Source organism: Empidonax traillii, unplaced genomic scaffold (genome assembly GCF_003031625.1).
Source record: "Empidonax traillii isolate 1590-97213 ecotype Southwest subspecies unplaced genomic scaffold, ASM303162v1 scaffold42:size1813164, whole genome shotgun sequence".
Lineage (NCBI taxonomy): Eukaryota > Metazoa > Chordata > Aves > Passeriformes > Tyrannidae > Empidonax > Empidonax traillii.
Window position 1 is genome coordinate 541,501 of NW_020955235.1, and position 71,315 is coordinate 612,815.

At 38.8% G+C, this 71,315-nt stretch overlaps 3 protein-coding genes across 7 annotated transcripts in view; all 3 read left to right on the forward strand.

Moving 5' to 3' along the window:
- Positions 1 to 1,442: 1,442 nt before the first annotated feature.
- On the forward strand, positions 1,443 to 4,849 carry ATP5MC3 (ATP synthase membrane subunit c locus 3). Its single transcript, XM_027878466.1, has 5 exons — positions 1,443 to 1,497; positions 1,584 to 1,661; positions 2,648 to 2,725; positions 3,083 to 3,276; positions 4,605 to 4,849. Exons 2-5 carry the CDS (start codon positions 1,623 to 1,625, stop codon positions 4,717 to 4,719), a joined length of 426 nt encoding a protein of 141 aa, XP_027734267.1. The 5' UTR covers positions 1,443 to 1,497; positions 1,584 to 1,622; the 3' UTR covers positions 4,720 to 4,849.
- A 4,416-nt stretch (positions 4,850 to 9,265) lies between these two features.
- Positions 9,266 to 56,814, forward strand: ATF2 (activating transcription factor 2). Of its 5 annotated transcripts, none has more exons than XM_027878443.1 (14): positions 9,266 to 9,361; positions 13,012 to 13,045; positions 18,430 to 18,498; positions 19,136 to 19,205; positions 21,498 to 21,594; positions 23,302 to 23,420; positions 24,970 to 25,098; positions 30,764 to 30,942; positions 31,260 to 31,374; positions 31,553 to 31,639; positions 39,644 to 39,793; positions 41,616 to 41,822; positions 47,475 to 47,580; positions 54,152 to 56,814. In XM_027878443.1, exons 4-14 carry the CDS (start codon positions 19,158 to 19,160, stop codon positions 54,376 to 54,378), a joined length of 1,464 nt encoding a protein of 487 aa, XP_027734244.1. In that variant the 5' UTR covers positions 9,266 to 9,361; positions 13,012 to 13,045; positions 18,430 to 18,498; positions 19,136 to 19,157; the 3' UTR covers positions 54,379 to 56,814. The 5 variants fall into 5 exon arrangements, with proteins under 5 accessions (XP_027734244.1, XP_027734247.1, XP_027734249.1 ...); XM_027878445.1 differs by lacking the exon at positions 9,266 to 9,361 and adding an exon at positions 9,568 to 9,635; XM_027878446.1 differs by lacking the exon at positions 31,553 to 31,639.
- Positions 56,815 to 71,002: 14,188 nt separating this feature from the next.
- The window catches only part of CHN1 (chimerin 1), a 98,101-nt gene continuing 97,788 nt past the window's right edge, over positions 71,003 to 71,315 (forward strand). Inside the window, exon 1 of the mRNA XM_027878442.1 lies at positions 71,003 to 71,221. Coding sequence (XP_027734243.1) covers positions 71,110 to 71,221 — 112 coding nt within the window. The 5' untranslated portion in view covers positions 71,003 to 71,109. The remainder of the gene's footprint in view (positions 71,222 to 71,315) is intronic.

Sequence of the window (71,315 nt, forward strand, 5' to 3'; positions counted from 1 at the left end):
GCAGGCCCTGCAGATCTGCTAATGTGCACCTTAGTTCCCAAAGAACGGGTGTAAGCTGTGAAAGGAGAAGAAAAAAAAATACAAATCCACTGGCAACTTATGACCTCTTTTGCTGGCCTTTACAGGATGACTTTTTACTGCTCTGTTACTAAGATTCTGGATGAACACTGGAACCAAACCAAGCTTGCTGTTGGATTGAGGCAGGGAGCAAAAGGCTGGGAAATTCAAATTGTACTGTTGTTGCTCACTTTCGGACCTATAACTGCGTACACATCCACTGTACCTGAGGCTCAGAAGACACTGCATTGTAGCTTATAAAAGCAAAATTATCATTAACATTAGTATGCAGCTGCTGAAAGTAGCTATTGATCATGTTTGGTGGTGGGTGTTCAAGTTGCTGATGTGGAGCATGTCAGCTGTGTGGCACGTGTGGTTTAATCCGTGACAGCAACATAAATCGTCCATGTAGGTTTGCAGGAGGCCAGCAGCTGAGTCCTAAGACACTGTGCTATATTCCCATCCCTAAACACGGTGCACATATCCTCTTACTTGTTCCCTTAGAGGCAGTGTGCAACACACGGATTATTTTGGAATTTATTTCTATGGTACAGATTGTATCAAATGAAAATTGTGCAATGACCTAAATATATGTTTCCCAAAGTTTTACACAAAATGTCATTTTTCTGCATCTTTACTAGTTGACCCTATTACTACTTACAATGGCAAATGACCATTAAAATAATGATCCCGTTATCAAATGAAAAACACCAAAGCACATGTGAGTGATTAACGTGGGAATCTCTGGAACACATGCCCAGCTCAGTGATGATAATCCTGTTTCGACTAAGCTTGATTAGAAAGGAATTTTTTCGTTGCTTGGGTGTGAACCTGCTCATGGCAGAAAACTACCCGTTAAACAGGAGGGGCTTTTGGGGCGTTATTAATTAAACAGGAGGTGCATCCGAGTACACAGCGGGTGTCCCGGGACGCGCCCTCTGCTCCTGCCGGCGAGCCGAGCCCAGGGGAGGGGGCGCGACATCGCGACACCGCCAGCGTAGCACGGACTCCGTGTCGCCGACACCACGGCACCGCCACCGCGACGCCCTGCCACTAACACCGCGACACCGCCACCGGGACACCGTGTCCCTCACACCGCGACACTGTGCCACTACCATCACGACACCGTGTCCCTCACACCGCGACACCGTGCCACTACCATCACGACACCGTGTCCCTCACACCGCGACCCCGCCCCTTCCTCAGCGCTCGCCCCGCCCCCTCGCCCCGCCCCTGCCCCGCCCCCGGCGGGCTCTGTACGACTGCGGCTGCGTGGGAGCAGCGGCGCGCGCGCGCGCACGCACCACGCCCCCCGCGGCCGCCAATGGCGCCGGCACAAAGTGACCTTGGGCGCGCACCGCCCCTTCCGCCGCCCGGCCCCGCCGCGCCTGCGCAGCCCAGCCCAGCCCGCCCGCCTTCGGCCGAGCCCGGAGCCGCACGGTGAGATCCACACGGTGAGCGCTGCGCCATCCGCGCCCATCGCCGCCCCCGCCCGCCGCGCCATCACCCTCTTCCTCTCTCCGCAGAGACCCCGGATCGCGACTACCGGGACGCCGCCCGCTAAGATGTTCGCTTGCGCCAAGCTCGCCACCTCGCCCTCCCTGGTGAGTAGGGGCCCGCGGGGGCGCCCACGCCTCCTCAGCAGCCGCGCCCCGGGCGGCGGCGGGGGCCATGGCGGCGGCGGGGCGTCCGCGGGGCGTCCGCGGGGCGGGCGGGCCTGCGGGCCCCGCGGCGGGACCTTGGGACGAGCGCGTAGCGAGAGCCCCCCGCCCCTCTGCGGAGGGGCGAGGGAGGGGCGGGCGGGCTGCGGTGGGGCCGCGTTCTCCTTCCCGCCCCCTTGGCAGAGGCCGCGGCCCGGTGCCAAGGTGAGGGGCCTCCGCGCACAGCAGCGGAGGGGGAGGGCAGCCCAGCCGACAGCTCTTGGGCCTGCTGCGCTCAGTGCCTCGCTGTAGGTCAAACTCCAGCCTGTTGCTTGTCCTGTGCAAGGCCGGGACTCTTTGCCCTTGCGGAGACAAAAGACTGTCCCGCATAAAAACATTGTCTCTGGCCTGCAGAAAGTCTGGTTTTGCATGGTGCAGGTACAGGTTTGCCCTGCAGGAAGAGCTTTGTGCAAGAGCCAATATGACCTTACGCTGCCGGGAGCCCAAGGACACATGCAGGCCTCTTGTGAAAGAGGATTCATTCATTTGTGCTTCACCAGATTTAAAAGTCGGGATTACACCTCTGCATTTAACAACTTTGAAATTCATTTTGAAGGCTTTTATTTTTTCATTTTAAAACGCACATCACTGCCTGCTGATCTGTCGGGCCTTTTTGTTGCTGTTTTGGTGCACTGTCTTGTCTGCATAATGCATGTACAGGGTCGTTGAATGACCTATTTGCAGTAAAACTGCTGAGAACGGTGCTGTCAGATTGTGTGACAGAGCTTGCTTATGTATCATTGATTGTATATCCAGCTGTGCAGAGATGGCCGTCTTTCAAGGAAGACAAATGGTTTAGAGACTAGTAGCCTTATAATCTTACAGACTATTGTAAAGAACAGCTGTGATCGAATGTTTCTTCTTTTATAGTTTTTTCCCTCCTCTTGCAGATCCGTGCTGGATCAAGAGTCTTGTACAGACCAATTTCGGCATCTGTGTTGTCTAGGCCAGAGGTCAAGAATGGAGAGGTACCTTATAAACAAAATTCTGTATCTTCTTAAATTACCTGGTGAGCCTAAATGTCCTCAACCTAGAGTTCACTTGTACTAACTCAAATACCTATGCTGTGAAACTTAATTTAAGTCAAACACCTAATAATATGTGTTGCTGTCTTGCTGTTTCCCCTGAGAAGTCTTTCAAATGTAAAGTTGATGCTTTCAGGTGGAACAGGTAACATTCTGAAGTTTTTAACTCTTACACTGTCATGACTTGAGAGAAGAGCTAGACATTGGATCTAATACAACTTTTAATACTGGATAATAACACTACCCCATGGTCTTGTGTCTGAATATAATGCTTTTTCTTGTTTTGTTTTGTTTTCTTAGGGCAACTCAACAGTTAATGGGGCCCAAAATACTGTCTCCCGACTAGCACTTAGAGAATTCCAGACTAGTGCTATCAGCAGGGACATTGACACTGCTGCCAAATTCATTGGTGCTGGTGCAGCCACAGTAGGTGTGGCTGGTTCTGGTGCTGGTATTGGAACAGTCTTCGGTAGTCTAATCATTGGTTATGCCAGGTAATCCATCTCTCTCTCTTTTAAAACTCTTAAGTTGTATGCAGATGTGTCTTGAGACAGAACCCCAAGATCAGCTAAGTTGTAGTGAGGGTGTTGGCACTGTAATAAATTCTGTTAATGATTACTGCTACTGATAAACATGGCTGAATAGAATCATATGAAACTGTACTATATTCATCAGGATGGCTCTGTTAAATTCAGAACTTTGTACACTCTACCTGGAGGAGAGCCATGAAAGAAATTGCACCATTAGACTTGGTTGGTCTTTCAGTCACTGAAGTTCAGTGTTTCAGCATTCAAGCCTAGAACTGAATTAAAAATCCATCCTGCGTCTTCCCATGTGAGGGGAAAAGTCGTAGAGAAAACTGGTCTGAAAACTGGTGATAAGGAATGTGAGTCTGCATGGTTTAGTCTTCATAGTAAGGATTGTTGTGTATAAATAGATGTTTAATTCGGTTTTTTAACACATTCATCTTTGCATTCAGATTATGTTTTCTATGAAATTAGTTATTCCTTCTAGAAATCTGAAGGGAGTGAGGGTGAGGATTTTGTAGTAGGGATGAATTTCCACATAATGTTGCAATACTCCTGTAATATAAATAGTTCGCATGGCATCATGGAAGAACAGAACTGATACAGGCATATAAAAGGTTTCATGTTCTTCATTACTCTTCAACGAGTTAAGACTTAAGTCTTATTTTTTAACAAAGATTTTTAAGCCCTACTGAAGACAGGTTCACTTTCCATTGAAGAAACAAGTATTTTCAATACAAAATTAATGCATTGGTTTTTGGATTTGGCATGAACATGTCAGTAAGAAGTAGTAGAACATTACTTCACGGTTGTAAGTTGAATATTTTTCCTTTCACTTCTTGAAAGTATGTTCATTGCATTTTTGCAAGAAATTGCTGTGAATTTTTCCCCCGCTCTCTGCTCTAAGTGATTTCAGTTCCTGTATTTGTCTTGAGTGCTTAAAACATTGTAAACTTCCTTAGAATGTAGTTCTCATGTCACAGATGTGAAATAAATGTCCACAGCATAGTGCTGATAGTTGCTGCATGGGAGGATGTAGAGAAGCCAAATTCAAAAGTATATATGAGCATAGTCACAAAAACTGGTCGTTTGGAAAACCCCTGTACCATCTGCATAACCTGAATGAAGTCTTAATTGCCAACTCCTTTGTCTTCAGTGAAATCCTTGCAAAAAAGTAGTTCTGCTTGGATTTATTGGGGTTTCCTGTTCTGTAGCAAGGAAGTATGAGGTTAGATTGTATGAGAAACATCTTAATTGTAAAGATAAAAAGGTCTTACACCTTCACTTTCTTTTAGAAATCCTTCTCTGAAGCAACAGCTGTTCTCATACGCTATCCTGGGATTCGCCCTGTCTGAAGCCATGGGTCTCTTCTGTCTGATGGTTGCTTTCTTGATCCTATTTGCCATGTGAATGGAGATCTGCCTGAAATACTGGCATTCGAATGTAACTGCATTTTATGGGACTCCCAAAATGTTGGTGTCATGGAAATTGATGCTATTTCCAAAGTCATTTCATTAAAGATAACAACTTTAACTGTCAACCTGTTGCCTGCATTTATTGTCTTTCTCACTAGGATATCTGGAAGATGGTATATTATTGTTCAATCGCTATGGATTTCTCCTGATAATGACATTTTGCGTGGGACCCTTCAAACTACGACTTAAAGTCAAATATTTTATTAATATGGATGGTCATGTGGCTTGTTTGTTAAAATCCATGTGCCATATCTTTGAAAGATCAAAGGATGCAGAGATGAAGTGTGAAAAGTTGCACTGCTAGCCGCCTTCCTTGACTTGTGTTTTAAACGTCCAGAGCTGTTTCTGTGCACAATTTGTTTTTTTTCTCAAGCTAGCTGACACAAAAGTTGTTCTGGCACCTCTTAATAGAAGGAGCTAAAAACAAATCCATGTAAGTTTTAAGGAAGTTCTCTTTGTGTCAGTTTTCAGCTACACCAAAATTTTTGATTATCCGGGTAAAAGTTTTCCATTTGAATCTGACCTGTGTCCCCATTGAACTAAATTAATGATTGATTCGGTTTGGTCCGAGGCATTTAGTTGTGACACACTGATATACTCTTAGTTACTGCATTCCTGGCTACACCTGATATAAAGGAAGAGCTTCCAGATTCCTAATTTTATAAAGTCAGCCCTGCATTATCTTGCAAATTCTTTTAAGAGCATTAGGATCAAAGCCTTTTTGTTTAAAAAAATATTGCTGCAGTATCTATTTTTCCTTCTCATAGTAACAATCTTGTAACAATCTAAATGCATTTATGGTGTCATCTACACTTGGAGCAAAATACTGTGTGCTTCTACAGTAATCTGGTTGGGGGGTTGATCACATCTCAAACTTTATTCAGAAAAATAATCTGATCATTTGACAAATACAAGTTGAACTTAGTAAGAATGTGAGCTGTTAAATGTTCCATCGTCTTCCCATTAAATGGGTAATTACTGAATTAAATATAGATTTAGTCTGCCTATCCTGTAGGAAATGGAGAGAGGATTACTGACTCTCAGATCAGTGCAAGATTCAGGTAAGATTTTTCCATCTGAATTAAAAAGTACCAAATTGGTGTTTACAGAGATGTGGTTTAGTAGTGGACTTGGCAGTGTTAGGTTACTAGTTGCACTTAATGATCTTCGAGGTCTAAGAGGCCTTTCCTTAAAGGTGTTTCCCAACCTAGATGATTCTGTGATTAACATAACATGATAACATAACTTGGACCTAGCATGAGAAGTAGATTTCCCCACATGTTCTGAGGAGACAATAGTCATCTCTAACACAGAAAACGTCTTTTTATGTATGTGTATTTCAGGAGCGCAGAATATGTAGCATCTCTACGTATTAGCTTTATCACAATACTAGTAGTGTCTTACATGATAAGATCTGGAAGTCAGGCTTTTGTGGAGAGCGGTAGGAGGTGAAGGATATTGTAGGCATCTTCCATGTCGTCTACACTCGTGCAGTGTTGATTTTAGGAACTTGCTATTACCCATTCTCATAAGGTGTTGAGTTGCAGAGCTGACATGCAGTGCATTTACCCTAGTTGAAAGGTAGATAATCTGGACTAAAGCTTATCTGTGTACTGCTGTCCTGGTAGGGGATGAACTTTGTTGTGTTCTTTCAGTATATAATGGCCAGTAGTTATTGTCTTTGATTTGTTTTACCCCATTCATATATAATGGCCAGTCTCTTCGCGAACGAAGAACTGGGGAAGGTCTTTCCACCTTCCAGCCTGCGCATTGGATTTTTTAGGTGAGACACAGTGTGCGCGGAACTGAGCCCACCCAGGTTCATCTGCCGGGGCCAAGCACGCTTGGACAGTGGCAGCGAGGTCCTCAGGACGTAGATGGATTGCCTTATGGGCTAACGAGCTCCATCTGCCCGGGGAGGCGCCCCGACCGGGAATCGAACCCGGGTCTCTGCAGTGACAGTGCAGTGTCTTTTCCCCTGGACCACCGGGGGCTCCCTGTTCTTTCAGTACAGCAGAGATGTCTGCAGATATCTGATGTGGCAATCTACATTTCCTAAAATCATGGATAATTTAGTGGACTAGCTTAATTCAAGCTTCAGATTTCCTTCTCGCTGGGATTTAGCCAAACAGGCATCTTCAAACTTGTCTCAGTCAAGTCTAGCTCCAGCTCCATTAATTCTGCTTAGGAATTTGTTTGCAAATTAAATGTATATGCTGAGTTCTAGTTGTGTGTTAGGTGTAGATAGAAGACCTGGCTAAGCTATTGTTCCATAACCTCAGTAAGAAAGCCGCCTGAGTCACCATGAGTTACTTGAATTGGGTTTGAATAATAATTTCTGGGTTTACATCCCATCATCTCCCATATACTTCACCTTGTCAACATGTACCCTTTTCCATGTGATCAGCGTTTCCTGAAAGGCAGCAGACATCTTGGGTGATCCTGTATCTGGATGTGAAGTCTTGTTTTAGTAGGAGCATCTCCCCAAGCTTGTTATCTTCTAAATCACTCTTAGACTGGTGAACATAGGCTAAACTCAAGCAAAATTGCTATTTGGTTATGCCAATCGTGAAAGAATTGGATCTGGATCTTACAGATAAAGACTAATCAAGGACTTTCAAAACATGGCAACAAATCTTCACACAGAGGATTATCCTCTTTACAGACAATAAGGGGCTTAGAGTTAACAAGTGATGGGCAGATGTTGACAGCTGAACTATCACAGGACACACTGAATCCCTTTCGCTATTCCTCTATTTTCCCTATTCTTAAAAAACAGAACTTAATTGATCAGTTTGAGTGGTCTGACAAAGAGTACTCTGTTTTCCTAAAATGCTCACAGAAGTGATGGCTATAAATGTGTAAAAGACTATTTTTTTTTTGTACCAAAACCCCCCCAATCCAATCTCTTTGGATTGATAGAACAGCAATAGACCAAAGTCTCTTGATCTTCTCCATAAGAGTTTACATCAAAAAATCTTTCTGTAAGTCAGAGAAACCAAATTTAAAATGTTGTGAGGTCATACTGTAGGCTTTACTTCCTTGAAACCTTTTCCAGTTTCTTCTGACGTGATCTGTGCTGACCATAGAGATGGTCAGCTCATGAAAATGTGTATTATAGGTTCTCCAGACTCAAAGAGTGTGTTTATGTTTCATGGTTGAAGATGAAGCTAATTGAAGCAGAGATCTTCATTGTCTCTGAATAACTGTTCTGCCTGCTGTCCCAGTAGATCAGACCTGATGCCACTTCTGGAAGTGTTGTGCACATTCTAATGGATGATGAAGGAAATGTTTATGTTACCAATTACACTCTTTAAGTTATTGCTGCAGGTAAAAGTGATTCATCTGTTGCTGCAAGTACAAGTGAACATCCTGCTGCTGTTTTTTGTTTTTTTTTTTCATTTCCCTGGTTTTCCTCTGTTTTTTGCACCAGTTTCAGATTGAAGAAAAGCACTTGCAGTTAAGGTTTTTTTGTTAAGGCTCAGGACTGCTGCCACCATGTGATGGTGGAGCTAAACCATTGAAAAATACTTGTTTCCAATACAGCTTTTAGTTGCTCTGTGAAGAAAGAAGTATTTAAAATATCTATTCCTCTCTTCTGCACTCAGATTTGAGTCCTTTGAAACATGCTACATTAAAGAATAATACCACCTTTAAGTTAAGTGTACTTTTATGCAGTGCTTTTTATCCTACCATCTCAAAGAACTTTGCGAAAGAACTTTGCTGTGTAGTGCCTACCAAAACAATACACAAGAAATGAAACATACTATATTGTGTTTTGCAAGTTGAGAAAACTCAGACAAAATGTATTTTACTGGGACAAACTACTTGTTTAGAAATATTGTTATAGTCTCATATTCTCAGATCAGTCTCAGAACAAGACAGTTTGAAATGATACACAGGCACAGAATTAAAACTTCATCTGTGATTCACAGCACATACTAGTTAAACTGTGTTGCCATGTAGGGTTATATTTTTTTTAATTAATCCAAAATGCATTGTTCCTCCTGGGTAAAATAGAGGTGCTTGCCATCATTCTCCAGTTCTGCAGCATTTTTGATACATCAGCTGTGGTGAACGTTTAGCAGAACCATGGCTTCAGGCACACGGCAAGCTCCTGTCCCGAGTTGTGTGTAGAGGGATGGGGAACCAATGGAATGTAGCCAGTACAGGGCTTTAGAGGTCTTGATTATTCCAAAAGTTAGGTGTGACAAGCACCTGAAGACTAAGCACAGCCTGGAACTGGTTTAGCCCCTGCCTGCTGTCTGCTGCCTTCCCTTCGGAGTAGCTCCCAGCCCTCCCGCCCGCTATGGCTGCACAGATCCTGCTTCTCCCACCCTGTTTCCACGCGGGGCCCGGCAGAGGTGCTGCCCCGGTGAGGCCGCGGATCCCGGAGCCGCCTCCGCCCCGCTCGAGCCCCGCCCGCCGCTCCCGCCCCGCTCCCTCCGGGTGTGCTGGCCCCGCCCCCGGGCATGTGACCGCCCCGCCCCCGCGGAGGTGTCAGCGGCGCTCTCGCGAGAGGTGACGGAAGCCCGCGGGGGACGCGGCCTTTAATGAGCGGTGCGGCCGCGTTGCGGGTGAGTTTGTAAACACGGCCCAGCCCGGCTCGGCCCGCGGCTCCTCCTCCCCCCGCGCTGCGGCGGCGCCGGGCGGGCGGGCGGGGGCGCTGGGGCGGCGCGGCGGGAGCGTCCCGCGCGGTGGTAGGCGGGGGATGCCCGGGAGGCAGTAACATGGCGCCGGCGCCGCTCTCCGCGGCAGCCCCCTCCCCCTGCGCGGCCTGCGGCTCCCGCCGCCCCTAGAGCGGGGCGGGGCGGCCCGGCCGGCGCCGCGGACACCGGCACCCGCCCGGAGGTAGGGCCTGCGGGGCGAGCGGGTGGGCGAGGGGGCTGCGGCGCATCCGGGAGCGGGGAGCCCCGCGGTGGCAGCGCCGGGACCTGCCCCGGCCCAGCCCGGCCCGGCCCGCTGCGGGGGGCGCAGGGCGGGAGCAGGGGACGGCCAGGCCTCGCCTTTCCGCCTCGGCTCGGCTCCGCTCCAAGGAGGCCTCCCCCCGCATCCATCTTCTGCTCTGGAAGGAGATCTGGGTCCGTGCTGGTGCGGAGGGTGCCGAGAGGAGTGCGGGTGTGGAGGGCGTTGGGCGGGGGGCTGCGAACAGCTTTTCTGCACCACAGGGAGGTCTTGGCCTGCCTGGGCTCTTGCCGTGGACGTGGACCTCTTCGATCATTTGCTTCATTGACTTTGCCTGTTATCGTGCATTATGGCTCTCGAGCTGTCTAGTAAAAGGTCTCTGAAGCTTTCATGTGAAAAAGACACATCACAGACCCTCGAACAGTGATGGCTGCACGCTGTTTCAGGCACAAATGTTTTATGCCACGATGCAACCTTATGTTTGTAGATGGGGATGTGTGTGCTGCCATGTTGCTTCTGCAGTCTTACTCATTCTGTAGCCTTTTTGCATCCCTATTCTTGGAGGGAGATCCGTGAGTGTGTCTTCATGTCCTGTCCATGCATTCTGTGTCACTCATTTGGTTTTTCTTGCATTGTTGTTTCCCAGAGATGGTTGTCTTCAAATAGTGATGCTGTTGCTGTTTCCTTGCACTGGAATAAGAAATTTAAATAAAGCTGAAAATTATGAACTATCCACTACTTTCCAAATAGCAACCCTGAATATGGCCCAAGTGTATTTTATTTTCCACCTTTTAAAATAATGTTTTTGTTCTTGTCAAATTCTGCTCATGATGGTGAATGAATGTCATGTCCCCAGGTCTTGCTGAGTGTAAGTTAATTAAAGCAAATGTTCCTGAAGTTAAGGTCATAACACTGCTAGATCAGGGATAGATGCTAAATTCAGCACCAGCTGAAAGGATGAGGACGAGGACCACCTGGTCTTCTACAGGTGTTCCAGATGGGATTTCTTCAGCCATCCTCTGGCACAGGTTGCTGTCAGTTAATGGACATTCAGTTGCAGACATAATTTCAGAGAAGCAAACTATAGTTGAGTTAGGCATTCACTTAAATTCTCTTTAAGTGTTTGTAATTCTGCATTCCAGAATCAAAATGGTTGTCTTGTTAAATAACAGAACAGTACCTTTGTCAGGAATTGGTTGTTACATAATGCATCAAAAGAATTGTGAAATAATAAAAAACCTTAATGTGTCCAAAAAGTGAAGAAGCTCTTTTAAAAATCCATTTTGACATTATGTTTCAATACTGATATTGCATGTTAATGGTTAATCAACTAGTTGAGCTTTTGATCTTCACAATGTAGTTGATGTTTCTATCCTAAGTTCTAGAAATGTGAATATGTTTGTTACGTGTTTTTCCAGAAACTTCTAGACTATGCAGCATCTAACATAAGATGCCTTCAGCTCTTAAATTTGATCGTACATACTTTTATTAAGTGTTGTTTTCTCTTGGGACAAAATATTGAACAGCTTGAAATATCGTATTATTCTGATTATTGTTTCATTACATTTTGGATGTACATAGTGCTAGAAATTCCTTATCTGTCATCAGCTTTCTTTTTTCTTCCACTCTTAACGAATTTAAACTTACCAATGTACATTTCTTGCTCCAAGGAGTTTTACTAACTTTAAAAGTTTATGTCTAGTATTGACATTTTTAATGGTTTCTTAAAATAGTCTTGAATTTCTGTATAAAAAGTATGCATTAACTATTCTCAAAGGAGCAAACTTGACTCAATAATTTTAACTTTTTTTTTTTCAATTACCAGATATCAAGTTATCATTGTCCTACTGCATAACTACGTTTGTTCACATATGATGTGCACTCTAAGGAGGCATTGGATATAGTTAATGGTAGAAATATGAGGCACTATTTAATAATCATGCAATAAATGTTTTTTTCAAGTCAGTGCTGTATGTTTCCAGCTTTATTCTGTGTCAGTTTCAGTTCAGTCTGAAAACTTTTCCATTAGCTTCACTTCAGATGAGAGCTTTTCTTCAGTAAAGCATTCCAAGCAATATTGTGTGTTTCCCTTTCTGGGCAAATGCATTGATATAATTACTTACAGAAAAGAAGAAGATCGTTCTTTTTTAATTAGCAAGAGGAGTCTTGTAGGGGGATATTTTTGATCATTTAAGAATTTTTTAAAAATTAAATTCTTAATTGTTGTATTCAGTTTTATAATTCAGGGATGCAGTCTGAGAAAATGTTAAAAGGAAGTAACTTTTTGTTAAACTTTTATTTAATTTGTTGAAAGTAGTGTGGAAAAAGGAAGTTGGATTTCTAATGTTTGTTAGATTGATGGGCAATATGAAGATGTCCAAACCTAGAAAAATGAGCTGGGGAAAGTAAGCCCTAATATCTCTGTAAACAGATTCTAAAAAGATAGGTGGAATATTAACCCCTCTGTTTTTCTTCTCTGAGATTCATTACCTTTTCATTTATCTGCAAGAGCTGTATTCACACAGCCTGAATTTTTAATAAGTTAAAGAAAGATCAAGGTGCCTCTGAAAAATACTGAAGCCAGAGGGTTGAATTAGAAGCCAACAGGAAGCATTTGGCCTAAGGACCGTTAGTGTTCTCTGTTTACCAGAAATGTGTCTTCTTGTAGAAGAAGCCTGCTCCTTCAGCAGAGGTGAAGGAACTTAACTGCTTTGTTTCTGTATATGTGACTATCTGCCCAGCTGGCTTTCTTGTTCTTATTTGAGCTCGTTAAGTCGGTCATCGTTGATTCTTGGATCTTTTCTTCTTATCCAGAGGCTCTCCCCTCTAGACAAATCATGGAAGGTATGGAATTAACTTTAGATACAAGCAGTTAACTAATGATATCAGCAAAAAGTGCCTGACATTTGACTTTTTTAAAGAAAAAATCTGAGCATTAGGATACAGGCTTTCCAGTCTTCCTTATTCTTCCCTAGAACTCTCTGAAACAGATCATGTGTCTTCTACAAAATAGCACAACCTTTCTACTAAGCAGTGTAGTCTGAAGAAGCAGCTCCTGATTTCCTGTTCATCAGTTTTTGATATTTACAATCTTTAAATATTCTGGACTATGGGTTGTAGTTTCCTTGCAGAATCTACTGAGCTACTTTCTGGCAATCTTACTTTTGTTATGAGGACAAATGCTTTTATTTTTCAAATTTTATCTCCTCCATTTTCTTCATCTACAGTGTGACACAAACACAGATTGCTTCTGAAAGTGCACTGTAACAGACAAGTGTTAATTACATTGCTTTTGCTTCACCTTTCTTCTTTTGCTTTATAGGAAACAGAAAAAAATACTGTTCCAGTCCCTCCAGGTAAGTGGAGCAATGCTTTTTTTCCCTTTAAAATACAAAATTTTAATTTTTTTAAATTTATGTCACTTCTTATTGAGTAGTATATTCTGCCTAGTAACTTCTGATTTTCACTGAAATCAAGACTTGCAGGTCTACCTCTACAGAAAATTGTGGAAATAAAGATAGACTCAGATGTGGGAAGTGATTAAAATTTATGCCATGAACACTGTATGCAAGTGTTGAAAGTATAAAGGTACCATGTTCATTCTGATTTGTGATTATTTGTTTGGTTGCATGAGAAAGCTATCTCTTAATTTTGAGATGTTTAAGTTGGGAAAACAAAAATAGCTGCCTGTGGGTTTTTTTCCCCTCATCTAAAGAAGCATGTTAAAAGGAGCTAAACAAAACACTAAATTCAGCTCTTCAGGTAACCAGTAAGAGAATGTTATCCTTTAGTATGGCAAATATGTTCAGTTCACTTTGAAAAAGTATTTACCTCAAGTAGAGCTCTTAAAGTTGACAAGGACTGAAAAATTTTGACCTTATCCTTTTATGCTTCAGTTTCCTATTATAAAATGAAGGTTTAAAGTAAAGTTTTATACTATCTAAAGTAATTACACACTTTGAGGAGATTTACAGAAAAGCTTAGTAAGAGTTAATAGTTCTCTGTACAGTAGGGTTACTGTATCTTGCAGTAAAACGAGGCACAGTCCCAGATCAAATGTAAAGTATTAAAGGAAATGTTGATTAGACATGATCAGTGTTGAGGAAATGCAAACATCTGTAGGAAAATCCATCACTGATACTGTAACATAAGCACTTTGTAACGTTTGGACCCAGAGAAGACTGGATACTGATGAACTACTATAATTCTGACTTGTCTCAGTGGCCTAATATAGTTTTTGTCCAACTTTCTTCTTTTTTCAAACCAGAATGTACAGATGTTTCTTGAGTTGGAGCCATATCCAAGTGATCAGCCTGGCTGCAGAGCTTGGGTGTGCTTCAGATGTGGGCAGTCTTAGATAAATCAGCTACTACTGTAGCTGCAGACTGACAGATTGTCCTCTAGGGACTGTCCAGTTTGGGGGGTGACACACTTGAGAGAATATGCGTCTCTTCGTGCTTGCTGGCCAGTAGAGGAATGCTGTCCTTCAAAAGTTTTAAGGTTTCAGTTTGTTTGTGGGGATTATGTGTGATTATAGTTGTCTTTTCTGTGTTCAGCTGTGGCAGCTTTCCTCCGTGCTGTTTGTGTCAGCCCTGGCGTTACAGGAGGGCAAGCTGTGTTGGTACAGTGCTTAAAATAAGAAATTGCAGGGTAAGACTGCACAGCCCCTGAGCAGGCTCGTGCGTGGAGGTCTTTCAGCACAAAACTTGCTTTCTTCAGGTAAAGCAGAGGCTTTAGCTACAAGTCTGACGAATCTTTACTAGAGATGTTCAAAGAATTATTTTTCCCAATAAATTTGTAGAGGTTTTTGCAAGGACCGTCAATATGTATACGTTTTAAAAAGCTACTCAAATGGTAAATAGAAAATAAATTTTTGAAACAAGGTGTCAGTTGTGTTTTCCGCACTCCTATGTGAAATTAAAGGAAGACAGAAGAACCTTTAACAGTAAAATGAACCAATAATACATGGTTTAAGTCAGTGTATGATTCTGTTCTTTTACAAATTGTCTACAGAAAGATATTTTGGAAGCAAGCCTCAGACTATATAGTAATAGTTTCCACAAAGTGTACCCAAGATGTTTAATTAAAATCTTATAGAAATATGCAGGTAATTGTTGAAGCTATTTTTGTAGCACATTTACGTAAACATGAATGTAGCATTTTTTAGAGACATCTTTTTTTTAAATAAGCACATCGTCCTAAATATTAGTGAATTACTTGCAAACCTTGTTTTTATTTCTCTGTATAATGTATATCTTGAAGATGTATTTATACATCTATATATACTTATTTATACATTTTACTGTACCATTTAATTCCAAAAGCAATGAAAGAGGCTTATGATGTTTTAAATAGGTATGCTTTGAAAGTATTTTACTTTTGCATTGAAAGTATGGAGCAAACACCAAAAAAGTGAGAGTATTTTGTGATTTTAGTACCAAAGGTGATTATAGTGCCAAGATTATTTCATGTTTTTCCTGTGTTCAGCTCTGATCCTGTTACTGTGTGACTCAAATTCTCTGTATGGATTTCTTTATGCTACTGAAAGGAACAGTAGGGTTGGAAGCTTACAGAAGAAAGTTGCAGTTCAGTGGACTGTAGTAAGAATCATGTCACTGAATGTTCATTTTATCTGAAGAGGTTAGTTAAGGCTGGAGTTTCACATTCAGATTGGATTCCTTCAGGAACCATCCTTTCTTCTATGGGTCAAGGTGTTTGCTGTTGCCTGGGTAACAGTCCAAGGTGTCTGTAATTCACTTCTACTGACAGGGCAATCACTTCATGTATTTATTTCTCGTTTGGTTGGGTGAGTAACATTTTTGTCAAGATGGCATTTAAGTTGCTATTTTGGTTTTCGGGGTATAGTATTTTCTAAATTCTTCTTACTGTGATATTTTCACATTGAACAATCAGTTTCCACCAGAGACTCTTGAAATCAGAATGGGAATTGCAAACACTTTTTTCTGAAAATTTACCTTCTGTGTGTTAGTCTTGCTGTGCCTGTCAGGCAGTGTAATCCAGAAGGAAAAGAGGAGGCAAAGGTTTGTTTGTATTTTGTAGCAGCAACAGCTTTAGTTGTTGGGCTGTGAAGTTTACCACACAGAGTCTTTTAAAGCTGTCAGAGCATTTCCCAAGTTTGGATTGTCTGTTGTGGTTGTTCACCTCTGTTTCTGGCTGTGGTATCTTTACGGTATACTTTAAATTTTAGGGTTATCTTGGATTGCTCAGAATTTCATCCACTGAAATTTTGAATTTCTACAAGGATGGAGATTCCGCAGCCCCACTTGCCAGCCTGTACCTTGCTCTTAACTTTCCTGGTGTGCCTTGTGAATGTTGCATCCCATCGTTTTCTTGTACGCTACACAAAGTCTGGATCTGTCTTCTCTGTATCAATACATCAGATAGCACAAGACAGCAACTATATCCTTCCTTAGCCTTCCTTCTCTGTTCTGAACAACTTTTGCTTCCTGATATTCCTGTTTTGATGGGGCCCCAGGTGGTTTCTCTCCAGTTCATCAATTGTCTTGAGGGCCTCAACACTGGATATAGCACTCCAGCTGTAGCCTTATGAGTGCCAGATAAAGGGGAATAATCAATTCCCTTCATCTGGTTGCTGTGCCTTTTCATCCCAGTAGGCCGTTGGCTTTCAGTGCTGCAAGTGAGATGATGCTGAATCACATTCAGTTTTTTGGCCACCAGGAGTTACAGGTTCTACCCCTAAGCTGCTTGACAGCAGTTGCCCCTCAGCCTCCACTGCTGCATAGAGTTATTTCATTCTAGGTGCAAGCTTTGCATTTGTCTTTGTAATAAATAAATAAATACAATTCTTGTCAATTTGGCAACACTAATGAATGCAAAACCTTTGTTTTCCCATCCTGTCAGATCCAGTTTCTATTTAGATTTAAAATGTCAGAGGTCATGCTTGGAATTTGAGCACTCTTTTAGGTGCAAAAATTTCAGTACTTCAAGAAAATTTTTTTCTTCAGATGTTAACTGGAATCTTTTTGCAAGGGATTACCTCACAAAATTCCATGTGGCATGTAGTCAAATAATGTTACAAAGATGAGGACATGAATTTATCTCCGACTTTTTTCCAGTAAGTTTGCCAGGAAGACAGCAATGCTTTCCTTTTTCCACAAGGATGGATTTTTAATTTATATATCAGGCATTCAAAATTCACAGGCTTCCCAAATCATCACACGGAACCAGACAACAGCTTCATATGCAAATACGTACTTTGGTAATACTCCTTTAAAAGGGAAAATGAGCAGACTTAAAAAATTGATCTTTGCATCTTATCACCTAAGAAAAATGCTAACAGCGTGGATGGAGTAGATTTTATGGCTGATACTATGCATTTCTCAGAGACTGACAACAGAATATAGTAACAGGGGAAGAAATGTCCTACATGTATTTTGTTAATTAAAATCTTCATCCTTTGGATTAAAAAAACCAAAACCAGAATTGTTTCTTACACCGTCACATATTTCTGATGTGGATCTGACTCTTCTGCCCATAATCCATATGCATATATTGGCATATGGTGGCATACATAGCCATATATGACTTTATGGTGTCCCTTGATCACAGATTTTAAAAAAAAAAATTCTTTTTGAGATCTCAGTGAGACAGACTCTTCTAGTTTAAACCCGCATTTTAAAAAAATAGGGTTGTTGCATAGCTGAAGAAGGATAATAAGCTTGTGGGACAGCTTTTAAGTGTCTGTTGAAGATCCACATACTATAAGGATATGATCCTAAAGCTTCGTTGATGAACACCTTCTCTCTTACCTTGAAGCCGTAATCATGAGTAGTCAGACTTGCCCATAACTTGTTAATACTCTTTCTCAGTGGAAGTACGAAGTTCATAGTTTGAACAGTTCAAGAAATATTCTTTCAGAAACTTGAGACAGGTTATGAACTATTTGCGAAGAACAGCAGAACAGTCTCCATCCCTGATTTGCTTTGGCATCCTTCCTTTGGGACGTAAATGTTTCCCTGAGCTGTCAGTGCCAAAGACTCTAAAGTTTCTGGCAACCATTCGTCTCTTCTTGACCTGTGATCTTGGCTCAGTATCCTCATTCTGTTAAACATATATATTTAGATGTGACAGTTTGGAATCTCCTCCACTGCATGTTTTGTTTCTTTGCTGTTTGGTGTACATGTCCAAGGGCACTGGGTTCTCTTCCTCCTTGAAACAATATCCAAAAAGTCTATACAGTTTTTTACTGTACAGGTACAGGCAAAAGGATCAGGTAACGTGTTCACTACAGATCTCTGAGGTAATAAGTCTGAAATTTGCTTAGACTTACTTGGTTTGTCTTGTGTGTAGTGTTCAATGGTGTACTAGAAGTGTACATTCTTAGGATGGTTAGTTCCAGAAGCCTTGCAATTCTGCAAGACCAGCATGCTGGGGGAGAGATGGATTTATTCTGCTCTGGATTTTTAATCATAAAGACATCTTTATTTATCTTTATTTGCTTCATCAAGCTAAATAGTGTTCAGAACTAACACTGTTAGTTCTCCATACAAATACTCACATTTAAGCATGAATGTATTTCCTCCAGGGTAAAGCCACAGATGCCACAACTAATTAGAGAGGATGTATTGAAGTAACCATTTCTTTGAAAAGCTGTTGTGTTTCATGGGTGAATAGTGGACATTTTATCATTTATCTTTAAAAAATCATGCATTATTAGATTTTTAGCATGCATAATAATTAATACCTTTTTTATTTACAGTTCATTGCCATGAAAAGGAGGATATGATAGTTTGCCCTATGAAACAGGTTTATATGTGAAATCTGGCAGGTATGTGTATTAGTATGTGGGGTGAGTACGCAAAACAGCACTAAATATAATTAATATCTCTTGCTTCTTTCTTAAATATTTTAGCCTGTTAATAATTTAGTGGCTGAAACATTACTGAAGTACATGTTTTTGTAATTAAATTCATAACAGTTTATGCAAAGGGCTAAGTATCAACTTTAAAGATAAGTTTAACTGTAAATAAAGATTGTGAAAAGACTAAGGAATCAACACTTCTTCCTCTTCTGTTGGTACCCTAACCTTGACTACTTACTATTGTCTGCTGCGTTTGTATTTTTTTAATTGTGGGAATTGGATCATTATTACAATGTATTTGATCTTGGTGACAAGTTGTCTTACTGTGTTTTCTGATATTTCTGCAGTTAGTCATGTTACATATGAACACTTGCATTTCCACTTGATTGTGTGTTCAAAACCTGCTGTGTCTCTGTTGGGTTCTTTGTACCTTCCTGACATAGCTTGAAATCTGTACTCTTTGAATCCTGGGTATTTAGAATATTAGTATAGCCACAAGGCGGAAATTCTTGCCCATGGATTATTAAAATACCCTGTGGATGTTGAGGTATTGATCATTTGTTGCAGTATTTGTAAAATTTGTTCAATTCTAATTTTAATACAGGTAGCACAACGACCTGTGGAATATGAGTGATGACAAACCCTTTTTATGCACTGCCCCTGGATGTGGCCAGGTAATGGTCTGAACTGAAGTTATTAACATTAATCAAGTAAAATTTAAACAGTGAAATGTATTTTTAGAGATTGAAGAAAAGAGGGTGATGATAACTGTTAGAAAATATCTGTTTTGCTGAAGAGCAGGTGACAGCAAGAATTTGTAGCATTTTGTGTGTTTATCCATTCACTTTCGTTAAAAAAAATAATCAAGAAACAACCTGATTTGTATCAGGTAACCTGTACTTTCTAGAATACTTCAGTGTTGACCTGGAGCTTGCTTGTCACTAATCTTCTCAGCTATGGTGATTGCAAATATTTAATGGCATAATTTTGTTTTATGTGTATTTTTGTCTATAGGAAGATGCTAACAGTATTCATGCCACAAACTGTAGTTTTAATGAGCTCTAGTAAATAGCATCAGTGTATATAGAGAGGTGAATGTGAGCAGAAAAGTAAAAATATTATGGAGTGTTCTAGCAGATGGTTGTTTGAAAGGAAGCTGTCTTAGCACTTTAATTTAGTAACCTGAAAGTAAGTGAATTTGCATTATTTGCTGCATGAGATGGACATCCCTGCATCCTTTATATAGAATGAATTTCATAAGCTGAATCTTTTCATTATATTATAGCTGCTGTGTTTACACAGAATAGATTTCTTAAACAAGATGTTTTTCATTTTATTAGTGCACTTTGATTTAGTTGGATTTTGAGTTCAAAATACTCTCATTTTTATTCTGAAAACTTAGTTCTTATGACGAATGACGGCATTAATGTTATATTAATGGAACCTTCTGTATTTAAAGTGGGAAAGGACAAAGATTTCTTATTATGTCTAATATATCCAGAGACATAAAAAGTAGGAGAAGAGGACTACTTTCTCCTAAGCAGCATGTTTGTCCCCATCCTATTTGAATCTCATTGCAATGTCAGCTCTGTCAGAAGTGTTTTGGTAAATAATTCTCATAGAAGACACATCGTGGGGCTGCAGCATGGGATTACGGTCATGGTGAAGAACAGAGTTCATGTCCCTGAAAATGGTCAAGGCTTCTCCAGAATTCGTATTACAGAATAGAGAGAGTCAGGATCTGGAGATCCTCTTCCCTCTGAAAGAGCTTGTCTGTCACTTAGTGGGAACAGAAAGATGTATTGAAGTCTCTTAGCATGAGACTTATGTCCAGTCTTATGCTGTATGTAGAGATAGGGCACAGGACTTACAGAGAACTGAGCATTTGGAACCCTGGGAAACAGAGTTCTAACAAAAAAAAAAAAAAGTCCCTGGCCTGTTTCACCCTGTCCTACAGCGATCCTGGATTTTTTAACTTCCCTCCCAGATTCCACATACACATGTCCTTTCTCACAGAAACATTCTGAATTATTGTATTCAGGTCAATTAAGTTTATCCATTCATTCCTGATTTTACGTGTTACAAGATATGTGTGGAGTGACTTAAATTAGTGAGGCATGACCAGAAGCATAATTTGAGGCTCAAACGTTCACGAAGAAAAGTGAGAATTTCAGTGTTTTGTGTAAAATGCATTTCTTCTAGGAAACCTGCATCTTGGGAAACATTTTCCTAGATTATGTCAATTGAAACACTAACTTTACTCACAGTTACAGAGGCATAGCAAATTTCAGGTTAGCGAAATAAGAATATTTCTTTAACAGCACCTAGTTTGCCTGCTTATTGCTTTTTTATAGCATATACCCTGAATTTTGGGGAAAGTATGCACAAAACTAGCATAGTTTTGAAAACCTGACCCATTTTGGAAGTGCTGGTAAGTTTAGTTCCTTCACAGCATTTCAGATGTCTGACACTGTTCTGGTGTTCTGCCCCTTATTTTATGTAGTAAATGGTCAGGGAGCTGGAGCTATAGTTTATTTTATCTTTATGTTGTTAAATACAGTGAAGTTTGTGATTACAGATCAATTCTCATTATTGTGATAATACACACAATGCAGTAATGAAATAGTGTTAATCAATTACTAGACATTGTCAAGATCTATTAAGATAGCAAATGACTGTTTGCTGATGGTTGATTGAGTCTGCAGCGCTCTCAGATGCCATCTTGGAATTTGAATGAAGTACTTATACTGCAATTTCCCTGATACCATATTTAGTTACTGTGAACATCATTTGAGTTTTATATTTTTGCTTGGTACTGTTGACCAAGGAGCAAGACATCTCTAAGAGGGTTGGCTTTTAACATTGTAATGATAGTTTTACGTGTGTTAAAAGTTGCTTTCTATGGAATGGCATTTACTGTGTTCCCACTCAGAGTTACAACTGTTTCTTAAAACTTTCTGCTGCAGCGTTTTACCAATGAGGATCATTTGGCTGTCCATAAACATAAACATGAGATGACACTGAAATTTGGTCCGGCTCGTAATGATAGTGTCATTGTGGCTGGTTAGTATATACTTTTATAACTAGTTTGTTCGCTTTTTGGCTGAAATGGGCATATGTTTTATGAATTTTCTGTACATTCTTCATAGACTTACGTTAAGAGAATATGAAACATTTTCTTCACTACAGTGTGTTCTTAGGCAATATTTTCTTACATAAGTCATGTCAGAACTCAAAGCCAGTATTATTCTCCATAAGTTACTTTTATTTGACTCTGATATATAATCTAAATATTTTTAAATTATCAATACTCAAATAATTGATTAAATCATGTAAAAAGCATTCAGTAAGAACAGACTAATAAAGGCTATGCCTAAGAGAATCTGTAACTGGGTTAAACTGTATCTCGGTTTTAATTATTGATTGATGTTACCTGTCTCTTAAATTTTAGAAGATACAGCATCTTTTGCATATAGTGGTGATATTAGAAGAATGAACTAGTAATTATTATTCTTTAGGTTGGTTAGTAGGAGAAAGATCAAATCTTTTGTTTTCATTTTAACTCAAATTCAAAATACATTTACTATAATTCCACCTCTGAATTTATGATATATCTTTGGTCAGTTGTAAATAACTTTTTTGTTTGTCCAGGATCAAAAGTAATCACCAATGGATGATTTATTGTATTATAAATTTTAAAGTTTTTGAATAAAGATAGCATGTGCTAAGTATTCTAAAGTTACAATCAGGCTGGGGTTTTTTTCAGTGGTGGAGAAATGAACTTCTCGAAGGCTTTCAGACATTTTCTGGTTATTTGTTTGCCTTGTAAGTGGCTAACTTGTTGGGACAAAAGCAGACAAAGAATATTGCTCTTAAAATAGTGGTTACAAATTTTTAAATTATTAATGGGGCTCCTTGGCAATTATACCGTAAGAAAGGGGACCTATCAAATGAATGAAATCATGGCAGTGTCTGTTTCTCTGTGCAGCCAAATTCCAGTGCAGGAACTGTGGTAAACACCAGGTTACATTAGTAACTACTCATAATAATACCACATTACAGTATTTTAAATGCAGGTAACCTTGTGGCAAATGTGGTTAATTTTGACCTGGTAGTGACAGTAAAATAAGGCAAATTTACATAGTACCAGAATTTTATGTAAATACATTTTTGAAACTGCTTCATGAAGTGCTTATTTGGGCACCCAGATGCCAGAAGTCTTGTGATTCCATCTTGGTAATACAGGCATCACAGAAGTCAATATGATCTTGTGTACAGGATCTCACTTCCTTTTAGGGTTCCATACACTTGAAAGTAGTCACTACAGCTATCAAATTGTGAAAAGAACGAAGCAAACTGACTGCGAGATGTGCACTTTTCTCCCTTTCTTTTTTTTTTTTTTTATTTTATTAAAAACCTTCTTGTGGGCCTTATTTGAAAACAGAACCTGCTTGCTCACTGTAGTGATCTGCTGTGCACTTGAGAATAGCTCCCTGTGGTTTGTGGACACAGAAGAAATGCTTCGATACCCTTCCAAAATTGTAAGGGACTTACTGCTTTGCAGGCTCCAGTTGCTTGTCTCCAGCAGGTGGAGCGTGCCTGCTGGCTGCCTCCCTGCAGGGCAGAAAGGAGCCGCCTGCAAGGCACGAGAGTTCCCAACCACCTCATCTCTTTCTGTTTGTTTGTGTCTTGAAAAGTATTTATGATAAGTAGGTTCATAAATGGTATTTTAAAAATAAAATTGTGGGGGTTTTCTACACTTCATTTCAGATCAGACACCAACACCAACTCGATTTTTGAAGAACTGTGAAGAAGTGGGCTTATTCAATGAATTAGCAAGTCCTTTTGAAAATGAGTTTAAAAAGGCTTCTGAAGATGACATTAAGAAAGTATGTTCAAAAACTTTTTCTTCTCAGAGCTTTTACTTTTTTATTCAGAAATTCCATTCAAAAAGCAAACTTAGGATTTATATATTGCTTTCTTAACTATACCAATAATCAATTGCTAGCTGCTTACATATGTTGTATGGAGAGAATACAAATCTGATTACTCTTCTGAAGGTTAGTTTTGCATAGTTAGCATGGACAATGGGACACATTGACTTGATCTTAGCTCTTAAAGTATCTAGTCTAGAGACTTCTGCAAATAAAAAATTTTGTTCACTGTCCCCTTTTAATAGTTTTGCGTTTAGTTGATTACCTGGTTGATTTCCATAGGAAGTGATAAAAAAATACAATTTTATACTCATTCATACCGATTTTGCAGAATCAGTAGCTTCATTTACTTTGTTTCAGTACAGATTTTTAGAGGTACTTCTGAATGGGATGGATTATTATCCATTCCTGGTAAGCCTCACCGTTGCTTTGTTGCCACAACAATATCAAATCCTGGATTTTTAATTTTATTTTTTCTAATTGATATATGCTGTTTTTATAACATGACATGGTAAAACCAATTCTGAATTTACTAAGACTGTATTTTTCTGTAGAGTTCACCACTGTCTTTGGGGAGGTTGTGAGTATTGCAGAGTATTTTAAACATTTTGTCTATTTCTTTAATTGATACTAATTTTCCAACCTGCCCTCTCTGTTACAAGAAGAAACTTAGTCCTGCCATATCTCTGCATCAGTTATATAATAAACAGTCAGGGCAAAGTGTGGAAAAATAGCACACTTTCTAGGAGATTGGTAGTTTGTTTTTTTCCCGTAGTATTTCATGTTCACATTCTAACAGTCCTCCCTCTCTATTAGTAATATATTATATAGGAAAACTAGGAACTGAATTAAAAAAAAAAGCCATCTGGAAGAACTTAAATAGGAGAGCTTTGGGGAAAATTTCTTCCAAAAGTATTTGAACAACAGACTAGACAGGAGTGTAGATCTTCAAATCTATAGTATTGCTTAAAGTACTTTTTTAATTTAATTTCTTTGTAGCATTTCAGATGTCCCAGTGGATTTTACCTGTGTAGGGATATAAAAACTGTTTTTTCAATAATTATTTGCTGCAATAAGCTTGAAATTAATTGTCCATAGTAGCTTTTCTTGATTTGGAAATATAGTTAGGATTTTGTGCTTTGTGGCATGAGGTCTAGTAATTTATAGAAGGATAGTACCCTATTTTAGCTGTAATTTTTAAAGTGTAACAGAGTTCTTCCTCAACTGTATTTTTCTTGTGACTCTTGGAAAAGGAAAACTTTAGGAATGTTTTTAATTCTCAAGAAGAAAATACTTAGTCTGCCGTTGGCGTTACTGAAGGTTGGTGTTCATGCAGCTGCTGGTAAAATACCCTTGACTGGTAATGCATCTGCAAACATCGTCTTTCAAACATCAGCACCTCTGTGTTGTTATGGGCTGATACTTCTCTTTAGTCATTTACATTTTCTTGCTTTGTTTAATTTTTTGGAGATTGAATACTTTTGGTTTACGTTGTTTCTCATAGATGCCTCTAGATCTGTCTCCTCTTGCAACACCAATTATAAGAAATAAGATTGAAGAACCTTCAGTTGTTGAGACAACTCATCAAGATAGTCCTTTACCTCATCCAGAGTCTACTACCAATGATGAAAAGGTCAGAACCTTTATTTTTGTCTTTGGGGAATTTATTTTTCGAATCTTCTGATGATCTGTAAGTTTGTTGTACATGGTAATAGCCACACCACTTAGCTGGTTGAAAGAAAGAGAGTTTTCGTTTGCCATATTTTGGTGTATATATAGGTCAATTGTCCAATTCCTTAGTTAGCTTTGTTCATTGCAGTTGTTTCTTTGCCTCCAGTAAAGCTAGAAAGGAAGTAAAATTTAAGATTCATGCAGTATTAGAAAACGCTAAAGGGGCTCTTTATTCCTGTTTATGCATCATCATTTATTAAAAAAACCTCAAAGTTTTTTTTGTTTCATTGTTTTTTCTTTTAAGTAACATCAACAGTTTGGGACTCTCCATGTGTATGTTTTTGTTTAACCTGTGTTTTACCAAAAATTGTTTTGTGGAACAGCAGGGGTTGTTCTACAAAAATATACAAAACTAAGCACCAGATTATTTTGTTTTAAATGTTATACTCTTTAAGATGTAGCAGTGTGTTTAAAAGTGTTCCCAGACATTTGCTTATTTAGAGTTTACCTGAATACTCCTAGAAGACTGAGGTATTGTCTGTTGCTAGAGGATGTTGTAGTCAAATCAGTTTTAGAACTGCTGCTTTAATGAATAAATAAATGATTTAATGGTAATAATCACTTCAGTATGTGACTTGCAGTGTTTTCATTTTGTGACTTCTCTTGAAGAATAAAATGAAGCAAAACTAGTGAAATTACTAATTGCTTCTAGTCTTACTTCAGTAAATACTTTACTCCCAAAAATCAGCAGGATTTTTTAGGATCACTGGGTAATTCAGTTTGGAAGGGACTGCAGGATTTCCTGGTCCAACTTCTTCCTCAAAGCAGGAGTTAGCTCTGACATTGGACCATGTTACTCAATACTTTACACAGTCTGGTCTTGAAACCTCTGTGGGAGAGAAGCTGCACAGCCTCTCACTGCAGCCTGTTCCACTACCATCCGTTTCTGTGAGGAAAGTGTTTTTCTTTGGATCTAGTCTGAACCTCTCTAGTTTCGACTCTTTCTCTTATACTGCCAACTGGAACCAATGTGAGAACAGCCTCAAGTGTGTGACAGAATTGAACAGTTTCCGTTCAGATTTGTCCTTAAAAAGCTTTGCTCAGTTTTGTTAGTTAGGAAGGATGAGTGATCATGGGCAATCAAGGCAATCATGTAGTCTCAAAAATTGTAAAAGTAGTTTAAAGAAATATGTGTAAAGAGTTGCTTAGATTAGGTGAATCACAGTCCAAATCATAAGTTTTCTTTATTTCAGAGTTTAGTTTGGGTTTTTTTGCTGCAAATATCTATTCTCAGTAGTCTAATTTTGGCAGAAGATAGTATTAATATCTTTATACAGTAGTGGTTCAGTATCTATTAGCATCAAGTGAAAATTATATGTCAATGCTTGGCAGTATTTATTAGCTTGTCTTATTCATGATGTAATTTCAGTGTGTCACTGTACCAGTGCTGCTGCGATGTACCAGTGCTGTTCTGATGTCTGATTGTAGAGACAAGCTGAGCAAGGCTGAGGGTGCTGCTTGGAGTGTGCTGCTGCTGAATGTGGCCTGCAGAAGTGGAGAAATATGAGCAGTGTATTGCTGTTTTCTCAAATAGATTTTTGTATTCTCCTTTAGTTTTATTGAAGGAGAGAATTTTTTTTTCCCAGGACATAGCTGTTTTTAAAATATGTATGCCACTGTTACTATTTCATTGGCTGAATATATTTTAATGGCCTCAAATGGTTACAACCTGTTAACGTGTGTGCAGGGCAGTTCTAATTTTCCTTATAGTTGTCAAAAGAATTCCTTGGAGACTCTTAAAAAACAATGCTTAATTCTTTTCCTGGTTTTCAAAAAGTTCCATGAGATCTATTAGGCTTCAGTAAGAGTTGATATTCCACTTTGAATAGACTTCATTAGAAGTATACAAAGTCTCAAACTTAAAATAATGGTGAGAGCTTTCAAATGTTAGAATTGTTTATTAACGGTACTTTAAAGGCTAAAGCTCAACAGAGTTTTAAAAGTTACTTAGTTGTTTTCGGGTAGTTAATTGCCTAACTTATTTTTTTGAAAACTGGTTTTCTTACGGTAATGATGAGTTACAGTATTAGTTCTGGCCCTGTACTTTTCTGTATAAAGAATTCTGTGTGTTTATTGATAGCATTAGAAAGTTGTTGCATGATATTTGCTTTTAAATAGAAAATACTTGCAAATATGTACATCTGAAAACACTTAAGTAGCTATCCTGTTCTGTAAAGTGTTTCCAATTCAGTGAGCTTTTAGCTTCAAGAATAAAGGAGTTGGAGAAGTCCTTTCAGTAAGTTTCTAATACCTTTGAACAGGCTCAAACTTTTTTGTACAGGTGGCTAAAGGTAGAGATCACTTTGACTTAGTCTCATGATTGCAAATTCATCTCTGGTTTTCTTATTCTTCGGCAGAGTATATTTTCAATGTATTTTTTTCCAGACAAAATTTATACTTCATTACTACAGTGCTTTGGTGAACAGTTAGTATCTTCCGTCACACTGGTGGGCCTTTGGGTTTGTTTTTATATGTTCGTAAAACGTCAGCTTCCTTTAGAGCCATACTTCTGCAGCTTATGTTAGTGCCATGCTGTTGCAGTCACTAGCACCTGCATGTGTTTCTCAGCATAGCATAGAGCAAGTTAGTGTGAAGAGGAAGCTGAAAATACTTTTTCTGCATAAACACACTCATCAATAAACGTGTTATTTCTTTAATAGTTGAAGATCATTTTTGATCTTTTAACCAGAACAGAAACAGTCTTTAATAACATTTTGTGTTTGTGAGGTTTCCGTTTTCAGAATTTTACAGATTTATTTCAGAATTTTTTGCATGCATCTTCTGACTCTTGCTAAAATCTGGTTTTCGTAGAGCAATTTGTCTAAAAGTTGCAAATTGGCCTTTTCCTGTTAGGGGTTCAAGCCAGGGAGAGACCCAGTTTTACAGTCAGTAGTTATTAGAACACCTGTTAATTAAGCTGCTGTTAGGAATAGCAAAGAAGTATTCACAGACTGCCATAACTTACTTACTCACTTGTACATCCGTACCTGGTTGCAGCAACAGTTGGGAGACCCCAGCTGCTTGCTGAGAGGTAGAAGGTTTTGCTGACATGCCAGTGACTTCCAGGTAGGTGTTCAGAAAGCGCTCAGGGTCTGATTGGTTGGGGCTCTGAGCAACCTGATGTAGTGGAAGATGTTCATAGCCATGGCAGAAGGGTTGGACTGAAATGATCTTTAAAGGTCGCTTCCTGCTTCAACCATTCTATGATTCTGTGAAAGTTGTTCCAAGTGTCCATTTTTTTATCCAGTGTATATATAGTCCTGTAATCCTTTTTTGCATATAAGAGCCACCATAATTTTGAATGTTGTCTGAATTTTGTAGCATGTTCATGCTAGCATACAGATTCAGCTGGTGTTCTGAATTCATGAAGGGTTGCAAGGATGGTTTTCTCTGGAGCTTATCTGTTCTTGAGAGATTTGCACATGCTGCCTCTTGGCACTTCTTTTCTTGACCTCCTGTATCTTTTGATAGCTGTTTCGCCGTCCACACACAGAGGTACGTAGAGAAGCCACTGGGACAAACCTACTCAGAAGGGGCTGTTATAGCATTGCTGTTCTTGACAGTGTGTGAATATCTGGTTAGTTTGCACTTTTGTATTAAAGCTGTATACATGGCTCCATGGCTGCTTTTGCTCAACTGTCCTTTTCTCCTCTTTTATGGAATTCAGAATTTCTTTGTGGCAGCTATTTATTCTGGAGTGTTCATATACCTGCACTTATAATGATGCATATACTTTTCTATATATGTGGTTACCATGTATGAAGATGTTTCAGATGGAAGGAGGAACAAGGAAAAGACTTCAGCTGGCTGTTAGAGGCAAATATGAGTGTTCCTCTGTAAAGATCCTACAATGGGAATGGACTTTTTAGTGGCTCCTTGCTCACAGTAATGAGAGAGGTAATAGTGGCAAACAGCAGGCAGGAAAGGGTAAGCTGAAACCAGTGAAGAATGTCACAACGCTAATTTCTGAATTGGGCATCGCCAGAAGATTATCAAGGCAAATATTCTCCCCTTATGCCTTCCTCTAATGTCCCACAGTCAAGCAGTTCGGTCTCATTTATGTTTTCCCTGCGACTCTTCTCACTGAGTAAGATCCGTATAGCTGTTCTACCGAATTCCTGATTTGCAAAGAAGTATTTAATCTTGTCCTAAGAGTACACATTGGCCTCTGTTTTTTTCTGTTTCTGCTGTTCTATACTGGATGTTTTCTTCTTTTTTACTGAATGCTTATCTGTAATTCCAGGTACTGTGTTCAAATATTATATCTCAGATTGATAGTAAAGAAAAAATTCCTGCTTTCCTTAGCTCACTGTTAGTCTCCAAAAACTCTTCATTCACTGTGAATAGTCTTTTAGGTCCCATGGGGGAAAGGCTGAATGAACTAATGAATCCTGATGACAAATCCAGCTGTTGGAGGGAGAAAATTTCATCAAAAGTCCTTTCCTTTGTGATGGCCGCAGTTTGCCTGCAAACTAACAGTTCTACAAATTGCTCAGAGGAGGACACGCATTTTACGTTAATGTACAAAAAGAAAAGCAATCTGTTAAGGGAGCTAAGACCTTAGCACTTAAAGCTCTGTGGATTAATTTTCAAAACTTTAGCTTAATTCAGAGGAAATAAAAATCAGTGCAGCCTGTATGATACAGGTATGAGATGTTCTCACTGAATTACGGTTTAATAGCAGAGCAAAAGTCTGCTGGTCTTAGTGTGATTTTATGTGTCATTGATTGCAGTAGGTATTGTCAAAAGAATAAATAACTTATAAAAAGCCTGTCTGAAGGTAAATTTGAAGTCTGGCAATATCAAGGGTTTTCTGAGAAGGAAGGCATTGGTTACAATAAGGCCTTCCAGGTTTTCAGAAATAGCAAATGTAGGTATGACATTCAATTGATAATGTAGTTTACCTGATTGCTAAGGTAAGAACTATGGTCATTTCTGTCTACTCTTTATTTGCACCGAAAAAAGTTTTAAATCCCGTACTCAAAAGTTTTTTTCTGCATCAGGATACACATATGTTTTTGCAGAGTTCCAAATGTAACACTCCAAATATCTTTATCACTCTAGTTAAGAGACCTTTATGGGTGAGGGATAAAAGCTTAAAAAAACAGATTTTTTTTTTTTCGTTATTACTGAACCATAAAACTCTTGTTTCTCTTGTTTAAAGCCAGAACAATGGACTGAAACTGAAATGCCCATAAGGACACCATAAAACATTTTCCTTATTTGAAGTGTGGGTAAACTTGATGGTGCTGATAGCACCATGGGTTTGTTGGGGAAAAAAAATTAAAATCTGATCAAAACTGAATTATAAGTAATAGTCGCCTTAGCATAAATTGCCATGTTTGTCATAAAGCTAAAATCACTGTTGTTGGAACAAATGTTACTTTGATGGTTTAAATGATTCATCCAGAGAGAGTTTTTTGAATGTTTTTAATTGTATAACTGATTCTACTTGTGTAATATTACTGAAATTCTGATATGTTCCATCAAACTGTATTCATTTAACAGTTGGAATTAGTGGTCTGTAATTGTGTTTTACAAACTGATTACCCTTTATTTTTTCTCAGGAAGTGTCACTGCAGCAGACTGCACAGCCTACATCAACAATAGTTCGTCCAGCATCACTACAAGTTCCTAATGTACTGCTTACGAGTTCTGACTCGAGTGTTATTATTCAACAGGCAATACCATCACCAACTTCTAGTACTGTTATTACCCAGGCTCCGTCGTCTAACAGACCAGTAGTGTAAGTTACATAAATTTTAGTAAAATGTTTTCTGGCAGAATTTGAAAATCTTATTAATTTTCAGTTAGAGTTTCTGCAGTTAATATATGAATTTGAAATGCTTTGGTGTAGTGTGGTGCTTTACTACACATGAAACATGTAACTTTCACTACATGTGAGATATAATGCCATGTTCTCCACATCACTAAGTTCATATTTTTGGTCTCCAAATGAATATTACATTACAGCTGTAAAGAAACAAACCAATTTAAAATAATGTGTAAACTTGTTCTCTTCTCTGGATAAGTTTTCTTTTATATAGTTCATTCCTTTTTCAGTCCAGTTCCAGGTCCTTTTCCTCTGCTGTTACATCTTCCTAATGGACAAACCATGCCTGTTGCTATTCCTGCATCTATCACAAATTCTAATGTGCATGTCCCTGCTGCAGTTCCAGTAAGTAAGCATGATGCTATATTAATTTGAAAGTGGAGCAGATTTGCATAAGTGCAGCATAGATCTTAGTTATAAGCACCTTGATAGCTGTTTTGGCTTCAGAGGGTAGTGTTGTCATATGCTCTCTATTATGATAACATACTCAGGTTTTCTTCATTTTTATACTTTATCTGGTCAGCTTGTTAGACCTGTCACCATGGTGCCTAGTATCCCAGGAATCCCAGGGCCTTCCTCCCCACAGCCAGTGCAGTCTGAGGCTAAATTGGTAAGTGAAAAACTCCATTATTCCTCAAGAAGAATAACTTCAGAAATTAATTAAATTCTGTTGCTTTTTAAAACAGCTTTAGTTTTCTTTTGTTAGTCTAAATTCTGCAAGTACAGGTTTAATAAAAGCAGAATAATAACAGCTGCATTTATTTTACCGCTTTTTCCAATTTCAGCCTATGTTAGTTCTGGTTTTAATGGCCATTTTGATTTTATTTTTAAGCATTCTTTTAAATGCATTAGATTTTTAACTAAACTCCTTGCTCCTTTAAGTTTACCTTAAATCCAGGAAAGAAAAATGTAAGACAGTGAAAACAAGAACTGTTTTCTCAGAAAATGCGTGTCTTAGAGTTAAGAGACTTATGCTCTGAATTCTGCTTTGTGAAATTCAGGAGGAAATGGTTTCAAATAATTTTTCAAATGGGCAAGAAATTAGGTTTTTAAGTGTATTACTGAGTGATTTGCTCTTAAAAAGCTTTTAAGGGCAGAAGGGATGTGGCAAAACTTTGATCTCAAGTTGAAAGAAGCAATCACTCAAATGCAAAGAAAAACAAAGATCATTTATCTTAAAATTTAACAATCTCATTAGCCTTCTCATTACAATTCAGCTAATATATGCACTTCAGTGATTGCTTATCTTTTTTTTTAAAGTGAGAGTGTAAAAAGAGTATTTGCAATATTTCTTCTTTCTTGTCACTTAATATCAAGCATGAGTAGAATTCAGGAATATCAGAATTATGTATATTTCTTACACTCATTTACTTTTATATAGTGCCTATTCACACAAATAAAAAACTTAATTTCTTATCACTCTGAAAATAAAAGCAATTTAATGAGAAACTTAATGTTTATGTAGAACAGCTTCCAAACAGGAAGATTAACTCTCTGTGCCATGTGATGTATTGTTGGCAGCTATGTGATGGTTTATTAAATGCAAAGTTCCATTTAATTTTTAAAATTTAGATCTTAGTGATATCAAACCCCTTCTTTTTCATGTGTTTCTTGAAAATAATTTTGCTTGCTACATACTCAGTTCTGCAAAGATATGGTAACCAGGTTTATTTTTCACTTGTATTCCTGGTTAAGCTAACAGAAGACTTAGTATTTAGTTTTACAGTTTACTTTTTATTTTGTTAATAGTTCACATTTTGTGTCGAAATACAAGCTGTTACTTTGACAGTTAATAAATGAACAGTGTTAATGGTATACTGCAATTTATGGATTTATTAGTATGGTTAAGTTAGCAGAACGCTGAGAATACATCCTATGTCCCTTTCCCTACCATAGCCACATTTCTCCTTCATGCTGGGAGGCAGTTCTGAAGGGCAAAGGAGTTCAGGACATCCTTTAAGAAGAAAATTTCAAAAGTACACAAGCAGGCCATCCCCTTGTGATGAACATGAGCCAACAGAGAAGACTGGCCTGGCTGAACAGAGAGCTTTGACTGGAACTCAGGAGAAAAGGGAAAGTTTATGACCTCTGGAAGAAGGGGCAGGCGACTCAGGAGGACTGCATGGGTGTTATGAGGTTATGCAGCTAGGGGAACTAGTGAAAAACCTTGCCAAACCCCTTTCAATCTTTTACCAGTAGTCCTGGCTAACTGGAGGGGTCCCAGGTGACCAGAGTAATGTAATGTAAATGTGATGCTCATCTTCAAGAAGGGCCAGGAGGAGGATCCAGGGAGATGACAGGCCTGTCATCTTGACCTCTGTGTTGGGGAAGGTCACGAAGCAGATGATTGAGTGCCATCACATGGCACGTACAGGAAAACCAGGGGATCAGACCCAGCCAGATAGGATCTGTGGAAGGCAGGTCCTGCTTCACTGACCTGCTTGGCTCCTGTGACAAAGTGACCTACTTAGTGGACAAGGAAAAGGCTGTCAGTGTTGTCTATCTGGACTTCACGAAAGCCTGTGACACTGTTTGCCACAGCATTCTCCTGGGGAAACTGAGTGCTCATGGCTTAGACAGGCATATTCCTTGCTGAGTAAAAAAAGAGCTGGATGGCTGAGTCCAGAAAGTGGTGATGGAGTTAAATCCAGTTGGTTCCCCAGGGTTCAGTGTTGGAGCCAGTTTTGTTCAATATCTTTATCAACAGTCTGAAAGAGGGGGTTGAGCCTTCCCTAGGTCAGTTTACACATGACCAGTTTAGGCAAGAGCGTTGATTTGCAGGCTCTGCTCCCAGAGGGATCTGGACAGGCCGAATGCATGGGCTGAGGACAGTTGTATGAGGTTCAACAAGTGTCTCATCCTGCACTTGGGTCACAACAACCCCAGGCGGCACTGCAGGCTGGAGGCAAAGTGTCTGGAAAGCTGCTTTTTAGAAAGCAACCTTGGGGTGCTGATCAGCAGCCAGCTGAATATGAGCCATCAGTGAGCACAGGTGGCTAGAAAGGCTCTTGTGCTTTGGGCCTTTCTTTGCAGAGGCTATTTCTGCAGTTCATGTCTTGCTTGACTTTTCAAGGAGCTGATGTAGTTTTGTAGTCAGAAAAGCACTTCCTGTTCTGATTTCATTCCTTATCGCTCATTCATTTCTCTCTTACCTGCTTACAAAAGGCTACTGTTGTGTAACTTCTTTTTTTTTAAGTGAAATTGAGAGCTAATTAAAGTCAAATTAGAGATTGTAGTGCCATTATTTTCTAATGATATGAAACTTAATTATTTAAATATTTGGATAATTTATTGATTTTTATTAGCATGAAAACAACACATTTTTCTCTATTTTTATGAATACCTGTTGGTTTTTTATGAGCTGCATATACCAAATTGTACAAAGAGCAGTGTACATTTTTCTTTATAAAGTCATGACTGAACCTTAGTAAAACCAATTGATATTTTTATTTCTAAAAGCTAAAGCTTGAAATAAGTGGTAGAAGACATCTTTGGTAATGGGCATAGGATGCCTTCCTAGACCACAGTTAGAATTTTTCTTCAGCTGTCATAAGTCTTAAAATGCTTTTTAGGATAAGGGAACTAAGATACTTCCTGAGTAATTTTTCCCACTGTGTGCAACTTTTGGAGACTTTTTCCTTTGGTACATGGGCTCTCTTACAGCTTTTGAAAGTGGTTTTAGATTAGAGTATCCAAAGTTAATAATCAAAACTGTGTATTCTATGTTTTCAGTTTTCAATCTGAAGCATCAAACTCCTTCAGCATGGCAGTTTTGGTTACTCATGTAAAGCAAATTACTGAGATGTCACCTCTAGAACTTTGTTCTTTCTTTTCTGAAATAGTCTTTTTTTCTCTGGTTATTATTTAAGTTGCTTGACACTAAATGACCATGTGAATTCAGAGGGACAGTTGCATTTGGGAACAGTTCACTGAGTGAAATAGCAGATAGAAAAATACATGTCAACTGCAAGGACTAATGACTGGGAGGAAAAAAAAAGTCATTAAAAAAATCATAAAATGATGACAGACAAAAAATTAAAAATTGGCTATGCAGTGAGCCAAATCCTTATGATTGGTGACATTATTGCAAGAGGCTCTTGACTGAAACAGCTGACATTTAGTGGAAGAGTGCATTAAGCATAATCTTAGTGTCTGCTTCACCACAGAAACATGTACAGTGCTGTATGTGTTTCAGAACTGTGGAAGAATTACATGAAATTAGATTGCATTTTAATTTCATTGCCCTTGAGGTGAAGTTAGTGTAGTGAATATAGGTGGTCCAGTCACACCTGTGAAAGGCACTGTTACTATAGTTTTGAATGTTCTTGGATCCTCTTTCTCCTACTAGCTGTAGAACTGAAGTGTAAAATGACTAGGGATTTTATTCAGACACAAGCTGTCTTTTACTGCTATTCTTTTGAAAATACCCTTCTATCTTGTACTGAGAATGACATTCAACAGGAGTTTGAGATTTCTGTGGCACAGAAAATGAGTTTCAGATTTCTATGGCACACTTAATATAAATTGTCAGTTTTTCTGACATGACTCCATGTTGGTTATGCCAAAGAAACTAACTTTCACATACTTTAATAATATCAAATGTATAAGTCAGTTTTGTGATATTTTAGAGAGGCTCAGAAGTAGATGAAATAGCTGTCTTTAAGAAAACAAAACCAAAAAAACAAAAAAAACTTTGTCACTAAGATAAAGATGTGTGATTCAAAATGTTGCAGAATTGCTTCTGATCTTCTTGTGAGAAGATCTGTAATTGTATGCTTTCGGTGTATGAAACTTGAGGCCTGAGTTGCAGCTGTAAAACATCATTTTCTGGGTGTAGAGCTTGTGAATGCAGATTTAATGTTCAGACCCTTCTGCATGTACTGCAGAAGTTTCTGAAGAACTTAAAAGTTGCTTTAACACTGAATGTTTTCCTCAGTCTCCTTCTTTGCATATAAAAAAACCTTTTGTCACAAAATGAGAAATACCTTGCACTCAGTGGGCAACCAGTAGACTTTCCGCAGAGGTTTCTACCGAGAAGTGACAGAGGGCAGTTTGGCAAATGTTCAGAAACTGACATTAACTTGCTGGAGCCCGGCATGGGACCTTGTGTTCAGCAGAATTCTTCTGACCTGTCTCTCTGCATGCCGAGCTAATCAGCAAACACCTAATGAGCCTACTCTAAAGAAACAGACCCTCTCACAACCTTCTTCATTTTCACATGTTCTCTGGGGGTGGAGAGACAAGACTTCATAAGGACTGATGATGCTGCAAAGACCACAATAATGATAATTAACTTGCTGAATTTAGAAGATTATGCTGTTAATTAGTTGCAAAATAAAGATAAGTAATAGAGCAGCAGATGGTAGGATAACACCCAGGAGAAGGAGGGTTATTACTCTGATGAGCTTTTGTGGCAGATATGAAATATGGATCTGAGTTTTTCACAAATTGTTTCTGGAGTATATTATCTTGTTTCTGTGAGCTCTTGATGGAATGATCTAGTCCTACCAAATTTTGACAGATGTGGTGAGGATTTGTTTTCAAGGATATACATGAATGATAAAACCCTCCTAATCAAGACTTTAAAAGCTATTAAGCTATCTGAAAATACCGGTTTTAGTTTGCCTATAACCAAATAGTATCAAAAAATCTTGGTTGTCGTCCGGTTTCCCTACATAATAGCACTTATACACATTTATTTTAGTATTTCTTTCAGTATAACTGATTGTTAAAACTGGGATTCTCATTCTACTTGGGGTAACTGTCTCCCCAGTCACAGAAAGCACAACATCCGTATAGTATTTTACTCCAGCAGTACCTTTTAAAATATTAAACCTTTTAAACACATGAGCTGGGTATCTCCTTGTGAAAATCTGTAAATATTCCTCTGATTTTGACAATATGTCTGCATTTGTGGATAATTTTAATCCTTACTACTTGAATTTCAACTTTTAAACTTTGTAATATAAAACTAAACCCAGTTATTTTCTATTTCTGTTTCCATAGCACATTTAACAATGTAATTTTCAAAAAGAGTTAATTTACAGAATTACAATGTTTAAATGTTAACATTACAGTAGGGAAAGTTAAGTCCTACTTTAAATGTTTGCACATTGGTGTGCAAACTCAGCAATTACCACTGTGGGCAACACGAGACTCAACTTGGGGAGATTAGTTTCATTTATTAGTTATTAAATCAAAGTAGGATAATGAGAAATAACCCAAAACTTACAAACACCTCGCCTTCCCTTCTTCCTGTGCTTAACTTTTCCCTCCCTCCTCCCCCACAGCAGCATAGGGGGAGGGGAAGGGGTGATTGTGGTCAGTTTATCACGTCTCTGCTGCTGCTTCCTCTGGAGGAGTAGGTAAGGTTGGAAGGCACCACCATGGGTCGTCTGTTTCAACCCCCCTGCTCAAGCAGGGTCATCCCAGAGCACATGGCACAGGATTGCATCCAGAGGGTTCTTGAATATGTCCGGTGAGGAAGATTGTACAACCCCTCTGGGCAACTTGTTGCAGTTTGCAGTCACCTGCACAGTAGATAAATTCTTGCTCATGTTTAGGTGGAACTTCCTGCCCATTGATTTCTGCCCATTGCTTCTTGTTCTGTTGCTTGGCACCACCGAGAAGAGCCTGGATTTGTCCTCTTGACACCCCACCTTCAGATACATAGAGACATTGATAGGTCCCCTCTCAGTCATTTCTTCTCAAGCCTGAACAGGCCCAGCTCCCTCTGCCTTTCCTCGTAAGAGAGGTGCTTTATTGCCTTCCACTGGATCTGCTCCAGGAGCCCCATGTCTCTCATGTACTGGGGAGCCCAGAACTGGACGCAGCACTCCAGACGTGGTCTCACCAGGACTGAGTAGAGGGGCAGGATCACCTCTCTCAACCTGCTGAGAATGCTCTTCCTAATGCACCCCAGGATACCATGGGCTACATTGGCACAACTGGCACATGATGAGCACGCTCATGGATGGCTCATGGACAGCTTGTTGTCCACCAGGATCCACAGGTCCTTCTTTGCAGGGCTGCTTCCCAGCAGGTTGGCCCTCAGCCTGTACTGGTTCATGGGGTTATTCTCCCTCAGGTGCAGGATCCTGCATTTGCCTTCGAGAAGGTTCTTCTCTGCCCATCTCTCCCACCTGTCAAGGCCCTTCTGTAGGGCTGCACAGCCCTCCAGGGTGTCAGCCACTTCCTTCCAGCTTTGTGTCACTGGCAGAATTGCTGAGGAGGCTCCTTCATCCAAGTGATTGATGAAGAAGTTAAACTGGGCCCAATTTTGAGCAGTGGTGGGCACCACTAGTAACAGGCCTCCAACTGGACCCTGCACCACTGATTACAACCCTATGGAACCTGCCATTCTGCCAGTTTTTAAGCCACCTCACTGTTCACTCATCCAGTCCACACTTCCCCTATTCCAACATGGGGTCCCTCCCAGGGGAGACAATCTTACATCTATTTCTGCAGCGTGAATGCTTCTCACAGGGTTCTTCACAAACTGCCCCAGTATGGATCCCTTCCACTGGGTGCAGTTTTTCAGGAACAGGCTGCTCCAGCGCGGGTCCTCTGTGAGGTCACAAGTGCTGCCAGCAAACCCGCTCCTCAGTGGGCTTCACTCTCCTGTGGGTCCACAGGTCCCACAAGAAAGCTACTCCATCATGGGCTTCCCACGGGGTCACAGCCCTGTTCAGGCTTTTTTGTTAGGTTGTTTTTCCAAGAAGAATTAGGAAAGTACAAATTAATTCTTGAGTGTTAAATAACTATGGGCTTTTAGAGTGCTGTACATATACTAAAAAGTATGAATATGTTATCTTAAAAATTTTTGTAGCCCTGCCCTAATGTTTGCAGCTATCCTAAATTTTTGCTGTAAAGCTGAGCTCTGGGGAAATTGCAGTAAATTTGGTTTGTGCACTTTTCTGAAACTGCCTTCTTCATTGTGATAAATTTCCTGGGTTTTGTAGTGGCTGTATACATACAATAAAGGAAGAACATCAAACCTTTTAGCAGTTTTTTACTGTAAAATAGCGTACCATAAGAGTTACCTTGCATATGTCTACATAAATAGTCTTTACATATAACCTGTACAAGTATTTTGTGCATTTTTAAGATGTTTCAACAAACATCTTGGCTTTCATCTCATTACCATGGGAAGGATTTCAGGTGAGTATTTGTAAACACCATGAAAAAGTAGAGGCACAATGAGCTATTTAAAAATGGATAGAAAATACCAGAATTTTTAAAATGGAAAGATGTTTACATTCTCTTTTTTCTTATTTTCCTTCACGTGTGGTTGTTACACATGTAACTACTGGTAGCACATCTTTGTGTACTACCAGTCTCAGCAAGTGTTTGTTCACGGCCTTCCCGAAGTCTCCTTGTGGAGATTTCTCAGTTCATCAGGAAGGAGGCTGCCTCATTGCTATTGTCATGCTTGCCAAAAGTAGGTATATGCCTAGATCACTGTTGAAAGCCTGTAAAAAGAAGCAACTGTTTTAAGAGGTGGAGCTCCTGTTTCCAAAATGGAAAGTAACTGCTAGTCTAAATAACTAATTGCTGAAGTTACCATGATAGAATATTTCTTTTCCCCCTCCCCTCTTTTTTCTTCTGCTTTCAGAGATTGAAAGCAGCCTTGACCCAGCAGCACCCTCAGGTAACAAATGGAGATACTGCCAAGGGACATCCAAGTGGGTTGGTTAGGACTCAGTCAGAGGAACCACGACCACAGTCACTACAACAGCCTGCAACTTCCACAACTGAAACACCGGTATGACAACAGAGTGGACATGTACTTCCTACGCCCTCTCTTTATTTTGCAAATAAATATATTTTTTTTTTACTCTTGATTTGTGAAACAGAGATAAATGGACTCCTCTTGGAGTCAGTAGTTCTGTAGCAGTAAAATGTTTATAATTCTTACATGTTCTTAAATGCTTCTAAAATCTGTTGTCCAAGATGATAATTTCAAAATAAGTATTATCTCTCTACTCGAATATAGAACTAACTCCTGATTTCTAGAGTTCTGTGGTAGCTGAAATTTGTACAGCTGGTCAGTGTATATATACTGGAAGAAATAAATGGTTTTATTTTGTGTTTCTGTTGCATATGTTGTATGTTTAATATTTGATATCATAAATGCTCTTGGAAATTTTTTATTTCCATCAGGTATCATGCTTTGTTAATTTACTTGAAAAATCTTTTCTGGGCTGCCACATGAAGAGTTTCAGCTCTATGACTAAGTGTACTGTGTTATATCAGGTTCTGAAAGGGGGGCTCGGTGTGTGTGTGCTGTGCTTTTGGGATGTTAGATGAGAACAGGGGAGTAAAAGGCAAGACCTCTGAGTCAGACTGGAAGTGGGAATGCTGCTGGAGGAAAGACAGACTTCCCTGGGTGAATCCTGGAGGATCGCAGCTGTTCTATTTCTAAAAAAATAACTGCTGGAATGTGTTTTCAAAATGCTTTTAAAAAGTATCTGAGAGTTATTTTCAGAATTTCTAGCATAGTAATAATTTTGTAAAAGTCACACACTTGACCCAGAACCAGAAGGACCTGTATCTCCAGTGAAAACCTCAGATTCTTAGACTAGCCAGTAAAGTCAGATAATGTGTCAAAAGAAACATATGTGGAGCGGAAAAAGGTGACCCATTGGAAAATTACATCCTTTTTATGGTTGCTGTTCCTCATACTTCCTTCAGTTTTTAAAAGAATATTTTCATAATATCACATAGCAGAATTTTCAAGATGGACATCTTGCTGTTTGATTATTTTATGGTTATTTCACAATTAGTATTAATCAAAAGTTGCAAGTGTTTCATTCTTAAAAGGCTAATTTGAGTTCCCAGATTTTTTTTGTTATTAGCTATCTAGAATTTATGCCAAATTGATATGCCAACTGATACATGTTTGGGGTTCTTAATTTTAAGAAAAACTTTCTTATTGTGCTAGACTGAGTGTGCAGGTGCACCTGTGAATATGTCTTTTAGACAGTTACGTTCTGTCTATCCTATCCCATTATAGGATTTTGAGATCCATTATATTGTTATCATGTTTCGTTAAATCTTTGTTTAGGTTCTGTGTACAGCTGTGAAATAATTTAAAGTACTGAAATTTTTTGATCCTGTCATAATATGTGGGTGGATTAAGGGAAATTGGTATTCAGTGGTGGGGAACACATCAACAAGTAGGAAATTGCTCTCTGGAGATTCAGGGATCAGTGAGTCTTAGCACTGGCAGCATTTATCAAACAGCTTCTGTGTGGTGGGCTCTAGCAATTGTGTTGTGTTGCAGTTGTGACTAGGTTTGTGGGAGGATTATTTGGGAAGAGTCAAAAATAGAACATTTATTTCCTTCTAAATGTAAAACTTGAAAGCTATATTGGGTGTACTATGTTAACGTAACATGATCAGGAGTGTAAATACGTTTTAAAAACATAGCTGTAGAGTTAAATGGGCACAGCTTTCCACAGAAGAAATGTATTTAGAAATGCACTGAATGCTTTTCTCAAGATGTGATGGCTATTTATACCAGTGCTGTAGGTTAAGTCATGAGAGGTAATCTACTGATAATTAATAGTTTTTACTGTTTTCAGGCATCACCAGCTCAGCCTACGCCACAAACACCAAATACAGGTGGTCGGCGAAGAAGAGCTGCCAATGAAGACCCTGATGAGAAAAGGAGAAAGTTTCTGGAGAGAAACCGGGCTGCTGCTTCCAGATGCCGACAGAAACGGAAAGTCTGGGTGCAGTCACTGGAGAAAAAAGCCGAGGACCTGAGCTCACTAAATGGCCAGTTACAGGTATACTTTTTATTTCAAGTCAAAATGAGTTAAAGTTTTTCCATTCTTACGCAGTGATTCTCAGTGGAACTTAAAACTTTGCATGCAATCTGAAATTGAAATGGTTTTGTAACTGGTGGCTCAGATGAGACTTAAAAATTCAGCACTAATTGCATATAGCAGTAGAGTGTAAGAGCATACTCCTCTTTCACAATGTGTGAACTTTGGGATCATACCCTTTTATCCTGTGTGCCATTTTCAATAACTTTCAGACAGATACTAAACAAAGATGACAAGATATGTTGGAGTAAAGGCTTATTAGCAGTGTAATAGTCTTACCTTGAACACATCTTGTTCTTAATAATTTGTTTCACAACCTGAGTTATTTAACTACATTTTGAGTTTATTTCATGTGGTTCTTTTAAACTTCACTTTTTTTCCTTTAAAGTGAATGTAGTGCTCGTGAAAGGTGCCAGATTGACATCACTGGAAACTGAAGGCCTCTTTTGTCCACAGAACAGGTACAACACAGGCAGTGGCAGTGCAAATTTCACCACACTACCCTCCCAGTGTGCATAAATCCTATAGAGATGGGAGTATGCTGTAAGAGGGTAGGCTAGTGTATGCTGCTACTCATTTTTCTACCTCATCTGAGGTTGTCAATCTTGGGAAGTTGTCATGTGGACGAACTTATTCCCCTACAGAACAATCCATGATCCTTCTATTTAAACTACTGTTAAATGTTAAAGCATACTTTCTTAATGTTTTCCAGCAGCACAGAAGAATTGGCACGAAGTATTGTTTTCAAAATAAAAAGTCTAAAAGCTTCATTTTGAAAATTCCTGAAAGGAAAAGTTATGTCATTTTTTAAATCAAGCATTTATTTAGAAAATGTAGTGAAATGTATTTTCATATGTTAAACTTTCACTTCTTTTTCTTAATCCAAGCTGTCCACTAAGTCAAATTCACATATCTTCTCCTTCCCATGAGAACTACTCTTTACCTATTTGGTAAAGAAAACATCATAGTTTTACTAACAAGACAGTAGGGCATGTTGAGATTACTTTTTATCATGTAATCAAAATTACAGTATATTAGTCATCTTCATGTCTTTAAAAATACTCAGCATCCCAGACCCTAAAATGTAAAAAAATTCCTACCTAAGCACACAACATGAAATGGTTTCCTGTGTTCCAAGGATCATGACACTGCACCAGCATTAGTTAAATTTTCTTGCAAATACATATTCTTATACCTGTTCACAGTTTTTAGACATGTTCCTTTAATGCACAGTCCTCAATTAAGTCAAATAATTACAAAATTATACATAACACTGTAGCTTAAATAATCTAAGAAACAAGTGAAGGAGAATAAAAAAAATGAGCCATAGTTCAGTTTCTTAGTGAAAATAATATTTTGTATCACATGAACTGCCTTTCACTTATATATACAATATAAATTTTTACAACAAAAAAATCACCTAAGTACCGTAACCGAAAGGTTTCCAAGAGTTAACTCAGTAATAATGAATTCAAGAAAGGTTTTTTTATGATTTACCAAAAGCAAAACTGTTAACTGTAAAGAACAGAATGACTTGTAAAGAAAATTGAATGTCAGAGAAATAATTAAATTGTACTTTATGTGAAAACATTAATTAATCCTGTATTTCCATAATAATTCTTCACTTGACAGGCTAACACAGCTGATCAGCACAGTGGACAGTAATGACCAATGATTACTTACTTTATATTTAATAGAAAATTTAGTAAGTTTGGAATTTTGCCTTAGTGCAGTTTTATAGACTCAGTGTTTGGGTTAGTAGTTCATATTTTGTTTAATATCTAAATGGCCTGCTCAGCTGAATTTACCGAGATATCACATTTCCAAAAGCAGGTTCATACCAGAGTAACTGCACTGCATTGCTTCATGTAACAATTCTGAGTCCTTTCAACACAGTAGCTTTCTTGTAATGTCTGTGTCAAAGCTTCTAATGTCAGTGGGAAGGTTTTTAAGGCTGAAAGCTTGCTAACAGTACTTATGGTTTGAAGAGGTTTACTTGGTTGGTGTACGTATTTTGTTCTGTAGATTAACTTATGGCAAGTTCTTTTAGAAGTTGGAAGGTAATTTATTTTTTAAGCAGTATTTTTCAAATTTTTGCTTAAGGGAAAATTTCCATCTATTACATCACACTAGTAACAGACATAGGTTAGGCAGGCTGTTTTTAGTGGCTCTGCTATGTAAGTTTTTTTCATGCTTCCAAGCATTTGAAGTTTATTTACTGTTTTATTGACTGTGTTTTACTAATGTGTTGACTTGTTTATCAATCTAAAATTTTATTCATCACCTTGTTTGGCTTGCATGCCTTGCACAGTCCTGCAGGGTATGAGGTGCTGTACAATGTATTAAGAAGGTATTGACAGTGTGTCCACAGCAGCCACTCAGCCATATTGCAGCATCAGATACCAAAGTGCATTATATGGACTGTATTTGGTCCCTGTTGCTTTAATAATTTTAGAGGGCAAAGTATTAGAAGAAGAATGGGCTGCCTTCCTTGTGAGGTCACTGTGGGTTTTCAATGAGCAGCAATCAAGTGATGGTTGGTACTGATGCTACAGAAGCTGCTTTAGGAAGGCTGAATTGTGAAAGTGTGCCCGTAAGTAAAGATTCTTTCCCATATAGGAAGTTGTCCAAAAAGAAGCAGGAAGAGCATTGTTTAACTCAGCCACAGAAAATACCCTATCCCCAGAAGTCACATGTACCTGTCTCTGATGATAATTCTGGTAAATGTATATCACAAATACTGTCCCACACCTTGCTGAGTAAGGGTTAATCTGGTCCCACCATTACATATGCATTTTGGATGCAAGGAGAAAAAGGCAGATACAGAAGAATGTGTTGTACACTGTGTGGTACGTATTCATAAGAATATAGAAGGGAAAGCATCTTTTGAAATATGGAGTGCAGGTAAAAGTCAGTATGCTTTCCTCCGGAAACCTTCTAAAGTTGGCACATTTTGAAATGCGGGAACATACAAATTCTTCTAGACAGCATGTGAGGTATATTTCATGCTTATTTAAAGAAGTGTTGATGCCTACACTTGACTCAAAGTCATATTAATGAGGAGGGCCTTGCCAGTGTGAAAACTTTAAAAAATCTTTCTTTATGCCAACTGTTGAAGTGTTTATTTCATATGTTGCTTGTTAGCCTGTTTTCAACAGGTTAACCACATGTTACATGACCACCACACGGTAACATTAATGTGTTTTGAACAAGGTGAAAAACACTTGCTGTTATCAATCAAATACAAGATAAGTAACTACAATGTGTATAGGAATTGGTTTCAACAGCCCCTCTTTACCGGTTAGAAGTGGTAATATATAAATGGCAACCCTAGATTGCCTTTTGTGACATTCCACATCCCACATGTCTAGCAGACATAATTTTGGTTTCAGGAGTGATTTGTGCATTGCATATAGCATTCTTGGCACAAGTGTTCATGTTACGGAATACACAGCTAGCATTGTTATTGAGATTACCTCAACCTTTTTTCTATATGGGAATGCTGTTCCATTTTTTTCAAGTCTGCTTTAATGTAAGATAATATATTTGCTTTTTGTATTTATACTAGCAACAGCCTTAATATTTTTACTACAGCTGACATTGATCTATAAACTTGTAAAAATTTTTCATAAACATTATTTTACTTACTGCAACTTCATACTTAAATATGCTTTTTCTGTATAAAATTCCTTCTTAAAATGTGGGAGACAAGATAGAAAATTCCTGGAAACCTTTTCCTGATTTGATCACTTCTTTTGCCAAAGTTCCTTTAAACTAAACAGAAGTATATTTCAGTGTCTTGGATGTTGTTACTTCTGTAGATTATCAAGAAGTTGTCTCCAGACTATATCAATGTGGGCTTTTAATTCCCCCCAGCTATGTCAGCTCTGTGCAGCTCCCTGCTTTCCATGCAGATTTGTGGCTCCTCAGTAAGTAACATGGTGAACTAAGGGGAGACTGAGAGCTGGAGGCTGTAGTAGTGTGCTTTCTTAACAGCCTAAGGTTTCAGGACATGTAATACCAGCTGGCAGAGAATTTATGGGGCTTTTGGTTGGGTTTCTTTCGTTGCAGCCTTTTTTGTTTGCAGTCACATTTTTCTTTCGTTAAAAATGTTTGTGAAGTCAGATTTTTGGCACCTCTCAGCTTTTGCTTTTAATATAAAGTTTCTAAAAGAGATATTTTACACAATAAAATGACTGAAAAGTCTTGAAATTTGTTGTCTTCTAAATGGAGGGAGAGAATACAAAGAGGAGCTTTTCTTTTAACAGTCTGATATTTTAGTTACTTAGTGTAATTAAACCTAGTAAGTTCTGTTCTGAAAAAATTGTTTTCCTTTGGAATCGTTGTACTTGTAATTCATCTCATTTCTGACTGCATTGCCTTATTTCTAGCTTACAAGTAAATAGATTGACTTTCTTGTGGTTTATTTTTTCAGATAATTTTAGTTGCAATCCAATTTTCCTATGTTTGCTTTATTTTAACTTGCTCCTAAATGCATAAATATAAGCTTTTACCAAACAATTATGTCACATGTGTGGTATATTATGCTAATGTGCAAAGGTTCTTATACTTGAAGTAACTTCAAGTGTCAGTGGAAAGGATTTATATGTAAAATAAAGTAACCCATGAAAAACATATTTTGTCAAGATATGGGGATCACATAGCATTACAGATAACTCGATTAATAATATTTTTCTACTGTTTAAAGTGAATTGGGTTCTATCAAAATGCCATACCATTCCTAATTTAGATTTGTCACATGTAATGCAGTTATGTAGCGCTTCTCATCTACAGACACCAAACTGCTTTACAGGGAAGGTAAGTATTGCTGTCCTCCATTTTATAAATGGCGAAAGTGAAGCACAAAGCAGTAAAATGACCTTGCTCAAGGTCACTCAGTAGTGGAAAGGCACAGTCTGGAAATGAACCCAGTCGCTAGATTCTGCAGGTGCTGTCGTCTGGGTTACACTACGCTTTAGTGGCATAAGCTGACATCTCTGGATTTTGTCATTATTATCAATGATTTCTTCATACAGCACATTTATGTGTGGCTGCCAAAGAAAAAAATCGATCTGGAGATCACCAAATATTTGCTAAATTATTTTCCGTTACATGAGATTTTCTTTTTTGAAGTCCAAGTATATATATATAGTCACTAAAAAGTTATTCTGCATTGGGGTTTTGTTTGTTTGTTTGTTTATATTTTTTTCCCTTTCTTAATGTTGGCTGTGGCATCTGTTAAAATGTGTGTAGCTAAATGTAGGTTTACTCTGATTAGAATTCATCACAAAACCTTCCAGAAGAGTCTCTCAGTAGCTGAATCATGTGAATGAGACCATATGTGAACTCTGCATCTGCAAACTAAAAAACATTTTTTTTTAAAAAAAAGCATTTCCTAGTTATAGAAAATAATGGTTGGCCAGGTTTCAGCTAGTGTTTACATTTTGTGAGATAAAAGAAATGTATATGTTTTTGCAGTATATGCCAAATGGAAACTCCTTGTGTTTTAGCTACCCCTAAATGAACAACTGAAAATCCTATAAAACTTAATGCTTACCTTCAAAACGTGTGTAGTTTGAGCATGGTGAAGTACATAACTTTCTTCTCCTTTAGAATGAAGTCACCCTGCTGAGAAATGAAGTGGCACAGCTGAAACAGCTTCTTCTGGCTCATAAAGATTGCCCTGTAACTGCCATGCAGAAGAAATCTGGCTATCATAGTGAGTAATGTTCCATTACCTATAGCCTGAGGCTGCATCAATGAAATACTGCCAAAGTGAACTGAATGAGCATTAAAATTGAGAAGTGCAGTTCTAATATTACATATATTACATTAAAGATTTTTTTATAATCTCAAAGGTTATTGGAAGACAGGAATTAATATGTGAGATTTAGAAATACATTTTTAAGTCGAAATTGAATTGTTGCATAATGTTGAAGGTTTTATGTTGGCTTAATAAATGCATATGATAATTAGCATTTAAGGACTATCAGTTACTACACCTGCTTTGGAAAATATAATTAAAGTATTAAGAGTACATGATAAACCATTTTTTATACTTTATCTTAGCTTAGTACAGTGAAAGGTCCTTGTGGATTTTTTTCCTTCATCATAATGAGATTTCAGTAGAGGTACTATAACAGCTGTCCTCATTTACCACAACATCCAGGATCAGTCGAGCCATTAAAATAATCAGATGCAGGTTCATGGCTCCGACTGTACAATGTTTTCTAGATTGTTTTGATTTCCACATTAAGCAACTGCTGTTCTATAAACAGGGTGTTTTTAAAAGGAGTTGTAATATTGATGGGAATACTGAGACTTTCAGTACCAGTTTTTTCTAAACCATATTTTTACTTTAGGTTGTCCTTTTGATTTTTATCCTTCCAGCATTTTAAAGGTTAATTATGCTTTCCTGTCTTGTAACTTCCTTTTTGGCTGTGATACACAGTGCCAGAACCAGCTGCTGCTGCTGTAGAATAAATGGCCAATTTTGTCCATTGTACACAAATTTGTTACAAATAACTGAGCTGGGAATGCATTAGGCAACATTCATAATATATAACCCACAGCTTTCATTTTTATGATTTAGTGATATTTCAAGATATTTGTAAATGTGAAGATTGTTTCTGCCATATGTAGCCACTTCATTTTAATTTGCCAGTGTCAGTAATTCAGGAGAATAAAGGAACATTTTGTATTGCATGCAAACAGATCCTCAGGTGCTTGCGATAAAACTTAATGGCCACCATCTTTACTTGTAGTCATTGTAAGCAATTCCATCAGAATGGGCAATATTTTTTAATTTAAAAGATTCAGGAGATTTAGCAACTCTGTATTGCTATATATATTTAGAATACTGATTTTGTCAGTTTTGAGCTTATAAATCTTGGTCCTTTGATCTCCAGTCATTTTGACAAGACAGAAAATAGCATCTTGGAGTAAATTGGAACAGTATAGAAATATGTTTGGGATTTATATTAACAATGATTGCTGCAGGGATGAGGCCATTATGGCTCCTGTCTGACAGAACAACATAATTTCATAGGGAAGCTACTAGGGGGATAGCATTATGCATGCAAGGTCTTTTAAAAAAACAAAACAAAAAAAACCCTCTAGGTTTCTTAAATTTTGATGGTTTTGAGGATGCATGGTCCTGAATTGTCATGAAAAATATTTAATTGTAAGTCATAAACTGCCAAACTGGTTACATGGTAAGGATTTCTTTGTTAAAGAGTTAGCAAATGGCCTGTTTAGTAATGCTGGTTCTTTGCCCTCAGAAAAGGATTATAGTGCTTCTGATTTACTGAAGAATGCAAAATGAATTAGACCTAAAATACTAATTAGTGGCAAAAGCAATTTTAGAAAAAAATAGTAGTCTGCAAGAAGATTGGAAGCATAGCTCACTTAGTTTCTTGAAAAGTCTCTTGAAAGTAAAAACTTAACATGAATGATAGTTGTAATGCTATCCCTCTGAAAGGATTTTGTCACATTATTTCTGTGTGAATATTGTTAAGAAAGTATGTTGGCTAAGTGACACACCCACAGTACAATTCATGAGAGGAAAAAATTGTTTCAGTTAATGTGTTCATGAAAATGGTGTTCCTATAAAGTATATTTAAATAAACATATTATATTCATCAAGTAATCAAAGTTGAATTGCTTTAAAAATTTAGTGAGTGATTTAATAGTCTTGTCTCTGTGGAAGAATTGAAGACCTCAGCTTATGGAACTCCTGCAGTGCTGAGTATTGTGCGCTGCATAAAAAATGCTAGTTTAAACCATGTAGACCACAGCTGTTTTAACAGCTAAGTCCACAATTTAATGGGTTTTCGTGTTATTTTTATGCACTTAAATAGGCACAAATAATCTATCACTTTTCATGGTATTTTTGGTACTTAATTTTACATATCTTTTAAGATCTTTTCAGTTTTCCAGGCAATTTTTTCACAGGCCAAATGAAAAGCAGAACAGTGCAGGTACCCCTTTCTTCTAAGATTGTTCTTGGGATCATATTTCCCTTATTTAAAGTCTTGTTCCTGCTTCAAAAGAGGGTGTCATCAGGACAGAGAAACCAGAAAAATCATTATTGCACTTTGAGTCAGTTTTTTCTGTTGCAATGTTTGAGTTTTCAGCCAGCTTAAACTTTTTTATATCCCAAGGAAGGATGCTAGTGGTTCCAAATGCATCTTAAGCCATGGCAGGGAAAGTGCTGTGTATAGAAGAAATCTAGATGCTGTTCATTTATTTTTCATGTTATATTTTCCACACTAGACAATTTCTAAAAGTCTTCTGCAATACACCCTATATTTTCTCAGGATTTTTCTGGGCTTGTGGTAGGAGAAAGGTGAGAAGTTGTGAAAAGAAAATGTGTTGCAAAAATCAAAGTTTAAAAAAAAAATGGGGTTATTAGGTATTTTTTCATATTTTTGACAAGGACATTATAATATTCGAGAGCATTTGTTCTAAACTGAGTATAAATGAAGATAAATAGAGGCTGCAGTGTAGGTGATATTAAATGAGGAGGATTGTGTTCTTTCTGTAGTTAGTTTTAAAGAAATGGTAGAAGGTGACTAACCGGTTTCAGACCTTGAATGATTTGAACCTCTCAAACCACTGCACTCCTGCAGCCTGTTCTGGATAAGCAACAGCTTTTCAGTGACTGCAGGGGACATTCACAAAGGCCAGCTCACTGGAAATGAGCATTAGTCCCTCTGTAGTCCTTGAGAGGCCTAATAAGAATTACCATGAGGCTTCCTTTCTAGTGATTATCAGGGGACTGAAGGAGTTCAGAATCACATGTCAGTGCTTGTGTACTCTGTTATTTTGCTGGGGTTTTTTCTTCTGAAGACTGAAATCCCTCCTAGTGTGCTTGCCTGACTGAAAGCTATTGGTAAGCAGTGCTAAGAAGCAAATAGTTTGAGTACTCTAAAAGGGTATTTTTTAGTGCATCCTTAAAAATCTCTGCTTTTTTGTTGTTTTTTAATTCTTTTCTATAGCTCATCTAGTCCATGTTGCATTCCATTTCCAAAATGGCTTGCTCCTCATGCCACAGCCTGCCTTAAGAACTATCTGGCCTTGAGGAAAGTTCATGTGATGTAGCTGTAAACTTTCAACTTTCTAATATGCAGCAAACGTTATTTCTGTAGATTAATTTCTAATTTGGACTGTGCATTTTCCTTGGTTTGAGACAAAGCTGAGGGAGCCATGAAAAAAGCTAAAATGCCTTGGCTTTTTTTTTTTTTTTGTACATTGTTAGTTGCAGTATGATTCTGGTATGTATCAGCTGCACTCTTGAAACCACAGTCCTGTGTCTGGCAATTCTCTGGTCAACTACGAAAAAAGGAAGAAATCAGAATTTAAATATGACTTTTCTGTGTGCTTGTTAAAACCTTTGTTCTTATTCCCAGTCTTCAGGCTTAAGAAAACAAGTCACCTCTGTAATGAGGTGACTTTTAAGTATCTTCTATATTCATTGAGTGATTTTCTTGTTTGGTTTTTGTTTCTCAAATGGAGTTTTTGTTCAGCTTTTGGCCACTATTCCTGTAAAGTTAGAGCTGCCTTAGGAAGGACATTAAAGAAAAGCAAAATAGCTATTCTTTAGGGTGCCACCTCATTTCTGAATATTGGTTTGTAGTTATTGCAAGGATTTACGCTTCCAGTCCAATTTATTGCCATGAACTAGTGTTAGGTCTGTGTCTTATATAATGACCTGTCTGTGCTAAGCTCCCCCTCTCTAGCCCCTGGCACCTGAAAATACTTGGATCATGTACTTTTGTGTCTTTAGCACTGTATGTTTATCTGCTCAATTATATAAACACTCCTATTGGTGATCATAAATGTACTCGTAACTGTTTCTTCCATTGCATATAGGGTCTTCCTGAGCTCATCAAAGTGAGAAAATCAAACCTCTCTCATGTTCTTTACCGCTGTGATCTTATTACAGAAATTTCTTTTGAGTTAAGAACATACATGTTAAGGGAGACATGACAGTGGAAGACCTTCCTTCTGTGGTGAAAGATCGCGATCTGTTTTAGCTTCCTCTCTGTCTCTGGCTTATAGCATTTTAAACTAACCCTTTTTTCTTGGGTATAAGGAGAATTTGGACAACAAGGAAATTGGGGATCAGCACAAGAAGCTTGATAGGAAGATGGAGATTCACAGGAGAATATCAGCAGTTCTGGAGAGGAGGAGCAGGTGTAACAGCAGGGAAGACTGTATTTGATACATGTCATCCTACTTGCTGCCGTTTCATTCTGTCTGAGGAGAAGAATATTCCACTCTGGGATGTGGCACTAGAGTTTCTATTTTTAACAAAGTTTGCATGTGTTCCTTCTTGTTTTTACATGAGATCTTGTAGATCTTGATAGAGGTACAGCAAAGATGAAATCCTGCTGAATACTGTTAACTAAATTGACACTTGTTCAGGTTCTTTCTGTTCTTGAATGGGCAAACTCTGCTAAGGATCACAAATGTCTTTCTGAAATATCCTAATTTTCTTCCTCATGCTTTTTACGGTTACTGTGAAACCTTCGGTTATGTGGTAATTGTCAGCAGACCTAGCTCAGTGCCATGTGTCCCTCTCTCCTTTAATGCTTGAAAGATCTGTTTTTGTAAAATTGGAGAATCTGTAAAATAGTTAGCCTTGTGGTTAAAAACATTATAACTTTCAAACAATTGTGTCCACGCTCTTGTAGTAGAGTTGTAAGAGAAATTGCCTCTTTGATAGTGTAGGCAGTATCTCTTAGAAAGAAATATAGCAGTTCTCTTGCTTACCCATCTTTTTTGGTCTTACTGTTCTTTTCCAGAAGCAGTCAATAATAGAATTGTTTTCAAGCTTTGAAGAGAAGTGTGTTCTTAGTATTCATGGGACTGTTAAAAGATCTTTATGTTGGGGTCTTGACTTGCTAATTTATCAAAATTTCTTATCCATAGCTGGTATGTCATGTAAAGCTCATTCCAACATGGACTTCATTTCACTGTTGTTTGTTGATGCTTAGTGTTCTGTCACTGCTGTTAGCCTGACTTTCTATGGAAACAAGGATATGATACCACAGTGTTGCTCGTGTTCTCGTGTGTCATCCTTTCCCATCCTTTCTCTTCCCCTGGGACACTTCTAAATTCATAGGCCAAGCAAAATTTGAGAGGGATTTCAAAGACAAGACTAGAGAAAATGAAGCTTTGTTCCACTGCTTAGTCACAAGCAATGGTTCATGCCTGCTTCTGGCTCTGTGTATATCACCTCAGTCAGTAGTGGTTTAAAAGGCATATTCAGTATTCCATCTGGGCACTGCTTTTAGTTGGTGTGTAAAACTGTTTTTAAAAATATTTGAAAACATTAGGTAACACAAAGTGATACAAAAAAGTTGCAATAAAATTCAGCATTCATATTTCTAATTTTGAGTAAAAAACCGTGGGCTTGTTTTCTTTTTTTTTTTTTTTTTTTAGTCTTCAGCTCAGCTTTTTGTTTTCTGACAGTGTTTGCATAATGCCTTGGCAAACCTTTGCTATTCTGGAAAAAAGAATGATTTTAGAATGACTAAGAGGTTTGTGCATGAAAGACATTTTAAATTATACTAATTTTGGAAATTCTGGTTTTGCACAGTGAAAATTATTTTTTGACCTGCTTACCCTCTGTCATGGGAAAAAATCATGTAACTCTGTGGCTAATTCACTTCGATATTGTGGAGAACACCTGAAATATTTTGAAAATATTTTTAAAACTGGTTTTAACAATTTTAAACCCTATTGAGAGGCATTTGTGTACTAAAGTAGTTATGGAACTTCATTTCTTAAAAGAACGTGGGTTGAAAACTTGTGGAAGTGTTGTCCAATTAATATAGTGCTCTAAATAATATTTTTTTAGATATCTTATTCATGATCACAAGTATTTATTACTGAATACTGAAAGGCAATGCAGTAAATAGCGTATATTAAAAGTCTAAAGCAATTTCATATAGAAAAAAGAGGTCTGGTAGCATTTTTAGTCTGTGAATATTGCTTACTGATGTGAACATGCATCATTAGAATTAGGCATGGTACCTACCAGCTGATTTAGTAGGAGGAAATCAGACAATTTTAATCATGGCTTTGAAGATCTGAAAATCAGTTTTGGTTTCCTGAATAGTCCATACTGCAGTCTGGATTTTTGCTTGCAAAGAAGATTGTTTTGCCATTTGTGCTGCATTACACCATGAATTTTAATCATTTAGGGACTGATTGCTGTTACTGGGATGGGGTGGGGTGGGGTGCATTCCGGGAGACAGAATCAATTAGTTTTTCTTCTTCAGCTGCAGATAAAGATGACAGCTCAGAAGACATATCAGTGCCAAGCAGTCCGCACACAGAAGCTATTCAGCACAGTTCTGTCAGCACTTCCAACGGCGTAAGCTCCACTTCCAAGGCCGAAGCAGTGGCCACCTCCGTTCTCACCCAGATGGCGGACCAGAGCACGGAGCCCGTGCTTTCCCAGATCGTCATGGCGCCTCCCTCCCAGTCGCAGCCTTCAGGAAGTTGATTAAAAACTTGCATTGCATCAGTTTCTTAGATACACATCTGTGACTTTAAAGGGAAACCAACAAAAGACCAGTCTCCATCTAGGAGAAATTGTAGCTTAAAATTACTCGTTTTTGGAAATCCAACTTAAATTTGGCTTTAACGATTGGCAGGTGGAGATGAGACAGAACAGCAGTTCTAGTCTCTTAGCAAAAGACTTTTTTTTTTTCCAAGTATTAGTTCTACTAGTTATTTTTTGTGCTTAATGTGTAAAGTGTGTGTACAGTACAATGTGGTTTATTTCATTTTTAATTTGGTATTATTTCAACAAACATTGGGGTGAATTACTGAAGGTCATCCCCAAGACTGTGATAGTAATGTTATGTGACATTTTTATACCAAAGTTCTGCATAGTCCCTATTGACTTTGTAACGTTAGCAAGGTCATAAAGCACTAGGCAAGAGAAAGACAGTAACAGTAAATTTGCTTTTAGTCTTTTTGCCTTTTTGTTGTTTTGCACATTATGAGAGGAAGAACATTGGGAGAAAAACATTTGGGTTATTTTATGTATAGCATTTTGGTTGGCTTTTAACTTTTGGGGTTTTTAATTTTAATAGGGCCAGTACAGTATATGAGATACAGTACTCTTATGCACATACCAATCCTAGATGAGGATCATTACTAAATAGATTTGATTCTTTTTTTTATTTTAAATTGATGTCAGGTGGGTTTTTTTCCACTCCAACACTTCCATTCTGGTGGGAGAAGAGCTTTATTTCTCTAGTCAGAATAGATATCTATAACCGCCCCTTGTTGCTAGGCTGAAATCAGTAAGCATATTGTAAAATACAGGGTTATCAGATATGGAATACATAGTATTCCAAAGTAGGTTGATATTTTGTGGATTTTTGAGTCACAGACTAAGGAGTTTACTCATGGTTTTGGATGCCAGAAAAGCCTAAAATCCTTCTTCAGACAACTCGACTTTTTTTTGTCATTGTCTTGTATTTGCAAGCTAACTTGTACTTAATTCTTGTGTAAGCACTGTCATCTTTTAGTAGCAAAAATTTTGATACCTTTCTTGTGGAAAAAAAAAATCAGTATCTACCGTATCTTGGAAACAATGTAATTATAATGTGGTGTGTGTGGTGTGTGCGTGAGAATGGTTCAGTAGTTAATGCCAGCAGTCTTTTGCTTGAATGTTTAAAGATGCCTTCAATGTGATGCTGGCTGATAGGTGATTGCAGTTTTAAAATGTTATTTACTGTGCGAACTTGGATAACTAACATTCCATGATGTAGTTTGTTTCTGATGAGATGATTGTAGGTACACTTTTTCTCATTATCCAATCATCTGTAGGATACTGAGTTTTTTAAATGTGCCATTATCTATTTTGATTCTGTACTCATGTCAAAATACAGTTCAATATTTTACAATAGATTAAGTTGTTTTAAAAAAAGTAGATGTGTGCTTTCAGGTCGGAAAACTTTGTATAATAGCAAAAACAGATGCATAGTAGCAACTGGCAGTAAAGCAGGATTCCATTATGTATATAACAAAGATTTAATGCATTTATAATGGGTTGTGTAGTTCATTATCTCTTCCTTCTCCACACTATACCATGTGTTTTTAAGTGTCAGTGCCATCAAGTTTCTATTTGGTTCAGTTTTAAGTCTAAAAATGTAATTGATCCACAGGAAAATCATAATTTCTGCAATATATATACAACCATACTATAATGAAAGCTGGACAAAGAAGTATCTAAGTCGTATATGTATCACTGCAGGGCTTTAAGCATGAAAATAATAGGGATTTTAAATATTTTGTATTTTAAATCTAAGAAAGTTGTGTTGATAACCTCATGTGTTTAAAAGTCTTACTTTCCCAATTTCAACATAAAAAGCTGTAACAGTTATTGAACGTTTCCAGGATGGAGAAATACAATGGAACTCTTGTGAGAACGAAATTAATTGCATAGGCACAAAGTGTGAATTCTGCAAGAAAGCTCTACAGTCACTTTTCATTGTAGTTCTGGTGGACTAGATAAGGCCTCATTGATTATACTATAATTTGCTCTCCTAAACACAAAGGCTTTTGAATCATATAAGTGGAGTTTTTTTATAACAAAACTGTTGCGCTTGTAAAATAAGTCTACATAAGTGTATAGGAGATGTGTAAACAGTTAATGAATTTAACAGTGGGGCTGGAAAAAGAACCATTAAAATCTGTGTTCAGCAAATAGAGAAAAGGTATTAGCCGTACTACCATGGATTCCGTTTCGAGACGTATGTCACACTACTTCTGTACTTAGCATTTTGGGTCTTTACATTTGACATGTTTCACAAACTGTACTGTTTTCTTTTATGTGCAGTTTGCATGAGTAAATCATCAAAGAGAATAAAATCTATCTTTAAGTTATGTTCCTATTTTAATGAAATTATAATTGTTCTAAAAGGCAGCACTGTCTTCAGACTTATTTCTTCACCCTTGCAGTTATCATTATTTTCCTGGAAGTCATTACTTTAATGTCAGGATAATGTTATGTAAACAAGAACACGTACATTTCTGTAGAAAATAAGGCAAATTCCACTGCTCTGCAGTTGAGCTCCAGCAGCTTCTGAGGAATAAACCTTGTGTCTTTAGTTCTAGGAGCCCAGGGTAATCCACAAATGAGTTCATAAACATAGCTTGGTGATCCCAGATGTTGCTCAGCCATTTCTCTTTGCCCTGAGTTCCACAGCAAAAAGCACTGTATATAATCAGAATTTCCAGCTAACTTCCAGCTATTTTAATCTTATTTCAATATACATGAAGCCAGAAATTACACTGTGTTCAGATGAACGGCTGACAACAGTTGTGTTGTCAAAGGTTCATAAAAAATCATACCCTCATGCCTGATTTTCAGAAAAGTAAAAATGGTTTTGGCATATATATGGATGTTGGAAACATACATGGAGAGGCACATTTTGTTATCATTTGAAAAGGTATTGACAGAATCCCAGTACGGAGGCTTTAGAGGAAACAAAAGGGTAAAGCTGCTGTGTGTTTCCAGTCGTTGCCTTTAGTGCCTTTGTATGGACCAAAGGAAATGAAGGTAAGCTATGCACAGCTTTGAGCCCAATATGAGAATAATGCCCGAGGCCTCTATTGCTTTATGATGTTCTTTTTCTGACTATATGAATTATATTTGTCACTCCAAGGGGAAAAAAAAAAAAAAACAAACAAGGCTGTGTCCCTTGTAAAAAATAGGGATACTCAGGGCAGGGGGTGGAGGGGTGGGGTGGAGAACCAACCCGCTTTTTAAATGTCTGTGCTGTAAAAATACTCTGGTTTATACCTTAACTACTCAATCCAAGTAAGCTTTTTTCTCTTTAAAATTGCCAGTAGAGGCTGGGCAAAGAAAGATATTACACTGGGAAGGAGATGACAGAAATGTGGGATGAGTGGTGATTTCAGCTACCTGAATTACAGAAGTAATTTGCTTAGAGACAGACACAAACATTTTAATTGGTCGTCATAAATGATAATGAGGAGAAAACATAGTGAAATTGAGTGCATCCTAATAAAGTAAGGTATGTTAAATGCACTGAAGGAAACTTCAGCAATGCTTCTTGACATGATTAATATACTCATGGCAATGTGTCTAATGATGGCTGTTTGCATTTATATGCTGCCTGTTGCTCCCCTCAGTAGAGACATAATTGGAACTGCGCTCATTTACATTGCAGAAGTGAGTGATTGGCTTGTCATTGTCTTTACATGTATTTTTAACCATTGGATCGATGGCAATACAGGTATGGTTTATTTAACCTGTGTCTTGTATAACACTGTGTAGGGCTGTTTTGGACAATAGTATGGAATTTTCAAAGTTTCATATTCTTTAATGGTAAGTCTCCTGTCCTTTTAATTTGGGGTTTTAATATGAGTTTGGTTTTCTTTTTTTTTTTCCTTCATTTTCTTCAAAATATTTTTCCTTGGGTGATGAGCCCCAGAAAGTGCTTATATATTTAGTGTGGAATTCCTTCTTTTTTCACATTACTTCCTCCTTGGTTGTGTTAACTCTATAGCAAACTTTCATTTTGAGAAGTTAGTAGTCAGAAAAGGAATTTCTGCACACTGTGTATCTTGTTTTCTTCAGCTGAAACAGATACAAGAAGCTTATGATACCTTGACAGTTACATCTTCCTCAAGTAAGATATATTACATGTTTAGGTATGAGGGACTTTTAAGTGTTAGCAAAAGATTCCATTACAGATTTTCTGCACAGCTAATGAGTGTGGGTTGAAAGCTGATGGCTCCATAATTCTGCGAAGTGCAACCCTCTTCAAAGAGAGTTTTAAACTTCCTAGGTATTAGGAAGTTAGGGGTTAGTTATCATCTAATCATGTGGCTATCAACAGAATATTGACACGTAAACTTGATCCAATTTATTTAATGATTTTATTCTAAGCCTTGCTCAAATCTTTATCCCTCCTTTATTACCAGTTTTATAATGATGTATGTTGTTCCAAGCACTCAATGCTATTCATTCTTGGGGAAGAAGGGACAGAAGACAAGGTTCTTAAGTTTCTAAATAAACTACCTGTAACAATTTAATTCGGGAATGAATAGCTAATCAGAGAAGTGTTGTAAAATCGTTATGGAAGGATATTTATTATTTGTAGTCCATATAAAGATAAACAGTAGCTTAAGCTGCTTAGACAAACTAGAAATGGTAACACATATAAAAGTTGCAAACCAGCTTCAAGCTAAGAAAAGGATTCATGGTTCTAGGAATTTTTCTTTGTTTTTAATACCAATAGCAGAAACAAAGTAGGGTAGGGAGTGAGCAGTATTTGTAACCACCATGGGCAGCAGGGCCTGGTGATACTCCTGTTTACAATTAATGAGTTTAAAGGATAGTACTCCCTAGCTTAGGGAACCTGTGATGAGCTTCAGGAATGAAGAGCTGGCACACAGGTTCCTTGGAGGTAACCAGATTTTCCTTGTTTCACTCTTGCCTGTGGCTATCTCAGTACATCAAAGTACAAACATGAGCTATTACACATCCATTTAACACCAGCCTGTGCTCGTGGATGGAATGCACTGAATGCCTGTCTGATGGCTGTGTTCAGCTACCTGAAAGATAAGAAGTCTGGGGGTTTTTTACTGCCTAAAACGTTCCTGCTCTTGTTTTGCTGCAAGCTACTATTGCCATGGTACATAAATAGTATTTCCCTCCCTTTAGTTGAATCATTTAGTTGAATGTTCTAGACCATTACAGGAGGCAAAAATACCGCCTTTGAGAAATGACTGGGCTGATGTATTTTATCAACTGGATGATTTCAAAAAGCCTACTAATTTGCTTATGTTTAAAAATAAAATCAGAAATCATATCCACGTGCTACATCTGGGATTCTAATCAGGAGAAAAAGGAGATGAGCAAGGGGAGAATGAGACCTCTGCCTTAGCAGCAAACAAAATAAGTTGACTTCCTGAATAAATTGGGAAAATGAAACTGAGGGGGAAAACGTCTGAACCATTGACCACTATTTCCTCTGAGCAAGAAGGTGTTATCTTTCACTGCTCAACTATAGCAGCCCTTTGCTCTGACACAGGGATGCATTCTGTGAAGATCTATTCCTTCCAAATGTTTACAGTGATGTTAGGAATGTTGCAATCTCACTTGGGGTAAGTAGTATAAACATCCTATTATTCATAAGGCTGTGTTAAGAAAAATACTGTTAAAAGTGATATAACATACAGTCATTCTGGTTGCCTCTAAAATGGCAACAGACTTTATAGTCAGCCTGGCTGTGATTTGAAAACAAGCAAAAGGTTAATATTCCAGTAGTGCAGTACACTGTCTCTTAAAATACTTGACTTAGAGCAAAGTAGTTTTCCTACGTTGAGAACTTCAAGAAACTTGTGCCTGTTTTATGAAGAGATGAGGATTATTTTTTTAATATTCTGATAGCTAAATTTTGCTGTTATGAACTGTTCAACAGGCTGCTGTATGCTCAGAGCAGCAGTGCTTATGATAATCTAATAAAAAAACATCCTCTTAATATTTGCATACATGCAAAATTAAATTAGGGACCTTTATGGAAGGTGTTTTGACTTTCTATGAGTAAGAGTTAACTGTAGTCTCTTTTAAGGAAAAAGTTAATAGTTCACTTCTCCGTCTCCTGTTTTGATGCAGAGTAAGGGAAATACTCTTGCTTAGTTAAGTCTAACATGGAGAGGCTTACAGATGTCAAACAATGTCGTGTTAAACAATGCCACCTACATGTCACCCCAGGTTGTGCCCAGTAGAGCTTCGTTGCTCCTCTGGGTACGATACATTGTACCCTGCAAATATTAGGAATGTAAATGTCACCTTGTACATCACAGCTTATACAAGCTGACATTAAAATGAACCAGTGAAAAATATAAATAAGTGAATATTATTAAATTATTACTTCATAATAGGCAAATTGGAACAGCTCTATTCCTGAATGGAATTATTTTTTGTACTGCAATCTGTATGAAGGGTTTATCCAAAAATAACACAGGAAATACTGTGTACAGTTACTGGAGCAAGGCATTTTTGGCAGATTTCCATGGCATGCTCAAAGTCTGTGAATTGGCCTACATTTGTCTTTCATTTAAAAGTGTGGAAGAGATTTGTGGTAAGTGCTGACTACAGCTCAAACCCCTGCCTACTGAGCAGAGGACTGAAGAGTCATTTGAAGAGTTATAGTTAAATAAAAGCAATTTATAAATTTGAAAACAATATGTCTTCTGTTAGTGATGTCTTGCTTATACAAGACAATGGATAATAAATTATTAACCAAATTAGATAAGTAATTCCATTTCCTACTATTTCCTGCTGTCTGTAACATCTAATTCAAACTCTGGGAGTTTCTAATTTCTCAGGAACAAAATGCCATCTAGTGGTAACTGCTGAATATTTTCAGAAAATACTTCATTTACACTGACATCAAGTTTTCATGTTTTTTCCTAATATTCTACATTATACAGCACCTTAAACTCTTGAGAGATGAAGATAAAGAACAAGAGGGAAGGTACAGTCCCCCCAGCCTGGGCCAGCCATGGCAGGAAAGCCACGCTGCCATGTTACCTGGGAGCTCCCTGCCTGACTGCAGCTGGGCCCAGGTAGGTCATGGAGTTTTCCCCTACTAAGGGTTGAATAAAATTTCATACCTAGGTGGTAGGCTGCACCTTACTGTTACTTCATAATAAAATATAATTTGGCCAGCGCTGTATGAAAGGAGCTGAAAACCACCTCTGCTTCATTGACTCTGTCCTTCTCCTGGTAGGAGGCTTTGCCCTCTGGTTCATCATTCTTCAAGGAGTTAAGGGGAAGCCATCCCTTTTGCTCTTCTAATGAACTATTGGGGAATGGTATAAGTTTCTTCATGGCACAGTTCGCCTACTTGACTCCTTAGAGTAGAATATAAACTAAAAAAATCAGCAAATTGACTTCTAAAATAGACTCCTGAAAAAGTAACTGCCATAAACTGGCTTATAGAGTTGAATAACAGACTTTACTTCTACAGCAAGAATAAGTAATATAAATAATTTAAAAATTATTCTATGTAAATATATTCATCAATGTAATCTGGGGATAGAAGCCTGCATGTGACATGGGCCCACTGATGGAGATAGTCTGGCTTTATACATGGAGCTGACTGAAGAGATCTCTGCAGTGTTTCATCTTTCTTTGAGTTTGCACTTCATTGTGATAGGGGGTTTGTTGTTGTTGTTGTTATGTTTTTCCATGCACTATTTTAATTCCTCCATCTACCAGTCCATATTGCCCTGTTCCATTGCAAGATGTTTGCAGCAGCAGCAGTGGCCAGGGCCGTGCTCAGACCGAGGGTCTCTGGGGTGTGTTCTGCAGGCTGGTGCAGAAATCTAATCTTTCCCACTGCCATCATTGTAAAGTTCATGAAGGTGGCATGACATTGGTTTGATGGGCTGTGAAAGAGTTTGTGGGTGCATAAAGAAATCCTTCATTTTGATTTTTGTTTTGTATGGCATTTAAAGTAAACTGGAGTAGATTAAAGAGTGTGATTAACAAGGGCACTCACAGCACAGCTCACCAAGAGGGTCTTCTGAGGGTTTGGGCCGCTCTGGAGTCCCTGCCCTTGCTGTGATGCCAGCACTGGCGCTCATGCACTCATCTGTCCCTCTAAGATGCTGCTGGTTATTTTCCTAGGCCCTTGCCTTGGCCAACAGCCAGTGCAGCTGCAGAGAAATAGGAGGGAGCAGAAACAGGACTAGAGCAGCATTGGTTTTTGTGCGAGTAAATTGTCATGGAAGCTCATTTAGGTAGGCAGAACAGGAAGGATTCAGGGAGCAATGGCAAATGCAGTTTGACAAGCACCAAGAAATCTGTCTTGTTTGTCCTTGCTAAAAATACACGACGAAATTCTTAGATCTGGGACGATTTCCTAAAGCTAGAATAGTGGCTTTCTCTGAGTAACAACTGCAGTCTTGCAGCTGTTGTCACTACATCTACCCTTCGCTCTGAAGTTTTCAGAGCAGCAGGATGCTTTAAAGAGGTTAGGATTCTCCACAGTCAGAAGGAAGGTGTTTGCTGTGCACACAGGAAAGAGAAGAAATCTTAAGAGCAAGTGGCTATGCAATTGAATCTTGAAATAAAGGAGAAAGAATAGGGAAAACAACTGATTGGTAATGATCCACCTGAACTTTGCATCTATGTTTTTGAAGCTATTTAGCTAAATACCAAGGCAAGTAAAACAGTATATAGTGCCTACGCAATATTTTTCCTTCCTTCAAAGAACTGGACAGAATACAGACAATGTTACTTTCAGTGGTTTTGTGGGGGAGGGGCTGTCTTTATGTGGCAAATGATTATATGCTATAAAGAGGACATTATTTTAATGCTGTATAACATTACAATCTGGATTATTGCTTTTGATTTGAACACTGAGGATAAACTAATTACATTTCTTTAGCCCCTGTTCCCTTAAAATTGTTTACGACACGTTCTTCATGAAAATATGTCCATCTGGGAGCACAAAGGAGAGCAGCTTTCCCTTGGTGGCCCAAAGAAACTGTTTTCTGACAACAAGCAGCAAATTGGCAGTTGAAACGTTGCTGTGACCCACACCGAAATGGGGCCTGGATCCCCCTGCTCCTGCAGTGTTGTACAGAGTTTCCCAAAGAGCTTTGCTTGGTTGTGTATTTTCAAAACATACTTTCTTGACTTATTGGGGTTTAAGAAAAAAACATGAACGCTCCTCTTCGGAAACTGCTTCCCTTATTAGTGACTTGTTGTGCAGATTAACTCTGAAATCAGAAGTCATTGTGTTTGCGTAGGCTGAAAGCACTGGGATCAAATCTGGGTAGAAAACCTCTGCGAACTGGATGTTGGAAGGACTAAACCAGGAATTAGTTTCCTGTATATCTGTTTGATTGAGGATTGCATGAGTTTACAACTGAATACACGAGGCTGAATTCCAGCTCTGAGCTTGGTGTGGTGATAGACAAGTCAGATTCTAAGATCAGTTACGTGATCTCTGATTTTTTTTAAATTAAACTGCTGCATGCACAGCTGAAAAGTTGCCAAGTCTTAGTCTCTGGAATCCAATTTAGGACCTGGATATCTGCTAATTTAGTTTTGCTTTGTTAAGGGGCTTTCCATGTGTCTTGGTTGACAATAAGGAAAACGTGCACAACAGTGGGATACAATTATTACTAAAGAAAGGGGAAGTAACGATTTTTTCTCCCTTCCTTTTCTCCTCCTCCCCCAGAAAAAACAGTGACATCAGGTACAGAAAGGAGAAATTTCTCTCTGTGTGGGCTATGTAATAAATAATTGAGGCACAGTTAAAAGGGCTCAGAAAGGAATTCTCCTTTCATAAGGAGTCTTAGTGTTGTAAGCTTACTGTTGTGACCTGTAGTTCACTAAAACTATTGTGATACTGGCAGATAAATTAACGAATACTGAACAATGTCAAATCCTAATTAAATCTCACTTCCAGGACTGGCTTATCTCCTCTCCAGGAATACTTGATTTGAACAGTTTGTTTAACAGGAAGAGCTATCGATCCCTTCAGTAACACTTTAGAATCATTAAGAGGAAAAACTTTAATCTCCTTCAGCTCTTTGAAGTTGCTTTGGTTTATGTCATCTCTCTGTGATCCTAAAGAACTAATGCTGGTCTTGAAAGATATATCCCACATTATTCTCTGCTGCTTTTTGCACCCTGCTGCTGTTACCTACCTGCTCACAATTAGCTGTGCATTAGAACAGAAAGATATCACTAGTGCATGTGCTTGCCCACTTGTTTTTGAAGATTTTATATTCTTCAAAAGTCTTCCTGGTGGAACTAAACACCTCTCTCAGAGACTTGTTGAACTGCAAATTAGTTATCCAGTGCTTCTACTATCTCAACACTTTGAGGCTTGGACTTAGAAGCATCTTCAGGTCATTAAAGTTCATTTTACAAATGCACCTGATAACTAGATTGCGTATGTCTATACAGCAAGAAATCCTCAGAACTTTTCAAAACTTCATTTCTTATACATATAGTCCATTTTCTAAACTATCACATAGAACTGAACTTCAGATCTGATGCAGTTTGCCTTACCAGGGCTCATACTTCTTTGTTCAAGTGAAATGCATTATTGAGCCTTAAAATACCCTTAAACATTTCATGTGCTCTAAAACATGAACATTATCTCAAAGAACCCTAAGTAGTCTAGAAGGTACAACTCCTTCTGAGAAGCAAGTTGCATGGGATAACTAATATCCTCAATAAAAGCATTATTTTCGACTAGCTTCAGTAACACATACATAGGCTTCTCTAAGAATATAGACATTACTTTGAAGGACTGGTATTAAAAAATCGAGTAATTGCATATCAGTTCTATACAGCACCTCCGAATTGCTGGTTTGGGTTGCTTTTGAGAAAGTTCAATTTCTTTAACAGTCCTTCAAATCCGTCCAGTGGATCTACAAGTGAATCTAGTGGTTCTAGAAGTCTCAGCTGATTGCAGAACCACCACCAGATCTGTGGTTATAGCTTATGGCTTCGCGTAGGAGATCATCACTCAGGGTTAAAGACATTTTGAAAGACAAGACTAGAAGTATCTTGGAGACTTTTATATTTTTTGATGGCTAGCTTGTTCTTAGTTTTTAGTGTTTATGGATGAAATTATAGTCATAACGGTTTATTCCCAAGCCTGTTTTGCCAATGGCTTGCCTTCTGTTTTTTAACTTGCAATTACCAGGGATTTTTTTCAAATATATACAAGCACTACTTCAACTAATGCCTTAATATGAATTTCTAAGCATGGTATAAAAAGGAAACATTATGAAAGTTAAATAGAAGCTATAAGCTGCATTTTACAGCCAGTATAAACACACTTGGGTGTTTTATAGCCATCAGTATTATCTCCTTTGACACTTGAGGCTTGTCCCTAGGAGACAGAAAGCAGAAACTTCCTGGAATTTCTTTAATTAACCTGTTCATTTCACTTACTAAAACAAGCAATCAAAACCATGTTGTGTTTCTTGCACCCTTAAAAATGTAACTTGGAGTATGTGGCTCTTACATCTGAGCAAAAGTGCAAGCAGTTTTGAAATTTCCTAATATTTTAATAATATTATTACTAGCTGATCTCACTAGAAGTCTATACTGATGGGATATGCTAGTGAGTGTGCACATGAGCAGTAAGAAAGCTCATAAAAAGTCTGGTGTTAAAGTACATTCAGACCAGCTGCAAATAATTAAAAAAAAAAAAAAAAGCCCTTTTGCAGTTATAAATAGTTTAGTCACTTGCCTATTTTGATATTGCTATCTCTAAATATCACTGAGAACCTGCTGCGAGAGAAATGCCCCTCATGTCACCATCAAAGTTTAAGATCGTATGATTTTGCCAAGCTACATAGGTACCATCACCTACATCCTATCCATAGTACCTGTTCATGATGCAATTCTCACCACATTTATGCATATCTTGGAAATCCAATTAAGTGGGAGTCATGATGTAAAATTCATTGAAAATTCTTTTAGAAAGGACTGTTCAGGAAACATAGGCAAGGGGGAGCTTTTTTTCCTTTAATGCAGTTCCATTCAAAAATGGCATAATGTCTCATAACATCAGTCTAAACACAGCACATTCTTTAGGTTTCAAAGAAAACAGCTTTAGTTTAGTTTTAAAACTGTGACTGTGCTCATGTGCTGCTTCCCCTTAGATCTTATAGCATTCACTTTGACTGTAACTAGAAAAAAATCCAGCTCTAAAAGTTGTCCTTGCCAGCTATTTCTGTCAAACATTTTTTCATGACCCAAAGAGCCAAAAGCAGGTGTGTTAAGCCCATTTTTCGTTTTATTGGTGTTCACTACCTACTGTGTACTAAACTGCTCCAAGTTGTTGTGGGACATAGTGCCAGTCCTATGGATTTGGGTAGGATGCCAAATGTGAGTTCCTAATGTGGTAGTTGTGATTTCAAACAGGAGCCATGGTGGATATGTTACACATATCTCACTTTTTTTGGTAATGGTCATAAAATTTAACATGCAAGTAGTTGTTAGTAACTATTATTTTGCTAGTCTGTGCCCCATAGATAAAAGAAAAAAAAAAGTTACCACCAAAATCTAAGGGTAGCATAGATTCCTGTAAAACACTGACTGTGTCTGGTTTGCCAAAGTTGCTCATAGCTGCTGTACTTGGTGCAGGAATTCTCTCTCCCTCTATGCTTGTGACAGTGTTAGGTAATATTGTGTTTAAATAACTTTGCTATTAATAATAAACAATAGCAACATTCAAAATATAAGCTCAAATGCAAGCTTGGTAGTCAGTCTTCAAACTTTTAATTGATGACTTTTAAATTAGCTAAAATAATTGAATTTATCTTACTGAATAAGTGGTAGAAATCTGCCTTGCTGTTTTCCAAGAAGTAAATGTCCATTGCAAATACTGTGAACTCTGAATCTGCTCAGTAAAACAGCCCTGGCCTCCTCCCTGCCTGCCTCACAAACTCTCAGCAATTACACATTAGAAGCTAAATTAAATTCTGCACGTGGCTTCTACCAGTGCTGTTTTCCTGCTGTCAAGGGGGTCTGTAGCACGAAGACACTAACTGTGACAAGATGCTACCCCTATTCATCAGGTAACATCTCACCATGTCTTCACTTTTACTGCTTCCCATTAATACAGGACAGCTTTAATTTATAGTGGTGTTCTTTTTCCTTCACACATTATATTTACTAGCTGGGAAACTTTTTTTCCAGTTGTGATAAAGCTTTAAAAATGTCAGTGATTAATTTTAAAAATCTCATTTATCACTGTATGATTGGTGAATTAGTTAAGGTTTGAAGAATAAACGTCAGGTAATTAGAAGCAATTTTGTACCAGACTCTGAGACAAAGAAAGGCCACTAGAAAATGGGATATTGGTCCCATGGTGCTCAGCACCCAGAGCAAGGCAGCAAAAGGAGAGGGGCTGAAATAAACCTAAACACTAAAAACCAATCCCAAATCCCAGCGATGAAATTTTACCTGAATAATGAAGCAGTAGTAACTGACTGCAGTTTTTAAAGAGCCTTGAGGTTTGGGAGACAAGGCAAGATACCTACTGAAGGACAGTAAGCAGGCAAGAAAAGAGCATATTATGCATCTGTTTCTCTTTGGAGACTTTATCCTTGAGGTACACTTTGTAAATATGCCCCCAAATACTCCTAGGAGGTGGCAAGTATGAGAGCACTTTTTCTATGCTAAATGATGCTAACAGGCCAATTTTACAAAGGAGGGCTTTTCAAGGGCTGAAGATCCAGGGAAACAAGACACTAAGGTCGTGCTTGCTGCCACTTACATCAAGATCATGCACAACGGGGCTCTCTTTTGTGCTCTTCCCTGCAAAAGAGCAAACCTATGCTCTGGGGTCTCTGTGAAGGAACAGCCCCTCTGGCCAAACAGGGCCAGGTGGGAGCTGTGGTTCAGCTGCTCCCAAGCATCTGCATTTCCTCCCTTCGCCCCTGTGCAAGGCGACAGGGGTCAGCGCTCGGCCAGCTCCAGCTCTCTTCTAACGAAATTCCCACGGTTGCAGTTAAATCATTGTTATTGCTGGTGCACTAAGATGTGCTGGCTCGATAAGGCATTATGTAATTTTAAGATAATGTTGTTGTTAAACAGAAATCTCCATGAGGATTTCAGGTCCATTTGGAAGTAGGGTGTGGTGGAAGGGACCTTTGCCTGGTAAACTTTGGGCTAATTTTTTTTCTGCTTTGCATCTTCGATTTCTTCCTGCCATGTTAAGGCTGTCAGCCCTTGTAAAAGCCGGAGCTGCCATTGGGTAAGAGGGTACATACTGTGTACAGACACGCTCCTTGCTACTCCTGTCACCTTTCTTGTGCCAACACCTGTGAGGGCTGGTTGGGAGCACTGCATTTGAGCTTGGTGGTGAAGTCCTTCCAAAATCTGCTGCTGTTCTCTGCATGGTGCTGGAGCCTGGGTCAAAATATCCTCCTAAACCAAGACAAGAATCTAGTCAGAGATAATGATTGAGCTCAATTTGTTTTGAAAATTCAGATCAGCTCTGAATTCAGCTCTCAGTTCTGCAGAACTCTCCAGGCACAGTAAAATACAGCTCCAGTAACTAACTGTGAAATGGCCAACACACTTCCCTCGGTTTTAGCCATAACTGCACTAATAGCAAAGGCATTATTAGACAATTGAAGTGACTAATCAAATCACTCAGACTGATCTTAACAACTCTAGTATTGATAATGCCTATTATGAAAACCTGTGTTACACTCTCTGTACAGGAAAGCATTTTTAAAGTAAACATACAGTTCAGTAGTTAGCAATAAAGATTTGAGAGTAGTCGAATAGTAAAAGCTGGCCGTTTAATTGAAGGAAGTTGGAGTGAGAACTTAGGATTTAATTCCAGGAAATGTAACAGGGAAAAAATCTGTAGGAAGATCCAACTTATTTCCAGAAAGCCAAGCAAAACACTTCATACACACAAAGGTCAAATCATGTAGGCAGGATGGCGAAGATTTATTGTGTTGCTTTTTTCCAAACCAGTTTTCATCTATTTTTAACCTTTTAGTTCTGCAATTAAAATATTATTTCTTAGTAGTCTAGCTGCTCAATAAACTTTTGCACTTTATACGTGCAAAATGAAAACGGTTTGTGAAATCAGGTCCATCGTGCTAGAATTCCTTTGGCAATGAATAAAATGAAGGAAATGATCAGTCTGGGATAAAATGTTTATTTTTTTAACTTTGGATACTAAGCAAAGTGTATCAATGTAAAAACCAATACTTTAAAATATTTGACAGACATAACAAAGGGATAACAAATGTTTTTCTTGTTGTCTTAAACCGGATTTAAAGATGTTGAAATCTCCCACACTATCTTTTCCTTTTGTTCTCTACAAAACAGATTAGGTAGAACTCTGAACATGAAAACATGTGTGCAGCTAGCTGCATAAACCACCTATTTTTCAGACAAACCTTTGTTTTAGTTTTCTTGCTGAAAGAAAATGTATCTTATGTACTTGCTGACCCTGAGCTCTGTTCACAGAACTGGAACCATTAATTGCAGCAGCTGTGGATGCAGCCTGTGTACGCACTCTTCTTCCTTCAGGCTGTCCTCTGCCAGAAACCTTGTCTTGAAGGCAGGCTTCTCACTGCGCACTCGCCACAGAAGCCACCATGGTGCCCCAAGCGAAGGTGGGACAGGCTCTATGATGTTCATAAAAACACCTGCAAAGCCTGCTTGCCCTGGCTGAGGTCTCCAAAGCCTCCGGCTGAAGGTTGTGAATTTGTACAGCTGTAGTAAGTTAAACTTGTGTGAATTGTGCTCAGGCTGGATTTGAATTCTCAGCATGCACAGCTTGCTTCTGAGAGGAGAAGTACCTGCGAGTGAGGAACTTCTGTACAGCCAAGAGAGGTGGGTCCGGGTATCCTGCTTGTGCTGGGAGTGTCTGCTGAGTACTGGCTACCCTCTGTTTTGAGTATCCGTTTTCAGGTTAAAAATGCAAATTGTACAAGTGAGATAGACTAGGCGCGATGCTGTTTTTTCAATTAAATGGTTTTAGCTCTGAAATTTACAGTCCTGGACAGCGAAAAGTGACGGCAGCTGGGCTGGCTGAAATTTCTCTCACCAAAGATTTTAAAGGGAAAAGTGTGGGTTTGCTCTCTTCGTGCTTGCTGGCATTTGAGGGACAATTCTCACCTCGCTTTCAAAAGAGTCATGTTTTTCACAGGAGCGTTGGCTCTCCTGTCGGACGAGGCAGGCAAAGCCCCGCCAAGGCAGGAGTCACCGGCCGTGGGGCAGTCGTGCTTTCCACGGGGAACCTCTTAGAGGAGCAGAGGCGTGCGGGACGGCTTGGCGGTGCCCGAGGGACGAGCGAGTGCGCCTTCCGTGTGGGGGGACGGGAGCGGGAGCCCGGCGGGAGGGGACGCGCATCCCTTTGTGCCCCGGCGGCGGCGGCGGCCGCGTTGCCATGGGAACCGTCCCGGCGGGCGGGGCCGGGCCGTGCGGCGCAAGATGGCTCCCCGAGGCGGCGGGACGCAGCGTGAGCAGCGGGCGGGGGGCGGGCGCGGGCTGTCCCCGGTGCCGCGCGTCCCCGGCCGCCCTCCCCCGACACCCCCCGGCCCTGCCCTCCCCTGCCCTGCGGGCTGCGCCCGCCCCGCCCCGCGGCAGCAAGTGGCGGCGGCCGCCGGTGCCGCGGGGCGCCCTGACAGCCCCGCGCCCAACTTGTGTTGCAGGCGCGCCCCGCCGCTGATGCGAGAGCTGCCGCCGCGCCAATGCCAGCGCCGCGCCGCCCGGTCAGCCCCTGCCGCCCCCCGGGCCCGCCCCGCCGCCGCCGCCGCCGCGATGGCTCTGACCTTGTTCGGTGAGTGAAGCGCCGCTGCCGCCGCGGCTCGGCGGGCGCGGGGCTGCCGCCCCCATTGTCTGCGGCGCGGCAGCGCCTGGGCGTGGGCGCCGCC

What these genes read in the sequence shown, in the direction of transcription:
- ATP5MC3 (XM_027878466.1), top strand. Translation starts at nt 1,623, where the DNA reads ATGTTCGCTTGCGCCAAGCTCGCCACCTCGCCCTCCCTG. An exon ending in TCGCCACCTCGCCCTCCCTG is followed by an intron (nt 1,662 to 2,647) that starts GTGAGTAGGGGC and finishes CTCCTCTTGCAG; the next exon opens with ATCCGTGCTGGATCAAGAGT. An exon ending in CTAATCATTGGTTATGCCAG is followed by an intron (nt 3,277 to 4,604) that starts GTAATCCATCTC and finishes ACTTTCTTTTAG; the next exon opens with AAATCCTTCTCTGAAGCAAC.
- ATF2 (XM_027878443.1), top strand. Translation starts at nt 19,158, where the DNA reads ATGAGTGATGACAAACCCTTTTTATGCACTGCCCCTGGATGTGGCCAG. An exon ending in ATGTCCCTGCTGCAGTTCCA is followed by an intron (nt 31,375 to 31,552) that starts GTAAGTAAGCAT and finishes TTATCTGGTCAG; the next exon opens with CTTGTTAGACCTGTCACCAT. An exon ending in CACTAAATGGCCAGTTACAG is followed by an intron (nt 41,823 to 47,474) that starts GTATACTTTTTA and finishes CTTCTCCTTTAG; the next exon opens with AATGAAGTCACCCTGCTGAG.